The following is a 66,437-nucleotide window of genomic DNA, read 5'->3' on the forward strand; positions in this document are numbered from 1 at the left end:
AATACTGTATGCTGCATCTAATACAACAGCATGGCTTTATAGTATAGCAGTCCAGAACTTCATGAAACAAAAAATACAACAAAGAGGCCCTGGACTTTTGAGCAGCGAGAATCCTGTACCAGATACAAATGGGATAACGTTCCTCTCCCAATGCTCCAACAAATGGTCTCCTCAGTTCCCCAACATAAATGGACGGTTTGTATCTCTGGATAAAGCTACTGTGGCTGCAGTCCATTAACATTCTCAGGCATCAGGTGTTCCAATAGCGCAAGCCTGGACTCCATTATCTGAAACACACCAAACAAAGCATGGAATGAGCTCCAGCTATGCAAGTGACTGTAAACACCACATTAGATTTGTCAGAGATGAAAAATTATAATGAGGAAGAGGCTTATAATATTTTGTAAAAGGCACATAGTGATGAGTATCCTGTATTCTACAGAGATAGCGTCAATCATTACTGATAATATGAATATTTCATATATTTAATTTCCTGACAGTAGAAGTGACAGCAAATCACAGATTTATTATAGTGTATTATATAGTAATGTGCTCATTCTAAAGCGGTATCATTTCTATCATAACAGTTCATTCAAAGAAAATTGTGACATTAAAGCTTTCTTCATATATTCAAAAGGAGTCACTAGTGTGAGCAAATTCTTTGAATTTTAACACTAGATGGAAGGGTTGAAGTATCTTGGTAACATGACAACCTGATTTGGTGAGTGACATTTTTTAACTGCACCTGAATTTTTGATTAAATGAGGTTGCATTAGTGCCTATGGAATGGGCAGCTTGCACATTTGGAAATGCACAATCAGTGCTGAAAGTTATATATAGGTTTTTCAGACTTTTTTTAGGGAAGGCCTTGCATATTTCATTTATATGTTGCTAGACTGTATACTGCATATTTTACAACAGCATGACTTCGTAGTGGAAGTATAGCATAGCAGTCCAGAACTTTCATCAATTGAAAACGTCAGGAAATGAAAAATATGACAAAGAAGACCCATGACTGTTAAACAGCAAGAATCCTGTATTAGACCCAAGTGGGAAAACATTCCTATCTCAAAACTAACGTTCCTATCTAAAAAAAAATGTTTGATGTAAATAAGCAGAATGAACAAAAATTTCAAGATGTTATATAACATACAGTAAATTAAATATACATTTACACGTTAATATGCCACCAAGTTGAAATTTAATTTAATTTGTATAAAACTATTATAGTTAGTGTTGTATAAAGTACAATCAAAACTTACTGACCCACAAACAAAGCTGTTTTTTTACCAAGAAAAAAAAAATGGGTGGCCAAAGATCAGATGTAAAAAAAAAAAAACTTGAAGAATGCAAATATGCATTGTACAATAAGTGAAGGGTCCATCCAGAAACTCAAGATAAACACCTGCTTAGCATAAAACCATCCAGTGTTTATCTATTGACTTATCTTTTACACTTGTGGCCTATTTAAGTCACCAAGTCAGAATTTGTATCTTACTTATCATGATTTGTAAGTATAATGTATAACAAATCCTACCTGAAAAGTAGGACTCAGGCCGACTAGGGACTGCATGTTCCTGCTGTAGTAACCCAGAATATAATCCCCTGCCAGGACGGGGAAGTCATCTTTATTCATTCTCAACTGGTAGAGGTAAAATGGATGTGCAAATCAATCAAACATGCACAAGTGAAACTTAACAACAGCAATTGCTGATTCATTTTCCATTAATACCTGGACAACGTCATTGATTTCAGCAAACTCGCCCTCCTTGACCCACACAAAGGTAATGTAATCAGTGGGGCTCTTGAAGTTAGTCTAAGGGGAAGAAATATTCAGCGTAAAGCAGACTTCAGCACCCACTCAAAACTATTATGGACGTAAATTTTTTTTTTTATTCTAAGTTTTCTCCTCTGGTTTCCTTTGCTTTTTAGACCTTGTAGAGGCCAATCCAGTCTGAGGTGCAGGCAGCAAGTTATCCTGGATGGTGTAGGTCAGGATTGCGTCCTCATCAGCGCTCCACTGGCCTTCTGCGCTTACACACACTAAAGGCTTCTCCAACTTTTACTGAATCTGAAAGCAGGCACAAAGGAACACAGGTTCTGATGATGAAGGCTGAAAAATAGCAATACTCACATTTTGGATCCTTATTGTACTAAAATGTTAATTTATGTGGATATTTGCATTTACAGCATATGGCAGACACCCTTAGAGTGACTTACATTTATCTCATTTATACAAGTCTCTAATGTCCCTGATTTATACTATGTCCCTAAACAAGGCCCTTATCACACTTTGGTGGGAATGTGATTTGAACTCACAACCTTTGAATCCAAAATCGAATGCATTAACATTGTAGAAATGTACAGAATGAATGCTTGGTGGGATTTGAAATACAAAATGCTGTATCTAAAAGAAGCAGTTCATTTATAAGAACAGCATTAAAATCACCTTGTTCGTTTAAACTCACTCCAAACAGGACTCACCTCTAGGATAAACGTGGCAATGACAGGTTTATGGTCACTAACACCATATGATGTGTCGCAGGTGTACTTCTGCTGGTTCACCCTCAACGAAAAGTCTTTTTTGTCTACTGCTGCTGCTGATGATGATGATGATGAGGTTGAGCCACTCTCTTCTTCATCTGGTGATCCTTTTGCCTTTACCCTCCACAGGATTCGATCGGTCCAGGCAGGCCTCCGTTTCTTTCCGCTGAGCAGTTATAGGCATGTAATAATATTAGTATCATAAATAACACATATGGATGAGAATACAAGGCCAGACAGGTACAGTTTGACCTTTTCATTGTGGATACAGAAGAAAAAACTCATGCGATCATCGTGGTGTTAAGACACAGCTCCAAATATGATGATCCCATCCTTTAAACTAAGTATATTCTTTTTGTTTTCAGGCTTTATTGGTAAAAACTTACAAAACACTGCACCCTAGTGGAATTCAATAGTAAATTGATATTTAAAAAAGTTTGCAACTTGTTAATGTTTCAACTAATTTTCACACACATGATCGTTATTATAATTTATATGTGGTACCACTTACAATTTTTTATTATAATACATACCATAGATCTAAAATATGACATGCGCCTATGTTTGTTCAAAAATCATTTACATTTCTATAAATAGCATATATACATGTATGTTTGAAAACATATGTCTTTTACAGGGAGACACATGGAGACAGGGAGACAGGAAGACACACATGCACACTGTGATTAAGGTGTTCAGTGGATAGAGAAATTCCTTGCCATTGATGCACATGAAATAACGGTTTGTATATGCAATACGGATGTGTATCTCCATAACTGAGGCAAATGCAATTCGTATTTTGATGCCTAGCCAACGATACGCTACATTAAAGATACATTTGAAGCAGGTATTGATGTGATGTGATGGCATACGATTCACACCATTACGATCCGATTTGGATTTGATTCAACACAATGCGATTCAGTGTATTACGATGCAATGGAAAAACAATATGATGCTATGCAATTCACTATAGTACAGATAGTTCCCTTTTATTTCTTTGGTTCAGACAGACAGCAAATCATACATTTATATAAAAAATAAATTTAAGTGCCTTCTGACTTCTAACACATGGCCCTTTTACAAACAGGTTGTTGTAGTGTAAAAAATAAAAAAGATTAAATAAAACCAGACGTTATTTTTCCTGTTCTGCCTCCAGGAAGATGCAGTTCTACCTCTGCCATGTTAATCTGTATTCTATGGGACACGCCTCAGTGTTTGTAGTGTTGTGATACGTCATATTCATGTAGCAGCAGCGGTGCTGAGAGAACGTGCTAAAGGTGCAATTTAGCGAGAAGAAACAAATCTACATATAATATATTCAGATATACAGATATATACACAGAGAGAGAGAGAGAGAGAGAGAGAGAGAGAGAGAGAGAGAGAGAGAGAGAGGCATTTCACATATGGAGAATACCATTTTACTAAAGCAAGAATCCCAGTTAAGACTCCAAACCTCTACACTACAACCGCAAGTGTGCCACCTACAACATCTGGAGCAGTTCAGAATTAATGTCTGTATAATTACCAATTTAAATAAATATAAATTTAAAATGTTAAATGTATTTTTAAGTATGTCCAAGACCAAATCAATTTCTCTTCCTCTGTAGGCATAAAAAGTCTAACTCAGATATATTAATGTGTGCAGAGCTACACACGTGTTTTGCCACTCGAACTTGACTGTAACAGTTTCCCTCTGACCAACCAATCAGAGGACGGAAAAATGCTGACACTATTCTGGGCCGGCTAACTGCCCTGTGAGGCGAATATGAAATCTGATTGGTTAAAGAAACAGAGCCATTGCTAATATTCTCTATAGTAAAAGGGCCAGCAGTATTGACTGTGAAGGCCCTGGGCAGATTAGATTGACATGGCAGCACATAGAGACTGAAATCTGATTGGACAAAAAAAATCTAACATGCACATACACATACTGCAAGCAGTGCTTCTTCTTCTTCTTCTTTCGGCTGCTCCCATTAGGGGCCGCCACAGCGGATCATCCGTCTCCACACCACCCTGTCCTCTACATCTGCCTCTTTCACACCAACTACCTGCATGTCTTCCCTCACCACATCCATGAACCTCCTCCTTGGTCTTCCTCTTTTCCTCCTACCTGGTGGCTCCATCCTCAGCATTCTTCTACCAATATAATTCATGTCCCTCCTCTGCACATGTCCAAACCATCTCAATCTCGCCTCCCTCACCTTGTCACCAAAACATCCTACATGGGCTGTCCCTCTAATAAACTCATTTCTAATCTTGTCCATCCTTGTCACTCCCAACGAAAACCTTAACATCTTCAGCTCTGCTACCTCCAGCTCCACTTCCTGTCTTTTACTCAATGCCACTGTCTCTAAACCATACAACATCGCAGGTCTCACCACAGTCCTATAAACTTTCCCTTTCATTCTTGCAGATACCCTACTATCACAAATCACTCCTGTCACTCTTCTCCACCCACTCCACCCTGCCTGCACTCTTTTCTTCACTTCTCTAACACAATCTCCATTACTTTGCACTGTTGACCCCAGGTACCTGAACTCCTCCACCTTCTCCAGCTCTTCTCCCTGCAACCGCACCACTCCACTGACCTCCCTCTCATTCACACACATGTATTCTGTCTTACTCCTACTGCAGTCCAACCTTCACCCTGAACCAGTCTGTCGTACCTACTGCACACTTCACTGCCGTCACACTGTCCTCGTACATGTCCTGCACCACCCTCACATACTTCTCTGACACACCTGACTTCCTCATACAATACCACAACTCCTCTCTTGGCACTCTGTCGCACGCTTTCTCTAAATCCACAAATACACAATGCAATTCCTTCTGTCCTTCTCTATACTTCTCCATCAACATCCTCAAAGCAAATAATGCGTCTGTGGTGCTCTTGCTCGGCATGAAACCATACTGTTGCTCACAGATGGTCACCTCTTCTCTCAGCCTGGCTTCCACTACTCTTTCCCATAACTTCATGGTGTGACTGATCAACTTAATTCCCCTGTAGTTACTGCAAGACTGCACATCTCCTTTATGCTTAAAGATCGGTACCAGCACACTTCTTCTCCATTCCTCAGGCATCTTCTCACCTTCCAAAATCCTGTTAAACAATCTGGTCAAAAACTCCACTGCCATCTCTCCTAAACATCTCCACGCTTCTACCGGTATGTCATCTGGTCCAACCGACTTTCCACTCTTTATCCTCTTAATTGCTGCTTTCACTTCCTCCTTACTAATCCTATCTACATCCTGCTTCACCAACTCCACCTCATCTAACCTTCTCTCTCTCTGATTTTCCTCATTCATCAGCTGCTTAAAATACTACATACTGGAAGCAGTGCAGCCAAGAGAAACACAACACAATGAAGATAATAAACTGTTGGGAATAAATTAATACAATTTCATGTAACAAATATTAGAATATAGGTTGTAAATGTTGGTGAGTGCTTCTGATAGTGTTTAGGCCAGCAGAGAAGGCTTTGCTGACCCTGACTGCCCGCCACTGGTATAGCACATTTTCTTCTTTTACTTCCCATTAGAGGTCTGTCCTCTACATCTGCCTCTTTCAAACAAACTTTCCACACCGCATCTATAAACCCCCTCCTTGGCCTTCATCTTCTCCTTCTTCCTGGCGGCTCCATCCTGTGCATTCTTCTTCCGATGTTCTCCATGTCCCTCCTCTGCACATGTCTAAACCATCTCAATCTCGCCTCTCTCATCTTCTCTCCAAAACGTCCTTTATGCTCTGTCCCTCCAATAAACTTGTTTCTAATCCTGTCCATCGTCTCACTCCCAATGAAAACCTCAACATCTTCAGCTCTGCTACCTCCAGCTCCACCTCCTGTCTTTTACTCAATGCCACTGTCTCTAAACCATACAACATCACAGGTCTCACCACAGTCCTATAAACTTTACCTTTCACTTTCACAGATACCCTTTAATTAAAATAGTATAGCGCATCTACGAATAATTATATATAAATAAATAGTTTTTTACTGATGCAAATATGTTAATCATTTTAATAATTAATCAACCTGCTAAATTTAATTAGTTTACCTATATTGTGCATTTCATAACACATTTATAAGCATTGCATTAATATTTCAGAAAGCAATTTCTAGGTATTGGGTGAATTTAAAAGTTAAACAGGTAGAACAAAGTACATATCTAAATTATTATTATCGGCTTATTAATTAGGATTAATGTTTTGTCCTCTTGAATAACAGCACATTCATGACACTTATATATAAACAAAATGTATAAAAGCTTCATATTGTGCTTCATAACAGCAACATAAATGCTAATTGGATTAGCATTTTAGTTTGAGGCTTAAATTTTGTATGTCATACGGAGTTCATAAATAAGTCAAGCTGTACTTTAATAATGCTTTATAGCTACATCAACTGCACTTCAACCCTAGAGCATTCAATTCCCTGCTCCTGTTTGACACATAGATGCAGGAAATACAGCTTCCAAAATGATGATTATAAAAAGCTTCAGAGAAAATTTCTCAGCACTACATAAATGTGCTTTTATTCATTCTCAACCTAAAATATAAAGGATTTCACGTGCAGTTGGAAACATTCGATCTATAAAGTAACATTTTTTTTTTCTTTTTTATTTCATTCATGTAAAGTCAAATCAATATGCTTTATAAAAACCTTTAGGTTCTGACATGAGCCTTACATAAATCCTCGAGTAATGCTATATGAAATATTTATCCCATCCTTGTAAATTAATTATGAAGGCAGGTAGGCTACCCATCTAATAAAGTGTTACCAACGTGATCAGTAGTGATATTGTTGAGCGGAGCTGCAGGAAACTTATTGCATAATGTTAAATATAAATGTTTAATATCTCTCCAGGCAATTAAATCAGGAGTGCCACATTTTTATATTTTGAACTGTACAACCAAACACAAGAGCACCCTGTCAGTGTCCTAGAGTCTGGATTCCCAAAAATTCCAAACCACAGATGAAGGTTATTTCAATCTATCTATCTATCTATCTATCTATCTATCTATCTATCTATCTATCTATCTATCTATCTATCTATCTATCTATCTATCTATCTATCTATCTATGTAAAAATAGATGCATGATGCATGTATGTATGTATGAATGTATGTTTGACTAGATAGATAGATAGATAGATAGATAGATAGATAGATAGATAGATAGATAGATAGATAGATAGATAGATAGATTGATTGATTGATTGATTGATTGATTGATTGATAGACTTACCGAACAGTTTATTCTCAGTGTTGATCTCAAATTGCCAATTTGTTTGCATCTGTTTTTTGTGTCCTTGCTTTGCCCGTCTGGATCCTGTTTGTGTATCACCTGAGCTTTGCCTGAATTTTGATCACAGCCTTACCTTACGATCTGAATTACTGCACCTGATTAATAATGACTGTCTCTACTGTATGTGCATCTGCTTCCATGAGCTTCAATCCTTTTACAAAGTGGTGGACAGTAAAGTAAGTAGCTTTTTTGCTTATCTGTATTTTAATAAAGTTTTTCCATTTGGGGAGACTTTTACTTTTACTTTACTACATTTCAAAGTCAGATATTTGACTTTTTACTCAATTACATTTTGCTAAATCAGTCGTTCCTTTTTATTTATAAGTAGATAGAAACTTAACTGGTCAACCACGCTCTCTTTTAAACTTGTTTTGATTGCCGCATGGTGGTGATCTACTCAGCACAAACATACAGTTCAGCATCAGTTCAACAGCAAGCAGAACATTTAGAGATGAATAAATGATGGAAAAGTCTGCTGACTCGAACGTGTCACAACACCATTGGCCTTATTTGCACTATTTTTTTAAAAGTAGTTGAAAAGAAGGTTTTGGGCTCATGATTTTAATAAATATCAGAGTGTTTGTTATAATTGTTGTGTTAAGTGTAACATTAGAGTCTTTTCACATAAAGTGAGTTGATTAAACAACAGTCTTGTGACAAAAATGATAAAATGAACATTATCGCCATAGTAAATCATAATACTTATGATATTTAAGTGAATGTTTAAAGGGTGCACTTTTACTTTACTTAGTAATATTTTACCTTGTTTATCTTTACCTTAACTAAAGTACATTGTTTTGTTATGTGACACAGAGATTCTGTTACTGTATATAAAATAATGTAATACTACTGGCCAATCAGATTCCATATATAAGGAATAAGGTTTAATAAATTGTGCAAATGGAGTATTTTAAAAGAAAAGGTTTCATGGGTACACGATTCTTTCCCTACAAATACTGTGAAATGCAGTGATAATGGAATTACTGCATAATCACCGGTTGCATATATTACAATTATATGGTACAAAATGATTATTAACACATGCTGACTGACTCCACTGAGATATGCAGTCCCTCTGCACCAGCTTAATACCTACTGCAGTGGAACTAATGCACACTTTATAGGTCCTAGCACAGAAAGAGGATATAGCGTGCCTAATCCTACTTCAGTAAGCCTCTTACTGCATGGCAATATTATACAATGTCCAAATAAACGACAGTTTTTTTTGGCGCTCATCCTGTAAGGGTTAACAGTCACAATACAGACAACTAAAGCGAGGGTAATGGAGTTGAGTGTACTATAGATAAGGGTTATGGAAGGGTTTAGTGCTCTTGACTAAGTTGAGTGAGAAGTTTAGGTTGGAAAAGTGGCATCTTACGTAAAACCAAGCCATGTCTTCTCAGGGCTGTGAGAGAAAAGAATGAAGAGTTTATAAAGGCTTTGAAAGAAGGCATAAACTCTGGCTGATGGGAGTTTCTGGCAGGTCTGTGTATGTGTGTGTGTGTGTGTGTGTGTGTGTGTGTGTGTGTGTGTGTGTGGTGTATATTTACTGAGTGATGAAGGGTTTTACCTCATGTCATAGGCCTCGGAGAAGCGACTAAATTTGTAGGTTGGCTTGAACTCTAGAGGTCCTTCTTCAAACTCTTGCAGTAGAGGTTCCATCTTTTTCATCATCGTTAGCTAATAAACACACACACACATACAAAAGCATCAACAAACATAATTTGTACTCACCACATAAACTGCAGAACATGTATAGAGTTTAGTGTGTGTGTGTGTGTGTGTGTGTGTGTGTGTGTGTGTGTGTGTCACCTGGTCTTTCTCCCACAGCAAACTGAAGCGACCACTGTTGATGATGGAGCGCAGGAAGTGCAGGCCGTGATCTGCAATGCGGAAGTTGAGATCGCCAAACCAAACACCACACTGCACACCCAAACATACACATCCACACACGTGTGCACACACAAATAAGTAAATAAGTGCACAAGTGTATAATTGTGAGTATATGAGTATGTATAAATAAGTCTGAATAAATTTTGAATAAGTGTAAATAGATGTATACAACTTATAACTAAAAAACTTTAATCTTTTATTTATTTTTCCATTTTTATTGCATTATATCTATTTTTAAAACCCACTTTTGAATGTTGCTCCAAAAACCCATTAGTTTCCATTCTCTCAACAGAAAAAACTGTTCTTCACCTTTCAAAAATATAGAAACTGTGCCTGTGTGTCTGTACTGTTTTGTATTTGCAATATATATATATATATATATATATATATATATATATATATATATATATATATATATATATATATATATATATATATAAGAAAGTGATTAAATATGTAAGTATGCATGTGTGAATGAGGTGCACTGACTTGTGGTCGAGAACATGTTGTGTATTGTCAAAATCGAAGTGCTGAGAGTTAAGGATGTATTCAAACTCGTGCACACGCTGCATCGCGTAATCCATGTGTGCTGCTAGGTGGCAGTTTAGGAAGCACAGCATGTGTCCGTAGAAAGAGAACCGCATCGACACGCCACCTTTATTCCCCTGTGATGGTAAAGACATCATGTACATACGTTATATTATCCTAATTGTATGATATGTAATGAAAATTAATAATTCTAACAGTTCTAACATGAATATTAAAATATTTGCATGTGTATTTAATACCCAATAGCCAAAGAATCCGGTGCGTGTGTAGGTGGTCTGAATGTCACGGATAAAAGGAAGATGGACCTGTTTAGCAAACAGGAGCAGGAGAAGACCCTGCATTCTCACAGAAGTCACCTAATAGAAAATTCAACAAAAAGTAAGCAAAATAGTTTTTAAAATAGTTTAAATACATTTGATCAATTAATACATTAACATTAAAACATTTACATCATCATAATGAGACATTATAATGTTTTCTGGGGATGTGTTTACACTGGTACCTTATAGAATAAATATAGTTGAAAAAAAATGGAATTTTTTGGAATTCTAATTGTGTCCACTAGTGAACAGTCGATAACCTTAACAACGATGGTACTATAAAGAATGGACATTTGGTGTCCCCCAATGAGAATTGATTTCCTTTTGAGTCTGGTTCCACTCTCATACCCATTAGGGTTTCTTTCTCTCCTATTTTTCTTTTTCCTTGCTACTGAAACCACTGGTTCACTCATTAGGAATAAATGTATAGAGACTAATTTATAATGCTAAAATGTTTGGGGTTCCCTGGTGGTCTAGTGGTTAGGATAATGTCTCACCGCTGCAGCCCGGGTTCAATCCCCGGTCAGGGAACCAACCCCAGCCATTAGGGTTGCACAAGCCTTAGTGCCGGTCCCAAGCCCGGATAAATGGGGAGGGTTGCGTTAGGAAGGGCATCCAACGTAAAAACATGTGCCAAATCAAACATGGGGATGGTCCACTGTGGCGACCCCTAACGGAAGATCAGTTTTATAATGCTAAAATGTTTATTTATAATCTATTTATTTCTGTACAGCTGGTTTGGTACAAGCGTAAATTGTTAAAATAGCTATATGAATTGAATTGTATTGAATTGAATTGAATTGAATTGAATTTTAATGAACTGAACTGAACTTAACTTAATTGAATAAAATTGTACTAAATGAAACTGAACTGAAATAAAAAAGAAAAACAACCACTTATATAACGGAAGAGCAAGTGAATGAGTGGCCTGCCCTGACAGCAGTGCCTGAACCCAGTTAATCATACTACTCAGAAATAGGCCAACCATACAAAATCCTGATTCCGTCACAATTCTGCTGATGAAATACAAAGGAGCCAGTGTTCTCTCTTCTAATGAGGGGCTGCATAAAATCGTCTATTGTTTTCCTACTCTATTTTTAACCGTATAAGAGAACAACAGCATCATAACCAATTTGAATCATACAACCATTCTCCTTGTACAGTGTTGTACCTTGACAAAGCCATTTGGCATAAGAGTATCCATGAAGAGGTGGCTCCACGAGTCTTCTGCTATCAGATCAGACATATACTTCACTGGGGTGGCTCTCACCTCCTGCAGACTGCAACACATTGTTAGCATGTACATAAGAATTAATATTAGCAGGATGTTTATCCCTGCAAAACTGAATATATCAGTTTTAAAATAACCAGAAAGTCCCAGGTAGTTAGTCTTCTTTAGACAAAGGAAGAAAATAAGGAATGTATGGTAAAACTGTATAGTAAAATTTGATTAGCATTTAATACCAATGTGAATAGAATCATTCAGTTACACATAATTAACATTTACTTTATGTTTCTTGTTTCAAACTTGTGTATGTTTCTATGGTAAAATGAAACTGGAATACAGACGTCAATTAATATAATATCGCAGTAAGATTCCGTAAGTAATATTTAACCTAGTTACTCAGTAATTATGACAAAATTACACATAAAACATGTAAGTACAAAGCTATTAAAAGCAGGAACAGATGAAAAGTAAGAACCCCTCAACTTCATTTAAACCATTCTAATGTTTTAAATTATGTTCAGCCCAACATCCTTTATAGCAGTAGTATGTATCTCTATATAATAAAACTAGTTTTAGAGGCCTGATTTACATTTATAGGTTTCCTTTACAAGTGAAACAATAGTCAAATATACCTAAAGGAACAAAAGATTGCGTGTAAATAAAAGTCTCACCCTATTACAAAAAGATCAGTCTTAAAGTCAGAATCAAGCTGTAACAGTGACCTCACATGAACTGGATGATCTGCTGTACCGACGTTCCATGTCACTATATGAAGTCTGAGAAAGATGGAGAAATCAGGAGAAAGGAAAATGATCACATGAAAAAAATAACAGACAGGAAATGCACACGTTATTTTATTATTATTATTATTATTATTATTATTATTATTATTATTATTATTATTATTATTATTTCAGACACATTTTGATGAGTACCAACATGTTCAGCAGAAGTGTCTAAACACCAAAAAGCAGAACCTGTAACTTGTAAACCTGCATAATGGAGCATTAGAGTATCCAGAGTATCCATGAACCTCCTCCTTGGCCTTCCTCTTTTCCTCCTACCTAAACATAATTTATCTTAAATTATGTTTAGGTAGGAGGAAAAGAGGAAGGCCAAGGAGGAGGTTCATGCATGTGGTGAGGGAAGACATGCAGGTAGTTGGTGTGAAAGAGGCAGATGTGGAGGACAGGGTGGTATGGAGACGGATGATCCGCTGTGGCGACCCCTAATGGGAGCAGCCGAAGAAGGAGAAGATGTTTAGGCTTCTAGAAGCTGACTTTTAATCTTGAGAAAAGGTCTGGTAACATTATTTGACAATTTTTGATTGAAGATTCCACACAAGACAAAAGCAGGCACCTGAAGAACTCCCTGCTTTGTCGACCACAGAGCTGAAAGGCTTTGTCCAGGGTGCGGGACACCTCCTCGGCGGCTTCATCACCAGAACTGAGGTCTTCCACACATGTAAGCAGCTGTAAGAGGCTCTGGCGTAAATACATCCTGCTGGACCTGGTGCTGGTGTTGCTATCTGAACGTGCCGTGTACCTTCCAATGCTGTTGCCATTTTGTTATCAATGCTGACCTCCTGAATACGGTCTACAAAACTTGCCCCAAAGAGCAATGTATATGGTTTAAGATACTGTCCAAAAATTATTTTAGGAGTCCTAATTTTGACACGCACAAAAAAACAACGCACAGTGGAAGTTATTAATAAGGATTAATATTGAGGCTGAACGAGCAAAAATGGAAAAGTCAGTCAGATCTTCGGAGAATGGAGTCCTATAAATTTCCTAAAGCATGTTGCTCTTTCCTTGATATCTTTTGCATTTTTCCCACATATAGACTAGATGCTCAAAACACACAGTTTTGCATTCCATTTGACTGCAACAGATGTCCATGTAGGTCCACTAAATTTCCAAAAAAGAAACTCGAAAGGAAAGCATGTGGTGTAATCCTGTTTCCACAGTAACCTAGCAGTTATGTGGCAGTAAGAATGCATTCTTTTTGGAGGGGATATGTGGGAATGAGTGCCTGAGATTAGATGGTGTAATCTGTAAGAGGCTCCAAATACACTGTGATCTTTACACACATTTTTTTTTACTGTATTTGGACAAAGAAACCAGAACGCATTGAAATGCTAATAGGTTTTATGAGAAAATTCGCACTAGTAATGTGATAATTTCTTGGAGGTCAGTCAGAAATACAAATAAAATGTAAATTTGTCTGAGTATCTATAAAGCAGAATGTGAAATATGATGCCAGGGACTGCAAAATAATACATAAGAATAGCTAAAATATTAATGATAAAACTATCACGTATGGAATCTTCAAAATCTCAAGCAAAGTCGCCAATCAAGCAATAAAATCCGCCAATGTACACATCCGGCAATTGAACCAGTCCGTGTGGAAACAAAGCAAAGTTCAGTTTGGTGTCTTGATGATTTACATAATTGAAAACATTTATAAGAATATTTTGTGTTCATGCTCTATGATTTAATAATATACATAAAGGAGAAATGGCAAAAGTACGCAAATCCCTCAAGTAGAATTGCAGATGCTCATGTTTTAAAAGACTCTTTTAAGAAAGTTAAAGTACTGACTACTTTTTTACTCAAGTTAAAGTAAATAATTTTGGACTCTGACATATACTTAAGTAAAAAGTAGCTATTACTACTACCTGTTTTATCGTCACGCTGGTAACTGGACCTCACGTCATACTAATATATTAATATAAAAGCATTCCAAATGTTCAGCAGAAGTGTCTAAACACCAAAAGCAGAACCTGTAACTTGTAAACCTGCATAATGGAGCATTAGAGTATCCAGAGTATCCATGAACCTCCTCCTTGGCCTTCCTCTTTTCCTCCTACCTAAACATAATTTATCTTAAATTATGTTTAGGTAGGAGGAAAAGAGGAAGGCCAAGGAGGAGGTTCATGCATGTGGTGAGGGAAGACATGCAGGTAGTTGGTGTGAAAGAGGCAGATGTGGAGGACAGGGTGGTATGGAGACGGATGATCCGCTGTGGCGACCCCTAATGGGAGCAGCCGAAAGAAGGAGAAGATGTTTAGGCTTCTAGAAGCTGACTTTTAATCTTGAGAAAAGGTCTGGTAACATTATTTGACAATTTTTGATTGAAGATTCCACACAAGACAAAAGCAGGCACCTGAAGAACTCCCTGCTTTGTCGACCACAGAGCTGAAAGGCTTTGTCCAGGGTGCGGGACACCTCCTCGGCGGCTTCATCACCAGAACTGAGGTCTTCCACACATGTAAGCAGCTGTAAGAGGCTCTGGCGTAAATACATCCTGCTGGACCTGGTGCTGGTGTTGCTATCTGAACGTGCCCGTGTACCTTCCAATGCTGTTGCCATTTTGTTATCAATGCTGACCTCCTGAATACGGTCTACAAAACTTGCCCCAAAGAGCAATGTATATGGTTTAAGATACTGTCCAAAAATTATTTTAGGAGTCCTAATTTTGACACGCACAAAAAAACAACGCACAGTGGAAGTTATTAATAAGGATTAATATTGAGGCTGAACGAGCAAAAATGGAAAAGTCAGTCAGATCTTCGGAGAATGGAGTCCTATAAATTTCCTAAAGCATGTTGCTCTTTCCTTGATATCTTTTGCATTTTTCCCACATATAGACTAGATGCTCAAAAACACACAGTTTTGCATTCCATTTGACTGCAACAGATGTCCATGTAGGTCCACTAAATTTCCAAAAAAGAAACTCGAAAGGAAAGCATGTGGTGTAATCCTGTTTCCACAGTAACCTAGCAGTTATGTGGCAGTAAGAATGCATTCTTTTGGAGGATATGTGGGAATGAGTGCCTGAGATTAGATGGTGTAATCTGTAAGAGGCTCCAAATACACTGTGATCTTTACACACATTTTTTTTTACTGTATTTGGACAAAGAAACCAGAACGCATTGAAATGCTAATAGGTTTTATGAGAAAATTCGCACTAGTAATGTGATAATTTCTTGGAGGTCAGTCAGAAATACAAATAAAATGTAAATTTGTCTGAGTATCTATAAAGCAGAATGTGAAATATGATGCCAGGGACTGCAAAATAATACATAAGAATAGCTAAAATATTAATGATAAAACTATCACGTATGGAATCTTCAAAATCTCAAGCAAAGTCGCCAATCAAGCAATAAAATCCGCCAATGTACACATCCGGCAATTGAACCAGTCCGTGTGGAAACAAAGCAAAGTTCAGTTTGGTGTCTTGATGATTTACATAATTGAAAACATTTATAAGAATATTTTGTGTTCATGCTCTATGATTTAATAATATACATAAAGGAGAAATGGCAAAAGTACGCAAATCCCTCAAGTAGAATTGCAGATGCTCATGTTTTAAAAGACTCTTTTAAGAAAGTTAAAGTACTGACTACTTTTTTACTCAAGTTAAAGTAAATAATTTTGGACTCTGACATATACTTAAGTAAAAAGTAGCTATTACTACTACCTGTTTTATCGTCACGCTGGTAACTGGACCTCACGTCATACTAATATATTAATATAAAAGCATTCCAAATGTTGCTATCTAATGAATGTATCCAGGCTGAACAGCCACCATATAGAACACAAGCAGAGCAAAGATGATGATGATCAGGTGATCAGGAATGTCTCTGTTCTCTGTGCCTTGCTCATTGTTAGCTTCGTAAACTATCCTACATCTGTGGTGTGTAAGACAGGAAATAATACACCAGTGGTAGACTAAATTTATAGTGAAATAAAGTACTAATACCAGAAAAATCTACTTAAGTACAGTAACAAAGTATTTGTATGTTATTGCTTCCCATCTCTGGCATAAAGCATCTATTTTTGTCCATGCCCCTGTTGATTAGAGTATTAAAAACTTGTGTGATTAAGTTGCGATTAATCACGAGTTAACTCGTGACTAATCGCACGATTGTAATGAGTTAATTCGTGATTAATTGCAAATTAATCACGTTTTTTTATCTCTTCCTGAGACTTAAGCCCAAGTATGCTTGATATATATACATTTCATTTCAAAATTCAATGACAAAAGTCATGATAGTGCAAATACAAGAACCAAAAGTAAAAAAATATATATAGTGTATAAAGTATACAGTGTGCAATGTAAGCATGGAAGATACGCATGTGCAATGTACTGCAGAGGTGGTACTGTATGTTGGTATTCCCCTTGTAATGGGGTGTTTGTATATCTGCAAAATATGCAGATAAGAAGTTTATTCCTGTGGTTATAATAACAGTGATTGTAGCTCAAAGTAATCACAGATACGACCCAGTTTCTGCCTGATGTGTATGGATATGACAAAACTCTTATTGTAATCAGAATGATGACAGTAGAAACTAGAAATCTTCTTGAATGCATTGCTCGAGTTGAATAGTTGCATACTGAGTGGCACATGTTACTCTTAACCTCTTACAGAGCCCAGAAAAAAGTATCCTACCTGTTTGCATGAAGTCTTTGTCCGCTTCGGAGGGTCCCAGCGTTCATTGTTTAAGAGTAACTAATAAACGTTCTCTAAAGCATTTACACATATTGGAACTTCAGCACAGTGAACACAGTGTCCACTCGGTCATATACCCTGCATGCTAGTGCCACTTATATGCATTCTTTCATTGGTTGTTGATGGATGTGACACAATGGGCTCTGCTGGATGGAGATTCTGAATGGTGAGAAACCAGTGTCTTTGAATGACTTACATTCCTGAGTATAAAATGTTTAAGGCTGGCTTGTAATTATGTGGTCAAATAAATTGCTCAGTGACTTAGAATTAAACAAGAAAGACATTTTTATTCATACAAAAAAAACACTTTTTGATGGACTAGGCTTTTTTTATTACTAGCTTAGGTTCAGCATGCATGGAATTAAGAAGAATTTTAGAACTGATTGTGACCTCCCATGTAGAAAATGTCAAATTCAAACCCCCTGCATCATGATGCAGACATTCATGGTAAAACACAAAATTGACTCTCAATGCTCACTATTCTGTTTCTTGTCAATCACATTAGCTGATCATGGGTCTATGAATATGTGTATGTAGAAGAGGGCAGATATAATTTTTGTCTGGATGTGTGATGCCACTTTGGATACAGAAAGAACACCAATTTAACCAGATGAGTTTTTAAAAACAAACAAACAAAAAAAACCCGAAATCACAATTGATCATTCAGAAACAGTGAGTTGGACAATTGACCTCTGGTGGTCTGGAGGGAAAATATGCACTGTTTTAATGACATGCTGTTGGATTGAAGATTGTAGTTATATACATCAGTTATTAAAGCAAAAACTGCCGAGCAGAACTAGCATACCTGATGACACCCTTCATTTCTTGACTGCTGCTCGTGTCACATGACTGACTGCACCGAAATCATGTTGTAACATAATTAGTGCTAGTTTTTCTTATTAATTTGTCAAAATTTTGGTTGTATTCTACGAAGGTGGTAGCTTATTGTTTAAGGCTCAGGGCTACTGATCAGAAGGTTGGGATTCAAGCCCTGGTATCTTCAAGCTGCCTCTTTTGTTGCTCCAATGCAAGGCCCAAAACTGCTCCAGGAGCCCTGTATCTTGGCAGCTCCTAACATCACTATGCATAAAGCAACTTTCTTACCTTTTTTCATTCTCATTTTGTTTTATGGTCTCTGTCCTGTGTTTTTATTTCTACACTCTCCTGATGTTATAACAGTTTCTCTTCAGTAGTGGTCATTTTCTATAATAGAGAGGAAAATCATTGAAGTCATTGAGATCAGTGTACGGTAGTGTACACTTAGATTTAAGAGTAGTTTTGATTTAAAATAATCCAAATGTACAATATTTTTTTTCCATATTGTATTTTATTCACATATCCATGTAGTTCAGAAGATAAAATGACAAAAGGCACAAATTCACAGTAAAAGAAAGTAAAAACAGAAAAGCAAAGGAGCAACATTTAAAAAAAGGTTTAAAAATAAACCATTTCTAGTTCTGAAATAATCGATTTGTAAACCTGACGACAAAAAAATAAAAATAAAAAACAAGACCTGGAATAACAACATAGCTATATGAGAGTCTCTTTGCACAATGATCTGCTTCCTGTACGGGCTGAGAAAATGGATCATTTGATGTTCTGCTTTTAAGCAACCTCTTATTCAGACTCTTATTTTTTTTTATAATAAAAGTTCTGGATAAAAGCTGCTCTGTGCTGGTCTTAGACCAGTTTCTCTGACTTGTCTGAATCGCTCTTTTTTCATTTTATTTGAGTAATAATAAAGAAATGCCCAAACTGTTCTAAAACCAGTAAAAAGTGATGTTGACAATTTTGAAAAACCTCACTTGTTAAAATAGGCAGCAGCAGAGTTAAGAGACTGTAGACATACTGCAGGTACGACGACGATAAGGAACAAAAAATATATATTCTTCAACACTATCCTGCCAAAAAGGTGAATTCTGAGGACACTGAGAGGTCATTAAGTTAACAATTTATTCGATTTCAAGAACAAAACAGAACGGCTCAGAACTCATTTCTCATTCAAATTGTTCGTCGTGACCGAGCAGAACCAAAACCGCACTCGGTAGTTTACTGCAGTTCAGATTGGCTTTCATGTTGCTTACAGCAGCACTGGAGTTGTTCCTTAAAATTCACCTTCCTGCAACCACAGCATGATGTAAATAGAAAGACGAGTGCTGATGGATTGGCAGGACAGTCTGACAAATATAAGACATACCTATAGGTGTGTATTAATCTATATTTATTTATATACTATGTACAGTTCAATACATACATCCAAACAGCTCCATGATTGGGTTCCTGGGGCTGACGCAGAGGTGGAGTATTGCTGATGGTATTGTACAGTGTTGAATGTTAAACTCAGCTACATGGACGGGCGTGTGAGATTCAGTCTATCCATATTTTCAACATCTCTCAAACACTGACACTTCATGAAACACACACACACTCATACACACGCACACATACACACACATACACACACACACATACACACGCTGTTTTATATAGAAAATATATAGTCAGACAACCAAACTCCAAATAATTCTTGTTTCCTGAATCCAGTCAAGTGCTGACACTAAGAAACGTTCCGGGAACCGTAATCACTACGAGGCGATGTGATGAGATAACGAACGTGAGCATTATTGCTAAAATTTGGATAAAAGTTTCCTTTTATCAGATAGAAGTGTGAACATGGGCCAACGACTTTAAAGAGACAACAAACCTTTGCTATCTTTCAAGTCTTTGACCTTCTCAGAGCAAAGTAGAGCAATAATTAAAAAAAAAATCATACACAGAAACATTTTTTTCCTGTACACTGTGTTCTTTGTTGATTTGTCGAGTCGTCTCAGCAGGAAATTTCTCGAGACAAGACGGACATTCTAGCGCTAATTTGCATGCGCGCACAAACACGTGCTTTTCTCGTTTCCTACATACACCATGTCCTTTCCTACATACACCCAGGGAAAAAAAAAACAAGGACTTCATGACGGCAAAAATAGAGCATAAGAGAATGACTAAGCACAAATGGTGCATACAGAGGACAAAACAAGGTTGTGAAAAAATCCTAAATGTTCCACAGAGACGTACCAATCAACACCTGCTCTGTGAGACAGAAACGATGTGCTGGTAATCTCGTATAGACTTCTGAAGTGCAGAAAGGCACAAAGCAATCAGTGCAGTGTTCTTATTTTACTGACTATCTTTTGCCTTACAATGAAGGAATAATATATTTCATCTAATAGCCTGACATCCGGCCTTAACCACTAAATACCTCTCAAATGAGCACCTGTCATTCTGGAGGCCTGTTTTCAAATGCGATCCTGCTTCAGTGGGAAGGAGGAGTTAAATCGATTTTTTTTTTTTTTAATAATAATAATAATGACAATCACAAGAAGTTCAAAATAGAACACTGAGGAGAGTCAGCTTGGTCCGCAAAACACGTCTAATATTAATTACTAAGATGAATTACTGGCCGGAGAAAGAAAAAACATCTCCCGAAATTTAGGGAAAATATACAGAACCCCCATATGATTTTGACATACTTCTTATCATGAATATCTCTTTGTGGAGTGTCTGGTTTTGTGATGGTGCATTGGCAATTTATCGTTATTTATTAACGTCTTTTAACTTTTATTCCTCAGACTCTATTATCAACCTGGTCAGAGGAGCAGAATTTCAGTTTTCAATTATGAACCGTCACCCAATTCGTCTGAAATTAGTATTATTACGTAAGTGAGTGACAGAGAAAGAGAGAGACAGTGACCGAGATTAACTCAGATTACATTACTCCTCAAGAAGTAGGAGGTGAAAGACAAAGAATGAGGATTAAAAAAACTCACAACAGTGTAACATGAGGCCAGTCATTTATAATGTATATTTCAGGGGAATTTTTCCTAACAAGTGACAACAGGGGAAGCTTATAATTTCACAATACGGCAATGCGGCCGGCACCTTACACACCAATATAAACAGCAGCACACTCCGCCTATATACAGGAGACTTAGTCTTCAAGAGCCACCATTCCTTTTACGGGGTCCTTCACTCTCATCTGAGAAAGGAAACAAGAGCGAGACAGAAAGCAAGACTAAGTTATTTTCTCTTTTTAATAGCAGCTTAATTAATACGCATCAATTAATACACATACAAGGCCCTTAACCCTCTGTGCTCCAGGGGTGCCATATTATGCTCTGACCTCAGCTACTGAGCAGGCTGGGATATGTGAAGAAAATCATTTCACTGTGCTGTAATGTCTATGTGACAAAAAAAGTCTATTCTTCTATTCTTCTATCAATTTTTAAATCTAACAACATTTGCGTCCTTCCTTTTATTAGTGTTTAGAATATGATTGCAACATTATTAACAAGCAGAGAGAGACACCATTTTCATCAAATGTAAAAAAAAAAAAAAAAAAGGAAATCCAAGTATACAACTTAAACCAATAAAACAAAAAAAGGTTTATATGGACAATAGCAAACTTACTAGGTTGCAAAGCCAAAACTCATTACCCTCAACTACATGGAGCCTAGTTAAGGGGGTTGGCAAAGATCTTAAATTCTTAGTCTGAATATTCATTTATCTGCTTAGAGCTGCATCTACACTAATCCAGATAAATTCGAAAACACTGTTTTCGTCTAAAAACGCTCCAAACCCACACTACTTTTAACGGTTTCCGAAAAGTTCCCAAAAAATGTGTTTTCAAACGAAAACTTATTAGTATAAGACTCTGAGAAAGGTTTTCTCTTTAATCTATTAGGTTTTAATAGACCAAGTGGCAGTAGAGGTGTGGTCGAGTGACAGCTGCGGGTGGAGAAGAGCTTGACAAACCGGCAGTTCCCGACACATAATGATTCTAATCGTTGGCTTGTTACGGCCAGGCTACTTAGTCTTGTCTTTTTCAGGTTTGGCTGTATGCAGACTTTATTAAAGTCTGCAAAACTACAAGCTGAGAAATATCATCAAAGCCAAAATATCGTCTGGGTTTTGGCACCACTTTTTTTTTTTTGGATAGCCTAAATGTCTCTCTATATGCTCCACATGCTTTGTCATGTTACATGTTTACTAAGCATGCCATTCCTCCCCATGACGTCTCTTGTTCTTGGCAGTGTAACATCATTTGCCGAAATCACTAGAACATTGTATTTGCATTTTGTATACAGAGACTGAAAGGCTGGTTTAAACAGTAAATCAGGTTTATTATGTACAGCATTGGGGCAGCTAGGGTCTCTAGGTTGGAATTGAAGTAAGTGTGTATTTTTCTACATGTTTTTTCTGTGTCTGTGTGTGTTTCCTAGAAAGTTCTCCAGTTTCCTCCCATGAGGAAAGGAGAATGGGCTCTCCTCAATTACCCTTAGTTGTCAATAAATGTGTGAGTGTGTGTGCATGGCACCCTGCAATGTTCCTGAAATACACTATGACCCTGACCAGAATAAAGCAGTTACTGTAGATGAATGGACAGCCAGAGGCAATAACATTTTATTGACAGATGCTAAATTTGTTTGGAGAACGTCTGACTAGTTTAGATGTGTCCTGCTTGGTTTGGCTGCTGCTCTTCACACTCTATGCCTTATTATCAGCTTCAATCAATTATTAGGCAGACTAAAAATTGAAATGAAATTGTATTTGGCTTCTGTTTTATTTTCTTATATCTAAATCTTATATATGAACATACACTACATGAACAAAAGTTTGTGGACACCTGAGCATAACATTCTATTCCACAGATAATCCCCATTTGCTGTTATAAAAAACTGCAAACATCTGGGAAGATTCTCCAGTAGATTTTGGAGTGTGCTTGTGAAGATTATTGGTACTGATGTAGGGTGAGGAGTTCTGGAACGCAGTCAGCATTCCAATTCATCCCACTTGTCCCATTCAAGATCTTCTACTCCAACCTGGGTAAACCATCTTCATAAACTTTGTTTTTGTGCACAGTGGTATTGTCATGTCATTCTGGTTGTCATATTGCTATAAGTGAAGGGAGAATTTCAAGCTACTGGATCCAAAAACATTAATACAATTGTGTGGCTCTTGTATTCAAACTTTGTATTCACAGTTTAGGGAAAAAACACAAATGGTTGGAAAAAAATCAGGTGTCCCAATCCCTTTGTCCATATAGTGTATAGAAAAAATACTAACATTTGCCATTACATTAAAAATATGCTTAATAAAGAAGGAAAATCGGTATTATAATAGAATATATTAACTGATTGCAGAGCAATGGTCTGGTGTCCACTGTATTTTCTGCCTTCCACAGATTTCTCTGTTGCTCACCTCATCCAGTTCCTTCCTGGTCTCCTCCTCCATCCTGCGAATGTCATCCATGTTTAGTTCAATCCAGTTATCAATCCAACAGAAAAGCTGCCGGTGGAAATTAGTGAACAGGCGTTTCTCTTGCTGTTGACAGAAAGAAATGAAAAGAGAGTTGAATGAAGAAAACAATGACTGATACAAAAATGATACTGAAATGATCAGCTGCATATTAACTGTACATCTTACTATATATATATATATATATATATATATATATATATATATATATATATATATATATATATATATATATATAGTATATATCTGTTTCTAAAAAATAAATCAACACCTACCCGAATGCTTTATTTACAACTGCATTAACCACTTTTTTCTATTCTTTCTTCATGTCTAAATCACTGTCTGGGTGAAATCACACATACAGTTGTTGGAGACAGCGATTTACAAGCAGAGGACAAAAAGAGGGTTTGTTTAAGTTGTTTTGCTGCAAATAGCATGCAGTTTTTTCTGCTTGAATGCACTCTACATTAAACTGCTCCCTAATTGCTCAGGAGCAACAAACTGTTTCAAACATTTCAGATACTTCTGATTTCAAAATCTGTCACAACACTGCATGAGGTATTTGTAAATTGGATGTTTACTGTAATATCCCAAACAGGTGAAGTTTTGCCAGTTTTTGATAACAATAACACAATAGAAACTGGTATCTGAATCAAACAATATAAAGGTTGGTATTGTCGATTCTGTAAAAAAAAAAAAAAAAAGACCTGACCAATCGAAGTTGTATAACATGGGGGAAAAATAACTAGCAAATATGATATGCACTGCTTACTAATTAATAGAATTCATTCATAATAAAATATTTACTTAAAACTCATTATTGTTACAGTCAGTGTTGAATAGTAGCTGGATACAAGAAGCAGTGATAGTAGAACAAGCAGCATGAAAGAAGCTGAGTTATTTTATAGTAATGTAGTAACTGCAGTAAAATGTAGTAAAGTAGAGGTGTAGTATAAAATATCTAGCTTTTCTGATAATAAAAAATAGCTTTTCTGTAATAGGAAGTAGTTTCAATGCAGTTTACCTTTACTCGGTTGAATGTAGTACAACTATCTACTTTGATCAAATGTCGAATGTAAGTCGAGTTATAGCTTAGCGATTTTAAATCCTGACTAGCCTGTAGCTAGTGTTACACTTCCAAAGTGACTTCAACAAAACTGCCAACATTATAGAAAAATAAAACATTAATTTCTAATTAATACTTCATTTTCTACATCGACATTTTCTTTTACAATGCTTGCTAGTTCAACAAGCTACTGATTTTTTTGGCTAGAAATCTGTTGAAAGTTTTAGACTTGTCGTGGGCAATTATTATCAATAGCAACAAATACCAAAAAAAGAACTCAATGAAATTTAAGATCAATCTCAGATCAATCTAAGTATTGCAAAATGTGCAATTCCCCATATCTGAATAATAAAATCTGTTTTATGTTTGTGGTACAATCCAAGAGAGATTCGCTCCAATACCAGTAAGCTATTGGCTGTTGCATGTCGGTCTCATTTGTAGTCGTAATACAGTATAAAGTATACAAATTACAAACTACAACACAAAGAAAACTAACCAGCAAAAACATTTTAAAGTGCTGCTGGAGCATTTCAATTAGCGTTAGAGGTAGCTTTACATGGACATTGGAAAATTAAGACATGTTATTATTATTTAATATCAGCAAATTTATGTTGTTTTAAGACCTAAAATGTAGATTTTTTTACTTTGGACTTTTTTTTTTAGGACCGCACGGAAACCCTGAATAAAGCCAGGCATTATTCAACAAAGCACCCAAAAGCACAGTCCACACACAGTCTTAATATATGCTCTTATCAGTCATATGTCTAATGCCTACATTACTCATTATTTTCTAAAAAGCAGCATGTAATTTAAATATGGCTGCTTCTGAGCTAAAACCAATACCAATAGCACTACTACTTAAACAATTTGGCTAAATCTATTCTTTTTTGAACATCTATTACTCTTGACAAAACACAATATGTTCAATATGCTCAAGTGTGCTGATACTAATGACCAGTGGCGGGCAGTCAGGGCCAGCAAAGTCTTCTCTGCTGGCCTAAACACTATCAGAAGCACTGACCTACATTTACAACCTAAATTCTAATATTTGTTCCATGAAATTGTATTAATTTATTCCTAACAGTTTATTCTCTTCATTTCATAGCCTTTCTCTTGGCTGCACTGCTTCCAGTACGTGTATGTGGATGTTACATTTCAGAAAAGAGTTTGTTCACCACTTCCAGACCAGTGGTACCACTGGATTACAGCCTCTGAGGAGCGGTGCAAATTATGAGTCTGCATCTCTGGTGAGTAGTTTGTATTTTATTAAATTGTAAAAGTTTTTGTCATGTTATTAGACAAATATTGATTCTAAACTGCTCCAGATGATGTAGGTGGCACAGTTGCGTATGTAGTGTAGATGTTTCGAGCTTGCTTTAGTAAAATGGTATTCACCCTACATACGCGAAATGCCTCGCTCTCTGTAATGCCTCGCGTTGTTATATTGCGTTTTTGTACAGTATTGATGGTTTCTATAATTCAGAGGTGATAGTGGTGGCATTAAGAGTTGGATTAAGTCGGGTAAGTCCCCACTGAAGGCCCAGGTACCAAATGCAAAAAAAATTATATCATGCATGCCAAAAACACATGATAATGGGCAGTTTAAAAGATAAAAATTACCATATATATTCTAACCTCAACTTACATCACTGTAGTGTTTGACTGTTTGTATTCTACTTATATTAAGCTTTTTAAATATTAGAGGAACTGCTTTAAAAATGACTAAGAATTTAATTTGCACTGTTTGACAAAGACCGCATAGTTGACAGCTTAAGAGTATAAGGGCTTCTCAGAGGACCATTTGAGGCCACACATGTCCTCAGAGTTGAATGCACTAAAGCTCACCTTCTGAATGAAGCTCTCCACTTTGTTTTGCAGTCCCCACCATTTGAATTTCACAGTTACCAGCTTGTAAGCACACATGTGCGGACATTCTGTCTTTTTGGGTAGTTCTTTCTGTGAACACACACAGATACACAAAGTATGTAAAAAAATTGAAAATCTTAATAAAAAGAGATATTAGACGAAAGATATTGTGAGCATTGTGCACCTTCCAGTCAGGCCCCAAAGGTCCTCGTCCAGTCTTGACAGATTTAAACTTGGCTGGATCTTCTTCTGGCTTGTAGTCCTGCAGAGGGCAGCATTACACCACACACATAACAGCTCAAAATCATGTGCCTATTTCTCCAAAATGACCCATTCAGCTGCAAAATGACTGAGTGGGGACAACCGAATGCACTGAACCATTGAGTCAGACACTTCATCCTCTGTCTGGTGATTTATTTCTGTGGCTCTAGAGTCCTGTTTACAGGTTTCTGACTTCATGAAACAACACTTGTTTATGAAGACTTGCAAGAGCTCAGTAAATTGTGTCAGACCAGGAAAGATGTATTGGATTACCTGGACTAGACCTAATACCAATACTGCAATGTCATCACATAATTAAGTCACAGTTTTGTGAACTGTTTAAAATATATTCACGCAGTGAGATGTTATACAAAAAAAGCATAGTATTTGTAGTCAACGTACATAAACTGATTAAATTCGCATGCTCAAGATACTCTACACTGCATGCAGGAAATTTCAGCGATTTTCCTGTTTGGGTAAATGGTTAATGGGTTTTTTTCTATTTATTTCTACAATGGGAAGTTGGGAAACAGGGCAGATCATATTCTAAAAAAAAGCACCATTGATATTTGAGATACTGATATATAATCAAACTCGTATTAAACAGGAAAAGATTCTATAAGACTTAAAAAGCATATATAATTTATAATAGTGTGAAAGAAGGCAATGAGTTGCGACTGATTTCTGGTAACTTTTCTCAATCTACAGTGAAATTGTCCCCTGAGCCATGATGGTTTGTGTTTTTCTGTTTTTTATATGCATTTTAACATTTTAAAATAATTAAATTTACTCTGTGTTGAATTTGTTTATGTTCAAAATTGTTCAACTAGATTCTGTATATTCGGGGTTTCAAATGACAGATAATAACCTATTCATCCTTCCTCTTTTACTCAGCCTAGACAAGAAGCGCGTCCTTACCTTCGGCTCCACATGACTTCTGTCAGCGATGTCAATATACACCACATCGACCTTCTTCCAAGTGTCAGGGTCCAGACCGTGCACCTGCACAGACCAGGAATATACACACACAAAGTCACATCCTCTGAGAAAAAAGTGACCCCCAGCCTGTGGCCTTTCAGCTAAATGAAGAGTACTCACATTCTCCTGATGACCCATGTCAGGTTTATGCCATGTTTCTATCTTGATGAGGAAATTCTCTTTCATGTACTCATTCTGCAGGATGAAATCATTGTTTTTAATAGCATACAGTATATTAAATAAATCTCAGGGAAGTTATATTTGACATTTATTGGTGTGCGTGTGTGTGTGTGTGTGTGTGTGTGTGTTGCAGTGGCCTGTGTGAGGTGAGGTGAAGGTGGTCATCTACTCACTGTGATTACTGTAGAAATGGAGAGCAAGGACAAGAAAGGAGAAAAAACATCAGATATATTTTATATTGAATTCTTATATATAATATATATTTTATATAATATATATTATATGTACAGTATAGATAGATAGATAGATAGATAGATAGATAGATAGATAGATAGATAGATAGATAGATAGATAGATAGATAGATAGATAGAGTTCATTTCCATATAAGGTATACGTTCCTATGCACAGTATATACTATACAAATATATAAAAAAACTCTGTGTGGTAAAGGGGGGGCATGTTTTTATATGTGGATAAGGATTACTGATGGTAGCACAGTATTAATAAGCTGCATTCCTTTAACTATGTCAATGAATTTTCCTTAGGAGGATTGTGAGACAATGGTGTGTGTGTGTGTATGTGTGTGTATGTGTGTGTATGCGTGTGTGTGTGTGTGTGTTCGCCATTAGGGTAACCTCAGTTCCCTGCACTGTAACTCCACTCCCACTCTGCTCAATCAGTTAATTATTTAACAGACAGATAGAAGTGGGTGATTGTGTGTGTGTGTGTGTGCGTGTGTGTGCGCGCGTGTGTGCGTGTTACCTGTGCGACAGTATGGATAAGCATTCCAGGCTTTCTCATGAATGTTGAGAGCTGAAGCGGGTGCTAGCATTCTCACAAACGATGGAACTTTACTACAAAAAAACAAAAACGGGAAGCACAAATGGGTCGAACAGAGGCTTGTGTTACACAAAAGATCTCCCCAGCATGTGCAGATGATTACTCACCTCTGCAGGTGATAGATTTTGTGTGTGTATTGGCCTTTTTCTCCATCTTTCTCATACGGTTCGTTCTTCAGGACCTCAACGCCCTCTCCTCCCCCTGTCTCATTCTTACTTGCCTCGGCTACTGAGTACAGCTGACCTACCTGGTACTGTACAAAACAAACACACATACACAAACAGACTTTCTAAGCCCAGCACTTTACCTCTAAACATAAAAACAAACTCTTGTGACATTTGGAGTGCATATAATCCAAAATAATACTTTAATATTCAATATTATACCATTATCAAGTATCAAGTATGACTGCCATGTCTCTCACTCTCTGCCTCCCCCAGCCTCTATTTTGTCCCTTTTTGGCCATTATTTTATGAAATGCACACACACACATGCTGAACAAAGGCTTCTTTCAGTCCTTAATCACCTCTACGATTGTGCAAAAGCTACTCAGAGCATATACACAAACCTGGCAAACTTGGAAAAAAAAATGCACAAATGAGCACGAAGAACAGAAGTGTAATTGTGTAAATGAGTTCAGGCATATTAGTGAGAAAGAGACTTAAGTCTTTGCTACGATAAGCCGATTTCAGTCTGCTGCAAAACTTTGCATTTGGTCCTGAGAGCAGTCTTGTTGGAGATTTATTAACTTTGCTTCTCAATTTAGCTACGGCATCATAAAAATTTTCAGTTTTGTAAACACAACAAAATCATCCAAGCAAACCACATCAACCAGCTAACACTTCGTTTTGCGATATTAAAGCAACAAATTGTCATGGATCGCCAAGAATTTATGAATGACATCCACCCGTGCAGTAGTGATATCTTATCAGTAACATCTTATCTTCAGCGTGCTGCTAAACTAAAAGTACTTAGTGGCAGTTCGGTGTGTGATATACATTAGCTATATTTAGCCTGCACTCACATTCTCTCAGCCTCATTGTCCAGCACATTATTTTGCTCAGTATCCAATAACAGTTCATATTACCCGTATGTGTTATGAGTGTAAACAGACCTCTGACATGATCCTACCTGCTAGCGAATATTTTTTTTAATCAATCACATGCAGGATCCAGAAATTTAAAACCGAATAATCAAATAAAATTAATAATAATAAAAAAGGTTGCTATAATTCCTCAAAACAGAGTTTTAGGCTGATAGTATCCTAAGTCTGCAACCTAGTGAACCAGCGTTGATGTCATTTATCAGAGGTGGAAAGAGTAATAAAATATTTCACTTAAGTAAAAGTAATGTAATTTCAATGAAATTTTACTTAAGTACAAGTAACGTTTCCAGTCTGCAAAGTTACTCAATTAAAATTAAAAAGTAGATCATTTAAAATTGACTACTTTTCTAGACAGCAGGGGGTGGGATGGGAGATTTTAGTGTAGTTTGAAAAGGACAAGGGGACATAAATCTCAAAATGTGTTTAATTGAAGAAACACCTTTACAAATTAAAGTGCAATAACAACTTGAGTCTAACGTGAGTTTAGCACGTTTGTTCTCCCACCCATCAATCAGTGCAGTAGTTACCGGGTGCAATTATTTATTTTTTTTTACTTAGTATCAGACAGGATTTAAATTGTACTTCAATTCAATACCTAAAAAAACATGCTTAAGTAAATGTAAAATTACACATTCTACAGTAGAAGTACACAAAAAACCTACTCTACCTTCAGTAACGCAAATAAATGTAATTAGTTACTTTCCAGCTCTGTCATTTAAAGAGACTTTATAGCACTTTTCTACGTTACTCTGGAAAAGGGTGAAAATATGCTGTAAATATACATTTAAAATGTAATGGTAGCAATGAAATAGATGACCTACCAACACTAGATTTACTTTGCCATAAAAACTGGGAATTGGGATTATAAATGCTGTACAGTTGAGTATTTGTTCATTTTAGTGCTGAATTTTTTTTTCTAAGCTGTTCAGCAGATATGGGAAGACATGCATGTAGAATCAGCTGGATACAAGATCTGCAGGTGGACTTAATTGCTGTATGAGAAGTAGCCGTATTATTCTATATGAATAGAAAAGGTTTGAGATCATATTCAATTTGAATGATTTCCTAAAGGAAGGAACAACGTGCAATCTAAATATAGTAGAAAAACGTGAAAACTGGAAATGTCCTGTATACACAATCAATAAACCATTGTTTTCAATTGTTTACACTGAGGAAACAAAAAAATGACAATGAAATGATGAGGGATTATCAAATTTCATTTCTAATGGCCTATTAAGTTTTTAATCCACATGCCTTTCATTGCCTTACTAAACTAATATGTGCCCTTATGTAGAAACTATATTTCATGTGGTGCTTTGATAAATAATAAATGAGGCTCATATTTGTACCAGAGCATGCTCTACACTCTATTGTCTCTATAAACACCAGGTGCCCACTGCTTTAGAGAGCATGTGGCAGTCATTTACTTGCATTTAATTCTAGATTTTCAGTGGTACAAACTTGCAAACCGTATACATACTATATGTAAAAAAGTATTGGGACACCAGACTTTTCCAGCCATATGTGATTCTTCTGCAAACTGTTAGTACGAAGTTCAAGGCACACAAATGTATAGAATGTCTTTGGATGTGGTAGGATATAATTTTTTGATAGTTTTCACTTGCTCTAGGTGACAATGCCCACACTGTCTGAGATCCTCCAGTACTGCTCGACTGGTACCAGCTTCTCTCAGAATGAGAGGTAAGTACACTTCAAGGCTCTTCTCTGTTCTAGCACCAAGGTGGTGGAATGAACTTCCCCTAGATGTCCGTACAGCAGAGTCCCTGATTATCTTCAAGCGACGACTGAAGACCTACCTCTTCCTGAAATACCTAAATTAGCACTTTCCAAGTTTGTAGAATTCGAGTTATATTTATATTAAGTTTGTAATCTTGCATACCAGTGTAGATTTATTCATTACTAGAGATTTAAAGCACTTTTGTACGTCGCTCTGGATAAGGGCGTCTGCTAACTGCCGCAAATGTAAATGTAAATGTAAATGTGCACAAAACGAAGTCAATGACAATATGGTTTACATGAGCTCTGAACTGAACCCTACTAACCACCTTTGGGATGAATTGGAATGCTGACTGCACTCCAGGCCTTCTCACCTCACCTACATCAGTACTTAAAGTTACTAACACTTAATAAGCTCAAATCTCAACAAGAAATCTAGTGGAACATCTTCCCAAGAGAGTGAGGGGGCTAAATACATACCGCAAACTTTGTTCCATATAGTGTATATAAAACCTTCTATATACGTTACAGTTGTTACTATGAATATAATATATATCCGTCTAGTCTCACGGCATTTCGTGATATAGTCTATAGTTTATCTCTTTTTTTCGTGTCACTGAGGACGACTTTCTATGTAATGTATTTTAATAGCAAGCATTTTTGGTGCCCCAGCCAAAGTTTTCTTTCTGCCACTGGATACCTCAAACGCTGTATAGTTTTTTCTTTTGTTATTGATTTTTTTCATCTTCAAGCACTATTACTCAACATTTAAGCAGGAGATTTTATTCTTGTTTTTATTGCTTTATATTCAGAAGCTACTCGATATTATAAACCATCGTCAGTGATTCCTTCCAGTCAAAATATAGAAAAAGTATTCTCACGGTTAACAAACACATTTATTACAGTATAACCCTTAACCTTACCCTAACTATTACCCTAACCATATATTTTCTGCCTTATTCTCTGATAAAAATGGGGAAAAAAGATTACCTTTGGCATTTCTGTCAGCATTACCCATGATCCTCTGCCTCCATTGCTATGGAGACGGAGCCAGACGGAGGCAGTCATGCTGAGTGACAAAAAAAAAAAGAGGGAAATTCGTGTCCATGAACACGAATCAATAGATTAAAGTTTGTGACTATATAACGAAATGCCGTGAGACTGTGTTGTGTGTGTGTATATGTGAATATATATCTCAAAATATAAACAATTTTAACACATACTTAATTTACAAGGGTTTTAATCATCTCAGTTGTTTTGCATGTTAGAGTAAAACATTGTTTTACCATTGTCTCACCAACATCCTTGGCTGTTGTACCAGGGATTTTCATTTTCTAAGGTGCTCTCTGACCATCCAATTAAGATGGGTTGAAAAAATGCTGACATTACTGTATGCCTGTACGTCCCTAATGTTGCCAACTTGAAATCTGTTTGGGTAAAGTAACAGTTGCATTCTCATGTGCTTGAAGCAACAGGCACCCACACTGTTGATCTTGAAGTTCTCAATGCGTATTTCTTTGAACCTGGCAACACATGATGGCTGATTGGATAAAATGTCTAACATAAACATACATTACTAAAAGTGTGCTTTAGTTTTATATCTTGAATTTATTCTCTTCTGGTAAGGTATGATTCTTTTTTAGGACTTTTTTTGTATTATCATATTTGCATTGTTATATTGTATAGTATTGTTGATTCTATAGGGTTGGTCTATTTATGCTTATTAGTTCTGTCAGGTGATTAATCAAGAGTAGTTTTAATCTTTCTTAAGGTGTGAATTGTGGGCAAGGCTCATTAAATTATATTTAGGATGTAACCATCTCAATCTTCAATGTGCTTTAGCTCTTTATCTTGATTGTATTCTCTTCTGGTAAGGTAGGATTCTGACTTTTGTGTATTATCTGTTTAACTCAGTACTAGAGTTGTTATTTCCACTAAACTTCCCCTAAATGTCAGCTTCAAATGATGGGTAAAGAGGTACCTCTTCCTGAAATACTTAAACTATCACTTTCTTTCCTGTTTGTTTTGTCTTTGTTCATTAAAAAAGTGTGCTATTATTCATTGATAGAGATATAAAGCACTTTTGTACATCGCCCTGATAAACGACATTCATGACCTAAATCACCTGAATAACCAATGCCATCAATCTCATAAGATACAGTACTCATTAAAAAGGATAAATGTGCAAAAAGACTACAGTAGGAAATGTACCAGGCACACCGCAGAATGTTTGGAATCTAATTTTACCCTCATAGAGTATTGCAAGGAAAAATTTGATTCATAAAACTGCAATATGACCTTGAGCAGGAATCCTAACTTCAAGGTTCTCCCCAAATTTTTGCCAAAGTGATCACTAGCAATTTTTTAGTAACAGGAGTCCAGCATATACGGGAGATCACATAGGTCAAATGTGGCTCCTTACCACAATATAAAATTATGTAATATGTTCATTAGATCCATTTGCTCAATATGTACACTTGTTGCTTTTGCATGCAATGCTGGGACATGGTTTGCCAAACCCACAAAGACAGTTGACCTGGGTGTAAGTGCCAAATCTTTGTCTATTTCAGACAGCAGATCTGTCCAGTGATGAACCCGTCATGGTATTTTGCCCACCAACACAGCAGCAGAGTAAAACAAGGCCTTGCCTACTATTTTAGGACAACAAACAGGATTTAAAATAGTGTCTTGTCACTTTATAGATAGAGAATTCTGTGCAATATGGGAAGAATCAGCTTTCAAGGAGAAAACGTGCATAGTGAGGATAGTTGATCAAATTATCCAGCTCTTCAAAAGGAAAGCACAGTCAGCAAAGTTTTAACATGGCATTGGCAAATGTGGATGATTTGCATGTTGCCAAATATTTCCCAGATATGGGCTACCAATTCTGGTATCTCCTTTCACTGACACGAGGCCATTGAAGGTCATCGTTGAATTGTATGGTTTGCTTCAAGTTCATCCAGATATCAACCGTTCAAACTAAAGAAATGTAACATTTTTAAGAAAAAATAAGGTAATTTTCAATTTCATGGCTGCAACACATTTCAGAAAGGTTGGAATGGGGCACGAAGTGTGGAAAAGGTAAGTTTTATTAAAATGAAATGGTTGTAGGTTAATTGACAACAGTTCAGTAAGATGATTGGGTATCTTAGAGAGGCAGAGTCTCCCAGAAATAAAGATCAGCAGTGGTTTATTAATGTGTCTACAAATTGTGGAACAATTTCAGAATAATGTTCCTTAACATAGAATTGCAAAAGCAGTTAAATATCTCATCATTTACAGTACATAATATCATCAAAAGTTTTAAAGAATCTGGAGAAACCTTTTGCGTATTTTTCATGAAACGGAAAATACAACAAAGGAAGCCCAGAACTGTTGAGCAGCTACAATCCTGTACCAGAAAAATATGGGACAGCATTACTCTCCCAAAACTTCAGCAACTGGTCTCCGCAGTTTCCAGATGTATACGGACAGAAGACATAATCCTACACAGTGATAGACATAGCCCTGTCCCAAAAAATTTCAGAATTGTTGCAGCCATTAAATTTAAGATGACCTTATGTTTTCTTCTAATATGGTATGTATTTTCAGTTTAAACATTTAAAAAAAAAATTATATTGTGAATAGAATATTGATTATTAAGAGTTGCAAATCGTTGCATTCTGTTTTTATGTACATTTTGCACACTGTCCCAACTTTTTTGGAATTGGGGTTGTAGTAAGATAAGATAAGAAGATATCACCCCCATCTGGGCTCACTGGCTGAAATGCAAATAGATATGGTGTGCGTCGTCTGATATATGATATAAGAAAAAGAAATGTATATGTGGCATCATATTCTCCTATATAGAATTTTGAAAGACCTTGATATCCAAGTGGAATGGGTGAATTATAGAACATGTTTGGGCTGCTGCAATCAAGCAAATATCTCATTGAACTAAACTAAAGAGAGATAATACATTTTGGGCAGTGTGCTGACTCCGATAGGACCTCGCCTTTAAACCACTGGAAAGCATACAGACAACATTGCTGTGGGGTAGATTGCATTAAAAGTGAGATTTTATTGCACAGGTCTGTCTGAGTTTAATGAATACAGGAAATGAATTCCATAACATACCCATAAAACCATATATCCATAATATCTTTGTTTGTGCAAAGACAGAGAAGGAAATAGCTTCTTCTGTAGTGCAAGAGTAGCAAACTGCTCACCTTTGAGTAGTCAGGATTAAAACCAGAAAGCTATGCACATCCCTACAAAGCATCTCCATAACTGAAGGTGGTGCGATGCGCATCTCGATGCATAGCCAACGATACGATACATTAAAGATACATATGAAGCAGCTACCGATGTGATGTGATGCAATGCATCACTCCTATTATGCAGTGCGATCCGATTTCGTTTGAATTCAACACACAAAAATATGATGCTATGCAATTCAATTTAGTACAGATAGTTTGCCTTAAATTTTTTGGTTCAGATAGACAACAAATCATCAATTTTCTTAAGTGCCTTCTGACTTCCAACACAGGTCCATTTTACAAACAGAACAAAGATTAAATGAAGCCGGACCTTCTTTTTCTGTTCTAGTAAGATGCAGCTCTACCTCTGCCATGTTAATCTATATCTTATGTGACTTTCAGGACACGCCTCAGTCTCTGTAGTGTTGTGATACGTCATATCACGTAGCAGCAGTGGTGCTGAGAGAACACGCTTGAGAAATAGTTTATCGAGGAGAAAATAATCTACATATAAAATTACGGTCACATTATTGGTCACTTTCTAAACAATGAAAGTATAGCGCATTTACTAATAATTATATATAAATAGGTAGTTACACAGGTAGACAAAACTGTTGGTACCCTTCCATTAAAAAAAGAAAAACCCACAATGGTCACTGAAATAACTTGAAACTGACAAAAGTATTAATGTAATTTTCATTAGTTAATCAGTACATTTTTATTTATTGTTGCTTATGTCAGTTTCAAGTTATTTCAGTGACTATTGTGGGTTTTTCTTTCTTTAATGGACAAGCACCAACAATTTTGTACACGTGTAAGTGAACCAAAAGCATATGAAATTTTTTTTTTTTTAAACAGACAATTAAAGACCATTTGCACAAGTCTGTGCTAGTGTGTATGTGCGACCTTCATATAGTATGATATAATATAGTATGCGCATATATGACACAGGGATGGAGGAAGCAATGCACACAGGACTATTTTTAGCACAAACATCAACACTACACTGGCCAAGGAAAACTAAAGAAAAGACGGGAGGGAATGCAGAGAAGCATCTTCAGTTGCCTTTATTTTTAGTGCTGTGTCAAATATTATATGACAGGAAGATGGTTAAATAAGAGAGAGAGAGAGAGAGAGAGAGAGAGACAGAGAGAGACAGAGACAGAGAGTTTGAGATAGACAGGGCACAAGAGGAGAATGATTATTAAGTTCATACATTTCGATGTTCAGATGGCTGTGTGTGTGTGTGTGTGTGTGTGTGTGTGTGTGTGTGTGTGTGTGTGTGTGTGTGACATCACTACTGAGCCTCAGATATTACACCATCATACTCTGCATCATCCTGTTCCAACCAATCAAAGGCTACATCTTTGAACCAATCCCAGTCCACTAGCATTGCATGTCACTGTGCAGCACATACACACACATACACACACACACACACACACACACACACACACACACACACACACACACACAGAGAGACAAATGTGACATATATGTGAGACCTGTATACCAAAGACAAAAATGGCAAGAGGGAATGACATGAACAGTGAAAATGACAAGAAATACGAATAACAATAAAACAAAAAATAGTGGAAAAAAGGAAAAGGGAAACTGTAGTCTCTTCTTTAGTATACCAGGCCATGTATCTATATGATTTATTGGTTTAATATAGCATTTCACTCCAAAGAAAAACGATCAAGCTGTGGGGTTTGGCTTCATTCCTGACAGCTTTATTATCCAGCTTCGAAAAAAATAATCCTGTCACGGTCAGCTGAGTAAAATGTTACGTAACTTTTTCTTCTTTGCACAAAATATGCATTTCAAAACATTCCAAAGCAGTTGGAATAAAAACAGAATGCAATGATTTGCAAATCTTATAAACCCATATTTAATGCACAGTAGAACATAAAAACATATTAAATGTTGAAACTGAGGAAAAGTACCATTTTAAAGAAAAATAACGTAATGTAGATTTTGATTGCTGCAATACATAAAAAAAAAAAAAAAAAAAAAGGACGGGGATTTTTTTAACCACTGTGTAGAATCTCCTCTTTTAACAACAGTCTGTTTATGTCTGGGAACTAAGGAGCCCAGTTGCTGGAGTTTCGAGAGAGGAATGTTGTCTGATAAAGGATTCAGGGTGCTCAACAGTCCTAAGTCTTCTTTGTCGTATTTTTAATTTCAGTATGTAGTTTAGCATTGACTTATTCAAGACCTTCCTGAAAAATATGACTTCTGGATGAAAGCATTAAAAACAGCATCCAGAATACAGAATCATGCCTGTTTTTAAGGCAATGTCGTCTGAGGACTCGAAGATCACAAACATCCAATATGTACTTTTTGCCATTGTCCTCTTTTATGATGATATTATATACTGTAGATGATGAGATTTATCAAATATTGGATGTTAAGGAACATTATTCTGAAATTGTTCCACAATTTGTAGACACAGATTTTAAGACACTGCCCATCTTTACGTCTGAGAGACTCTGATTCAATAAGATACTATTTTATACCCAACCATGTTACTGACCTGTTGCCAATAATAAAATATTCTTCTAGCTGGTTTTATTTTTGTCTTTAATTAATGCTGTTTAATGTGTAACAATTAATTGCCAAATATTATATTGTTGTCAGGCCACTGTTTTTTAAATATGCATATTAACAGATAGTAAATGGAAAGATCACATATATAACGTGTTTTAATAAGGAAATGGGCCACCATGACAGCATCAGTTTACCCTGCATAGATTCTCTGAAACAGTCACTGGATGAATTTCATTAACATGATCAACAAAAATAATGTTACACAGATTTGCAGGGACCAAGTGGTGACAAAGCATGCCAGCAAAATGCCCCCATGCAGTCTACATAATTACACGCTTTTATTACTAGTTTCATTGCAGCTATTGAATAATTCAGTGTCCAAAACAATGGCCTATTCACTATGTTGTGCGTTGTGTTCTGCAGGTCTGCTATTTTGTAGTGCTGTCCAAAACATGGTGGGAAACATCCTGTGCACCTTTTAAAATCTTCTGAAGCATCGTAATATAGACAGTGTATAGGTGTTTTTTTTAATTATTTAATCTATTCCCTATGTGGGAATTCTATGAAGTGCTCCCAATATTCCAATACAGGGAATATGAGTAAAATATGGACCATTGCAAAGGAGTAGCAGCTTTTAAGAAGCACACCGAACAAACAAGAAATCATATTCTTAAAAATGAAGTGGAGTGGAGTGAAAAGAAGAAGCAATCAGGAGGCAAACCACTCCTGTATTATCCACACCGATGCTCTGAATCTATTTTAGCATTAATTTAGCTACAGCTTAAAACAGAACCACCAGACAATCCTCATTTCTTTAAAGCAAAAACTTCAATTAACACCTTTAATTAAACTGCTTTTCCGATGTGCACTGTGTTGCAGATCTCTCCAGTGTATGTCAGAGGTGTTAATTTAATCTGCTTATTTTACAGTGTGAGGTTTTTGCACACTGGAAACTTGGCCAACTTTCCAAAATCCAAAATGGTAACTATAGGCAAATATAACAAAATGAATACAAATATTTAAATATGGAAATTCATGTGTATAAAAGTAGTTAAATTCGATTAACTAGATCTACCTCAGAAACACACACTAAATAACGGCTGTAAGTTTACAAAATAATCTTCATTTAGCTATTGGTTTTAATGAACAAAAATGAAAAAATTGTGGGATAGTAAAGATTTTTCTATTTTCTATTTTTTTTTTTACTTGTGAAATTCGTCCGTCAATCGTGGACATAAGCCTTCTGATCCATCGGTCATGAGTTCAAATCTCAACACCACTAAGCTGTCACTGTTGGGCCCGTGAGCACAGCGGTAAAACCCTCAACTGCCCATTTGTATAAATAAGATAATAGTAAGTCATTCTGGATAAGGCCTAAATGCCATAAATGTAAAGATTCTCTTTGTGTAAACATAATAACCAATTGTTTTGTTCATGCCATGTATTGTAAACTATTTTAAGCAAACAGAAGTAGCTTTTCTGAGCAGAAATTTTCAGTTCAGTTCAGTATTATAATATTATACAAATTAATTCAATAGTAAAAGCGTTTGAATGAAGCTAGTTGAAGGAAGTGGGTGCTTTGCGATGGCTGAGGGAAGTGTGGCTCGATTGAGCTACAGATCAAAAGGTTGTTGAGTTCAACTCCACAAGCTTCCACCCAGCTTCCATAAATTGTTCTTGAGCAAAGCTCTTATCCTTTAAATGTTAAGTTGTATCCTTTAAGTCAATCTGGGTAAAAAGCCATGGGCCAGAAGAGATTTTCTGTAAATTCTACAGTACTTTCTTTGCTGTGTAGGAATATGAGACAAGACTAGAAAGTGATATTTTATTTTTTTTGACACCGAAAAGTGACTTTTATCTTAATTACATCATATCTATGGTATGCTCTTTGCAAAAAAAAGAAAAGGTCATGTTTTAAAGGTTTTAACAACAAATCACTGGTCACAAATACATAAAATCACTCTTTTCAACAAGGAGTGTAGTCACATACATTATATTATATTATATAGATAGATAGATAGATAGATAGATAGATAGATAGATAGATAGATAGATAGATAGATAGATAGATAGATAGATAGATAGATAGATAGATATAGAGAGAGAAAGAGGTCCAACAATGAATAATGAAATTCTTGATGCTCACCCAACAACTATAAGCCGACATTGGTAATTACACTTGAAGGAAATTCTGGATGAGTCAGCATGCATCAGTGTTGTCTCTTTTACACATTTTAATACATTTTTCAAAGTCAGCATTTGTTTCCATAAGCTGCGGTTAAGCAATTATTCAGAACAGGCTACAAGACAACAGCCATATATACAGAGTCATGGACCACTAACATTAATTTGAAAACCTAATTTCCATAACCTTTTCATTGAATCACTTAATGAATAAGCTCCTCGTTGCCGCTAAGAATAAACACTTGTTAGCTAAATTCAGGGTTTTTCTTTCTAAATATCTAGTATCTGTCATTTTCATTCAGGTTGTCAAACGTGTAAATTCAAAATACGCATTAAACTTAATGCATGAGATTTAGATTCTCCCACGCACATATTTAGACATTAGTCCTGGTATAAGCAGCTTAAAGGGGTAAGCATTCTGTCATAAGGCTAGCATTTGATATTTTATTTGAGAGGTTACATGGCACAGTATGGCATCTTTCAGCCTCTTGTGCAATCATTTTAATCATTGGGAATAACAACCAGATCTTAACTGTCATGACAGATGTAGTACTGCATTATCTTAGAGGATATTTTTCTAACATTTTCCTTTGTATAAGGTAATGAATCCAAAATTCTGTTTACATATGCCTGTTTAGTGCAGCTGATATGAAAACACAAATAGGTGTTGCTTTGTACTATTTCTCAAAATGTGAAGTGAGTGAAGGATTCCCAGAACAGAAAGCAAGTACAGATCCCATGAATGCCAACACCATCCATGGCCAGAAGCCAAGAAAGCCAAATTAACCCTAGCTGGTTGGAAAAGAAGATCCACTCTGTCCCCCTGTCAATCAAAGCAACAATAGCCAATCGTAGCCATCAGTGAGCTAATACATGCGGAAAAAGGCAGATTTCCTCTGAGAGGGTTACACTGCTCTGTGACTCAGCATGAGCAGTCATGCAAAAACATGCAACTGGAAGGCTTTAGGAATCACATGATAGTCTTAACTTTCCCCAGCTGGTATTAGTGGTATAATAGGGAATTAGCAGGTGTCCAAATGGTGAAGAAATTTTCCAAATGAGTTAGATGTTAGCTAGCTAACAATACTATATATGGCTAGTTAATTAAACCCTTTCTCACGTAGCTTATTTAAATTTATGACCATTTGTTTTGTTTTGTCTGGTTTGTTTGTTTATTGGGTTGCTTTTTTCCAGTCCTTTTCAGGCCGCCATTCCAGTCAATAAAATTTGCTATGGGGCATTTATGTTTATGTGTGTGGATATATGCTGTAGTTCGCATAAGACATTTACACAACTGCAATTATCGTAATTGTAGGTTACATACTAACTAACCAGAGCATAACATGAATAAAAGTATCAAGACAGAAACGGATGCATTGTAGAAAAGGTAGGGAGAGAAAGAAAGAAACAGAAAGAGCAGGACACAGAGTGATATCCGATATCTCATTGGCTATTCAACACCAGGCAACCACTGAATTGAGTGACATGCTAACGAATCATAGGAGATAAAGAGGCAGTGACAGGAAAACAGAAGATTAAGACAGAAATACAATTTTTACTGACATGGGAAAAGATGAAAACATGTCTTGACTAGTGTACTGTGTGGCTAAATTTGGATCTGGAAGTCAGAGAGAGAGGAAAGAGAGAGGAAAGAGAGAGAGAGAGAGAGGCTGATGGAGCTAAATTTGCTGACACAGCTTTTAATATTGGCAAGCAGAAAGCTAAAGCAGTAATTTTGTCTTTTTTTTTTAAGTCTACAAAAAACATGCAGGAAGACCAAGTGAAAGGACTCACTCCCTGTAAAGCTGACTAATACGCAGCTCGCTGACATGCATGATAGTGATCTGATTCGAAATGACAAAGGCAAGCCGTTGTACACGAGCAAAGAAACCATAACTCGGAGGGGTTGTTTGCAGTCATTATGAATAATGAATTCGCCGTGCAAAATCCTGCTTCACACAACATACGCAGACAAACACGCACACACACACATACAATGAGTACACACTTAGCACTTACCTCCTCCACAGAAATGGGTAGGATCACTCGGCTAAAACGAAAAGAGAGAAAAAACAGATTATAAAACAAGCAAAGTAGGCTTCGAGTTAATCTTTACGTTTAATGGTTACCACTGTTATAACTGGTTTTGCCGTTAGAAATATTTCACTATTTTTATTGTTTTATATCACCATCTTCACTGCATCATATTAGTCAATACAAATACATCATATTAGTCAATTACTGGAAGTTAAAGAAAAATTAAACACCTCCACCTCAGACCCCACTGTCCCCGTTGGATGGACATCAGATTAGCACATAATGCTAGGGTTACTCGCTTGCTTAATTAGCTGAAACAGAATGGGTTTATTATCACCAGTATTCCTCCACTAGGTTTCCTTTTCTTATACCAGTGGCACGACAAATGCAGATAGGTCATGCCTATGTGAAAATTAAGTCTGGATACTTTGCATATGCAAATCATTTATGCATAGGTGTCTGGTGTTTATACATAGGTGCAAATCTTGGTGGCCATAAGTTCGTTTCCTTCAAACCTATTTTACTTATTTCTCGTACTTACTACTTCCTCGTATGCATTTGGCATCTGTGGGATCTCGAGCTTTTAGCCACGCTGATCCTTATTTGTGGAATCTATTTCCTCATGATATTCACAACAGCGATTTTTTTCCATTTTCAAAACTTGTTAAAAAAACGCATCTTTTTAGATAGGCATATCAGTGATACTGTATATGTACTTTTTATTGGTTGTATTATTTTTTATTATTTTTATCTGTTGTTAATTGTTTTAACTGTGTATGTAAGGTGTCCCTGAGTGTCATGTAAGGACCATAAATAAAATTGTATTATTATTATTTTGAAGAGATCCTATACTCGTTTGCTCATTTTATGTAGTATGTTAAAAACTTTACAAACTTCTCTTACAAAAAAAAAAATATTCTTGTAAAATACCACTTTAAAGATGCGATTTGTGCTCCTCATTGGCACTTGCAGGCTAGCTCGTTCTGTACAACCTGAATTTTTTATCAATACTCTTCAAGAGTAAGATGACTCCAGCAGCTCACAGACTTTAAGACATCATGCACCACAGAGCTTTTCCTAGCTGTGTCTTCACCGACATACTTGGTCACACATCTGACCCAAAATGCGCTCACTATTTCTTCTCCAATGCTCATGGATACAGTAGAAAGGGTGCTTTCAGGTTGTCTAAGGCTGCAGACGTTGTGATGTTACATTTACTGTACACCAGCAAGAGTCACATGTTTTTCCTGAGCACATCTATAGCCTACACAGTCACTATAGGAGATCCGGTGTCTCTGTTCCCATCAGCCTCCATGACACCACAATCTCTTGCATTATGAACATCTCCCTGAGTCACAGTACTAAGCTGCTGAAATGTTGAATTTATGGTACAAATGTTCCCTTTGAGTCCATTTTGTGACTTACACATTTATTGTGACAGTACAAGACCACATCAGGCTTCTGAACATGAAGTAAACTCTAAGTACAAGAGGACTAAACAGACAGAAATCACTGCCTCACCTTGATGCACAAAAAAAATTCCCGAAAGCATAAACATGCCTAAACATTTAAACAGCATAAAATTTTAAACTTAAAGCTAATTTAACATAATGCAGTCAGAAAGATATGAGTCATAATATTATATTTGGCTTCCATGCAAATTAGCAAAATCTGAAGAACCTACATTAGAAGAGAACATGAAGAGCAAACAAAAAAAAAGAAAGTTACCCAGAGCTTGAAAATGAACCCAGAACACTAACGTTTTGAGAGGGCAATGTTATTGATTGCATGACCCTATTGCCCTGAATTACACCTTCATTTACAATACATGTATAAATCGACATTCTTCGCAAATGGAAAGAGTTCCTGAGGTGAACGATTATTTTGTGAAACCTTTCAAAACAGGATTTTCACTCAAAATCTATTGACTTGGGAGATCCTGTATTATAAACCCAGAATTTCTATACATAGTGGAATTTAACAGTGTTTAGGAAAATGTTAATTCATGTCTGAAACCATTTTGGATGATGCCTATTTCTTTGAAGTCTCCTGTCTATCAAAATATACATTCAAATGTAAAAGGGGTTCATTTTCCCCATTGCTGAAGATTTTTTCAGCTAAATGAAATGTGAGTTTAAGATGAAACACAGGTTGAATTATCCAAGCAGGGACCCTGAAATTCATTTTTCCCTATTTATAAACACATTTGGATCACCAGGTAGCTTTTTTTGTATGCTCAGTTGACCATATCTACATGCACAGGATTTTTTTAATTTTTCACTTTATTCTAAATTATTGATTACTTGCCATATTTCCAAAAAGACCAGCTAGCTTGACTCGTCTTTCTTTTAAGAAGGTGCCTAATACACAATAAACACCATCTTAAAAATAAATAAAAGCAACCACTAAAAAAGTCTAATCTCTTGTGGCCAGAACGGTTCAAAAGCGATCGGAAACTCGTCACGTCCCAACCTGCACACTAGGCATCCAAATAATACGACGTCACGGTAGCAGGTTATGACCTCAGCATCCATAGCTCAGGACTCTGACATGCATGAGGGTCCTTGAGTGCATTTCACCTCCAACGCACAAACCCGTCCAAACCAATCAGAGTCGGATTGTGCTCCTTGCTTGTGCACATCTTCCAAACGAAAAAAGAACACACACACACACACACACACACACACACACACACACACACTACTGATATTTGTCATGTCTGCCACATTTTCCTGTATCCTACTTCAGGTCTAATATTATAGACTTGTTACAGAGGTGTTCTTCATCCCAGTAATGACCTTGATAAATCATATGTCCCTGCTGGTAGCCAGAAGGAGGGAGCAATGTTCATTTCTACACCTCCGGATGCCGGTAGGAAGCCAGGGTTTGGTAGTGCATCATTCCATGCTTAGACCAGCAAACTCAGCTTCTCAAATTACACGTTCAAAAAGGAGCAGCAGAAGCTGTACAGAATTATAGGCTGATACAGGCTACAAAAAGATGCAGCCAAATGTCAGTGATGTGAACTAAAAAGAATTGTAGGAACATGATGTACTATTGGGTAGTAACGAGATGGTCCCAGGAACTGAGATGCAAAAGAGCTGCTCAGTAACAGAGGATGGATTTAACACCTTCAACAAGAGAATACAAGCAGGGAAATAAATGATGCGTAATGAAAATGAACGCAGACTTGGACGCTAACGGGATGCATATATGAATAGGATGTCAGTCAAAAAAGCAGATATCCATTAGTCGAGATCCAATGTCAAAACCAAGTTTTACAATGTCGCTATGGCCTGGATCCGAGAACCGCAAGTCCACCTGCGCTACTCAATCGGAGGATGCTGGCTTTTCTTCCTAACACATTAATAAGACTACACACACACACACACACACACACACACACCATATATATATATATATATATATATATATATATATATATATATATATATATATATATACCTTACTTACAATTCTTTGATGAGCATGGTTGCTGCCTTTGCTGTGTGTTTCGGGGAGATTGGCGCTGTGATGCCTTGCTGGAGCTGCCGCTCGGTTTTACCCGCAGTCTGTCCTACAGCTCGCGCTGCTCCGGTGTCGTTCTCAGCCAGCGCTCCGCTTCCTGCTCGGCCCGAGGGGGCGCGGCGCATCGCCGTAATCACACGAGCTGGAGCCGTCGTGGCGTAGGCAGCGTGACGTCACACAACGGAGCTGGGAGGGGGGTGTTTCTAGGAATATAATTTAAATAAACATGTACTTATTTCTAAATTTAAATTCATTTAATTATAATACAGCGTGTTGAACCACAGATTTCAGACAGCAGGTTGTATTTATTCTGAATGCACTGTGTGTGTGTGTGTGTGTGTGTGTGTGTGTGTGTGTGTGTGTGTGTGTGTGTGTGTACATGTATATATGTATATATGTATATATTTTATTATACACATATATGCACACACACACACACACACACACACACACACACACACACACACAAACAGTGCATTCAGAATATATATAATATATATATATATATGTGTGTGTGTGTGTGTGTGTGTGTGTGTGTGTGTGTGTGTAATATATAATATAATATAATATATACATGTATATACAATGCAATAATATATAATTAATGCAAAAGTATGATTTTTATATACTCTCATCACATACAACATGTGTATATGTGTATGCACAAACCTGTGCAGTAGATCTTTTTTTACAGCAGTCATTTTACCATGAAATAGTCGTACATATACAGGCATTAACAATGGCATTCATTAGGGTTCTTTTCCAAACTGTTACCACAAATTTGGAGGCATTAAATTGTATAGGGTTTACATGCTTTGGAGTGGAAGATCTTGAGTGGCCTGCTATAGAGATCTGATCTCATTCCTAATGAACCTCATTGGGATGAATTGAAATGCTGTTGGACGGTGGTGCAATTCTTTGAAGGTAGAATGTCTTGATCAAAGTTGTCCAAACTTTTTCCCGTGAAACAATGCCTGTGGGCCAAAATTAAATGTTACATATATATATATATATATCTATATATCTATATATATATATATATATATATATATATATATATATATATATATTACAATTAAGGGTGCCATGGCCCCTCTTATTTATAATTTTATATTCCAAAATAAATAACATGAATTTGTAATGTGCTTAACTATTGCAGTTTTATTTTCAAAGTTCCATTTAGGTGAAACTTACAATACAATTAAAAAATAATCCAATTTATTGTACAATACAGTTCAAGGCTTAATACAGCTATTCAGTGACCTCTTATGAGAGACATGAAACTGGACATGAAAATCTAAAGGCCCTTTTTTTATATATATGGCACCACAGGCCCTACACTGGACATCTCTGGCCTAGATAAACATTTTTAGCATCTACCTTATCTTATCAGTATAAGTGTGTGATATGAGAAGTTTTGCTTTTCTTTTATTATAATATGAAAAGAAAAACCAGCACACAGATTTAGCTTCCATATATGCACATTGGAAAATACTGTTATTGAAGACTGCTTAGAAATAAAAGGAATTTTTTTTCATATGTTTATGTAATTACCACTTACAAAACAACGAATATAGAATTGTTTTTAACCTAAAAAAAAGAGCAGGCGGCCCACATTGTATTGTGCTGGCCCGGTTTGTGCTGTCTTGATTTGTCATGATTGACAATATATGTGAAAATAGAGCAAAATCTTCACGAAAAAAAAAAAAACAACATTTACTATATCATTTAATTGAATAAATGATAATTTAATGCTTAACAGCATAATAAATATATTACACACCCAAAGCTCTCACAAAATAGTGTTCATTATTGCCACTTGTATTACATCTTAGATCATTATTAAATTAGGTTACAAAGAAAAGTCTTATTTTCCACAATTTTTCCCAGCACTGAAAATTACATTTATGTTTACAGACAACTGAGCAAGAGGCAAAATATAAGGAAAGGTCCAATTTTATTTGATGGTAATCCTCAATATTATTCCTCATTACCTCAAACAAAAGAATATATATAAATAAAAAGAGGAAAGGGTGAAGCATGAAAAAAAGAATAGTAAAGCATGCTTGGATATAAAGCTTAGAATTAGGAAATAGTTTAAATAAATAGACAGTTTAGAGCATTTCAACAATGCACATAAACATCTCCCAAATGCTAGAAGTGCTGTGATTCCCAATAAAAAAGTGGACCAAAGTATGTGTGAATGTATAGTAATATAGAGTATATGCAACTAACTTAATGCATTAGAATAGGGTTTTAAGTATCTACAACCAAATGATACATGAGCAGCTATGTGCATGGTTTATACTTATGTGGATTAGATTTTTATGTAATCCAATATGTCATTATGGATTTGATTAAGTGTAAATAAATAATATAGGTTTGTGTACTGTACTGTAGGTTTGTGTTGAGCATCAAAAGAGTACAGCATTTCCAACCTTTACCACTAGGGGGAGACACAGGGCACGATTCGAAAGCCTGTCCATAGACAGTAGACCAAAAGGGGCCATTTATGTACTTCTTGAATTTTTTTTTTGTTTGCTTTTTAATGAAGAAGGATCTTGAAGGAAGACAGGAAATTAGGCACTACAATTCTTAATTAATTCAACCAACTCATATGGACCAGCTTGTTTAATGCATCCTTATAAACTCACAAATAAAAAAAAACTCATTACCAAATTCTCATTGCTGTTTTCCTGCACAGCACATCGGTAAGGCACCAAGAGTTAGGCAGCAGAACATGAATGAATGTGCAAATGTATTCTTTTCTCCACACACCAGACACAGTAAGAAGAGATATAAATCTAGAGAAGATAGAAAAATATAAAGTTTTTCTCGAATTCCCCTTTTTTACGTCATCAGCATGAGTTCATATTGATGATACATCAGTTTCCAAGACAGCAGTTTCAGTTCACTGAAGCTATATGCAAGAGAAGTGCGCACGAGTGTATGCGTACGTCATAAAAATTACATTCATTCTTCCTTTTTTCTGTACATCCTTGCTTCAGTATCTGTCTCTGGCCCGGGGTTTAGACGAAGGCCTCCGTCTTGTCACTGCCATTGATTTTGATGTAGATCTTGGCATCGTTTTCTTTCTCTTTCCTTATTTGGTGGAGGCTTTTGCGAAAACACAACAGGTACAGGGGCAACAGGAAACCAAGCATGCTGAGAACAAGGAGACCCACATCCACCTGGAACAAAAAGAGAGACAGAGGAGAAAAAGAAGAAGAGGATCAGCAAATTCTGCACCACCACTTTTATTCCATACTATGTGTGCTTGTAAGACTGAATATATAGTGATTTATTTAGAGATCTGATATCTCAATACCCTACAGGCTGCAGATTTGTTAATAGTCTTTCAGATGGTGTGCATTTTCATACCAAGAGTGGATTTCCCTCCAGTGGGCCCATCATGGCCATAAAAAGAGGTTGCTGGAGTAGGGCAAAAATGGCACTAATCAGAGACTGCATGCCAGTCAGGGTTCCAAACTGAGACGATGGGTAGCTGTAGAGGACCACATACAAATATGCACATCAAGAAGAATCAGATGCTGAAACATTACACTCAAGAGCAGTTGGAAACGTACACAAAAATGTTGGAAACTTACACAGCGGCATAAAGTCCTCCAATAGCTGAGTGAATAAAACCTCGAACAATTGTATGCAGAACAAATGACAGCAACTGGTGAGAAAGAATGTTCGGGTTATGTCAGAACTTGTAATGTAAAATATTTGAATGTACGGGAATGTACCCCGTTTTTTCACGGTGGTTACGTTCCAAAACCGCAGGCCACCCCAAAAATGCTATTTTATGTATACAGTACTGTATTAACATTTTTACTTCATTTTATAATTAATAATTATATATTTTTGAATAAATGTCATTCTTTCAACATAAAACTCAATTCCCTTTAAGTGTTTTTGGTCTATCGTGCTATCCAAGAGAGATCCGTATGAGAATAGTAAATAAGGAAGTGGGAAAACAGTAAATAGGAAGGCACATGGACATATACAATCCAGACCTAATATAGGGTTTATTTTAAGTCCCATACCTATGTATATAGATGAGTTAATTAGTAACACTGTGCAAGTTTTTGGGTACTTTGTCCTCTGGGAGGACATTGGGTAAAATTGACAGGCTAAAGGCAGTGATGTTCTTTTATACAAGAATGGTTTACTAGTTATAAGGAACGTTAGTAAAAATGTAAGAACCTGGTAATACTACATATTTGAATTGAGGAAAAAAACGGCAGCAATTTTATGCTGCTTATTGAGTGTTTGGCGTGTCTCTTTCCTCTCTGGTTCTTGATCCGAATCCAGTTTTCACACAGATAACCAATAGCAATAATATAACAATAATATACGCCTTTTCTGTTCACTTGTGTTCAACCCGAGGCAGATTTTTGTAAGTTTTGCCTTTTTTTTAATGCTCAGCGTTATTTCCTGATTTCTGGAATTTGATCCGGTGTCTACATTTTAAAAGCCGATCTTTTCTGCTAATTTGGTTAATCATTAATAAAGATTAATAATGACCTTTAATAAAGTTTAACTTCATGCTTACAGCAACCTGACTTTGACTTATTACAGCATTCTTCTGGGAGTAGAAGCGTTTGCATTCCCTTACCTGCAGTTGGAGGTTAGGGATAAGACAGGTGATGCCGAAACCCAGGAGAATGAGGTTGGTTAAGGCAAAGGCTCTTATAGCATTGGTAATCTTTTGGATTTTTTTGTCTCTTCGCTTGGGCTGTGGTTGATCCCTGACAAAAAAAAAGTGAAGAGAAAAGATTTCTGTAAAGAAAATATCATTCAAAAAGCACTGATTACATTTATCTGCTAAAAGCAAAACCTCTAGCCATTTCTTTTTTTTACAAAGTCAATCAATTCGTGACGCTTAAATGATGACACTGCAGATCAGCTAAATATTTACAAATCAGAGGCATGGTAACAACTACATTTTTTTACTTAGTTATACGTTATACCTTTATTATACTTTTACACAATGTGTTTGTGACAAATAAATATTTCTAATATTTCTAATGTTGCTATTTCTATGACTATTGAAAGATGTTTTGGGCCCCCAAACAACTGCATATATTTTCTCTTGGCACATGTTAGCCATATTTTTCTAAAATATGTTTATGTATTAATACTATATAGCAGTGTATCAAAACTGTACTGGAGCGTTGATGGATGATGCCGACTCACTTGCTGACAATTTTCATGTTAGTCTCCTCATCACAGTCCTTTAGTTTCCAATCCATGATCTGACCAATGACTGGAGTGGTCAAGAGGCAAAGCAGCTGCATCACACCAAAAATAGAGCTGTACAGACTCACTGTAAGCAAGAGAGAGAGGAAGAGAGGAATAGTTTTTAGTGTATATTTTAATGAATAATCAGAGGTTAGTCAGTAACTATTGTGGTTAATGAATGAAGTCATGTTTCGCATTAATGAGTTTAGTCTAATGTCAAAAAAGCAGGACTGCTTTCTGTTTTGTTCAGTAGCAGTTTGCATGGGTTAAGGTTAATTGTTGGGTTGGCAAAGTGGCTGAATAAGCAATCTCTGTTAGACTATCTTATAAATAGGGGTGGGTGATATGGCAAAAAAAAATCCTACCACAATAGAGTACAGAATGTATATTGAGTTTCAGAGTTTTATAGCAAACAAATAAAATAAGTTTGAATAAAAATCCAAAACAAACCTAGTTACTTTTACTTTTGAGTAGCTTGAGGGTCAGCCAGTGCTGTTAAATAACTGCCAATACGTCTGACACTGTCATGAAATTAAATGACAGACTTTTTAGGAATTACAATACCAGTACACCCATCCCTATCTGCAACCACCAATTTCTTACTCAACTTCATTCTTTCAACTGCAGTAACAGTCCGAGTAATAAGAAGAAGTGGAACAGAATAAAAAATAAAGTCAATGCTATTGAAAAAAAATCACAAAACAAAAATTGCAGTACTAGATACACTACTTGTACAGGACATAAAAACCTCTCCAACAATCTCTCCATTTATTCTTCACACACCTGTATCAAGGTCTCCATGGCTCATGGATTCCAATATGCTGTTCATGGCTCCCATGTAGAAAATCAGGCGCAGCTGAGTGACACACATTGTAACCAGGCTGAGAAGAAACAGGGGGCTTAAGATGCTCTTCGTGAACGTCTGAGCTGCAACCAAGAACAATGACCCGCTTTATTCGCTATAATTCCCTACAGTATATCTTTTCAAATGTTCCATATTCTTCTTGACAATATCAGTCTGGGTATTTACAATATGGTATATTAAGTAACAGATTCTGCATGAACTCTTACGTTCGTCTTTAGGCTCACACTGCACCTCCAGGTCCATGGTGGAGAGGCAGAGTTTGTGACCTTCACTGCTGGCCAGCTCCTTCTGTGTTGGAGAGTTATTTGTGCTTAATCGTTTGCCCACTGTTGTCACTTGCTTATAAAACTCCTTTCCGGTGATCTTGTGGTCAAAACCCAACCAGCTAAACTTGATCTTCACACTGGGGAAAAAAAAAACAGAAAATGGCCTGTCAACCTTTAGATTTCTTTAGGATTTGCCACATAACTGTTCATCAGTTCATCAGTTTTTGTTGGTTTATGGTACATAAAAATGCATTGTGTTATTTTTAACCACATTTTGCAACCATATTGTGAAATATGATGCTAAAATGGTTATGTGTGCACATGTTCCATGTCTTACGTGTAGTCCATGTCTTCAGGGCCAGGGAAGGCTTCGAGAGGCCAGTTGAGGAAACAGTTAAGGAAGACGAGACCAGCACACACTGCCCACACTACCAGTATAGTGATAAAGTTCACGTCCAGGTCATAGATCACCTACACAGAGACCAAACATACTGTTGGTTTTTGTTTCTATTTTTCCTCAAATTTTGTGGTTTCAGTTTCTCTGTATAATAGGCATGCAATGTACAAAAACATAAATAGTTAATAAATATTAATTTTATGATGAATATTTTTTTATGAATTTCATGTATTTAGTCATTTGTACACACCTTAACTCCAGGGAAGGTAACAGCTGAGGATGCATAAGAGCCGATCATAAGTGAAATGAAGGTGGCACGCAGGTCTCCAAACATGTTTGGGAGCTGAAAAGACAAACATAAAGACATATTAATTATTAATTTGACCGATTTATTGCAAGTTTCCACTCCATCTGCTGTCCATAATCATCTAAACTCTGGCTGAGTGAACTGTTCAATGAAGTGGAATCATGGGGTAATTAAAGGCTGAGAGCAAAACAACAGGGATTGAGAATCAGTGCAACAGTATGTGCTTAGTTATACTTCCTTCTTACTTTTCATTTTGTCTGGATCTTTCTTTTTGTTTAATTATTGGGTTTTACCATCATCACTCATTCCTCAGATGTATTAAAAAAATATTCTTGTAATATTTTGATACTGATACCATAATAGGAAACTCCTGGAAATTCTCACTCAGTAATCAATAATGGAAATGGTCTGATTACAAAAAAACATATAAAAGCAAACCTAAATTAAAAGCCTATTTACAATAAACTGCTTGTCCAAGTTGAACCAGCACTTTTCATTTCACAGATATAAAAATGGATGCCATTGTGGCGGTACTACATGCAATAATAGGTAATAATAAAGACTATTAATCAAAATATACCAAAAAAAGGCAGTTTCCACTCCTTGAAATTTGTTCTTTGATGTTGTACCCAAAAGTCTCAGTTTGATTTAAATATACAATATATAAATATATATAGTAACTTCTGTTATCCTCTGCAACCATCAAAGTCACCCTTCCAAATTGAATATGCAATCACTAGTCTGAGAAGGTTGGAAAAACAGTTATAATGTTCAAGATTCCGTTGTGGTTGCACAACTCCACAAGCATTCCTAGAGCTGGTGATAACCTCGAGCTGCTGTTGCCAGATCAGCGTTCTACTGCTCAATCAGGAACTAACATAAGGTATCTCACGCCTCAGCAAAACCCAGTCAACAAGAACGAGAAAGGGGGGAAGAAAGGGAGATGGGCCTAATGATTAACCTACTGTACACTAATAGAGTGAGAGAGCAAGCGAAAGAAGAGAGAGAGAGAGAGAGAGAGAGAGAGAGAGAGAGAGAGAGAGAGAGGGTCTGTTGCTAGAAAACAGAAAAACAAAGTGTCTCATTCTGTCCTCCCTCCATTCCTGACCGAAGAGCCTCTGGTAACATGACTAATGGCTGATGAGCTTTTTGAAAGAGAAATTCGAGCACTCAGCCAAGTGGGCACAGGAAGGTAAACATGGCAGAAAAAACATTAAAGAGCTGTGAAGGGAATGTGCGATTTAACAAACAGCACAACAGCAAAGAGACAACGAGAGTAAAACACACTTACTGTAAGGGAAGTGAAGGTCATGCACATTCCTCCAAAACCATTAAAAATCAGGGCGATAAAGATAAGCACAGAAAGTTCTGGAACAAAATCACACCACTATTATAAGATTACTGCACCTATATCAATATACATTAAATTAAGGTTAAGATTATGTGAGACAGATTAGCAATAGTAATACCGTTGGGGTTGCTGGCTCCATAGGCAATAAGCAGACAGGATAATCCAAAGCAGGCACTGAAATAAGATAGACAACAGTCAGAATAAATTTTTTTTTAACAGTTTATGGCAAATATTTATGACCATGAGACTAACCTGCCAGTCAGACGGAGTTTGCGTGGCCCGTATTTGTCCATGACGATGCCGAGTGGTAGAGCAATGGCACTGAGGAGGAAAGACCCAACGGTGAAGGCAAGGTTTAGCATCTCGTCCTGCTCTTTACAGATCAGCCAGCCATTTAAATGCAGAGGCTCATCCACTGGTTTCAGAGGAACTATCTCTACCCCATTGCTATGTGAGGTGTCCTCATACTGGTAGTCTTCCTCAACCTCTGCTGGTGGAGGCACCACTTTTGTAGATATGTTGAAAGTGGAACTGTTTGCTATAAAAGTAAATGCAAGCATAAATTTAGCAAATTTCTTTCAGCAAAAAGATTAGCCTTCACTGTTTTTTATTTGTAAGTCTTTCAAAATAAGGAATGTAGAATGTAGGATTGTAGCTAAACAGGGAGATAGTGAGATAAGGGACTAAAGATTGTGATAATAGCTATCAATGCAAGTTATCAGATATCAACAGTATAAAGTTTCTTGGAACATTCCTAGGTTTCATTTAACAGCTACACCTTAGCATACTGTAAATGTCTAAACAAGAAAAAGGGATATTTCTTTACCTATTGTAAGTGTAGAACATCACAACTCTTAGTCAAATATAATAATCTTGATCATTTGACCAAAATAAAGATGGCAGTCCATTTACGATTGCCAAATTATCAAACCATTCCCAATTCTTGGTATCACACTGTAGCAGGAAACCCAGTGCTATTGATATATTTGACGTTTAAGAAGTTTCGGCAACTACAATCACAGCGCAAACAACATCTTCACAATCAACCGATGGCTTCTACTGATGAATGCAAATGTAAGAAGACTAAGAGAGAGAATGAGAGATAACCTGACCCGCAATCAGACTTGCAGGACTTTTATAGCTGTTCTTGGAAGAATCAAACCCTCACACAATATGCAAATAAGCATAATATATAGTGTGTCAAAGAGACAGAATTAGCAACATGGTTGAATCGTTATTTTATTGTTTTCTACATAATTATATTGAAAACTAATTAACCCATATTATAATAATATGGAACCAAATGTACAACACGAGCAAAGCTAGTTTAAAGCTTGACCTTGCGCCAGCCGTAAAATGCTGATTAGCATGGAGAGCTCAGCAAAAGACCAAGATAAGACAGTGATAGGCAGGAGGAAAGCACCAATTTGCTGTTCTTTTATTGCACACTGCTGGAAAAGTTTATTGTTGCATGCTGGGCGTGTTACATAATCAATCCGCATGTAACTGGAACTACCCTGCTTACTTCATTCAGCTAAAGCCCTCAGAGGAAGCTTCGGGTATGGGAAAAAGGTGTTAGCTCTTAGGATTTAGCCTCAAAGCCAACAAGAACACCACTTTACACAGCTGGTCACAGAGAACTGCAAGCTGTTCCTGTATTATCCCCCATACTGTAGCATAACTGCTTTTAGGCTCAATTGATGTAGGGTTTGTAAACATGGCCTTAAAAAGTGACTGTGGTAGACATCTTGGAATATTAAAATGATATTTTAAAATATATAACAAGGATGAAAAGATGTCAGGCTTCTAACACATTTACAGTAAATAATAATAAATTGTTTATTTATTTCAGTGACAGGCATGCATTTGAAAAAGTTTCCGATTAACTTATATGAAAACCAAAAAAATGAATCCTAACCATTTAAAAAAGATAAACCACTGCATGGAAGGAAGAATGTCAGCTGATACAATGCAGTGGCTGAGCTGCATTACTGCATTACCATATGTGCTTAGGACACCGTTTCTTACAGTCTAGTTCCCTTTTTTAGAATGCTAGATATGCAAAAAAATATTATTCTGAATATACAAAGAATGCACATGTAGAGCCAAAATTCTGCACACACTGTTGGATCAAAATAAAAAAAAAATTAGTCATGGTTTCAACAATGGAACTAAAATTTCGCCACTGTAGGACGAATAAAGGTATATCTTATCTTAAAATGCTCAGATGTACCTGACCGAGCAGCACATTCGTGGAAACATCTGCCTCTGTCTTTTTATTTGTGAACATTGTGTTGGCACCCAGTCAGGTGCCATAAATTGTCTAATACAGGGCATAGGGCAGTTACAGCTGAATTTCACATTCACCACGTTAGCCAACTTTCTGCTGAAGCATCATTTTGAAAGTTCAGAACAGGACATTACAATTTTACAAGTAGATAATAGTAGCTGCTACTAACCCTTAAATGATTTAATCTTACACCAACATTTATAAAAATGTAACACCAAGTACTTTCCTATTGGTAAAGCAATTTTATAAAAAGAGTGTTTAAAAAATCACCAATGCCATACGATTCAACAAAAACTGTTTTAGTTTAACAGCAATCAATACAACCATAGTAAAAGAGTCAGTTACATCATATTCCAGTTATCTTACAGATTCTTTCATCTAATGTTTTATATAAAAGTACAGACCTGTCATTATATCTTAAACAGTTCAAAATGATTAAAGGAATTTCACTTGATTAGTGATTAGATCATACATCTAAATGATAATCTAAAGCCGCTAACTTTGTTAAGAAAAGCACAGGGTGGATGCAGTTTGTGGTAATAGAGTATATATGTAGTTATTGAGCAACTCATGAACATGTCTGCACTCTTCTGAAAGACTTGCTGTTTAGTAAATGGCAAATTGAGCGATTTAAATGTGAGGGGGAAAAAAGCATGACTTGGGGAACAAAAGTGAGAACTGGTAGTGTCCTTTCCTATTGACGTCAGTACAGTGTACTGGCCAGATCAGATAAAATCAGGAACAGATGGTACACAAGGCCACTTTACTCTTAGATATTAGTGAGGGTAAAGGCTTGTATCACTAAAGAAAGCTATGCATAATGTGCAAACCTGGAACTTTGGCACCATAGAAGACCTTTTATCATACTGCAATGCCAAGGAACAGTTTATTACACCATTTGGCTCCTCCTGTGCTTAGTCACACACATCAAGCTTCATCATGTACTGTATAATAGAGACCTACAGGCAGGAAAATCATTTCTTTTCACAGATTTTTATATTATATATTGGCTATAAGACCTCTAATAAATTAAATTGGGTTAAAGTGATTAAACCATCTGATCAAGGCTTGTTCAAACTTAATGCTGTTATTTTTGTCTTCCAGTGATTGTAGGTAATATTGATTAGTTAAAGCACTAAATATCAAAAACATATGTAAATGCAAACCCTAAACCAGTTAGCAGTATACAGTAAAAAAGCTACTCTAAAGTGTTACAAATGGTTCCTAGCATCCTCTAACAGAGAATATGTTGGGCAGGTCTCTGTGGCTGAAGGCCGAAACACTCTTGCCTAACACGTCTCCTACTGTTTCTATTCAAAAACAGCTTCTTTTGTGCTCTTCTGTTGCCATTAGCATTGCTTTTGTGATTTATCAGGTTCTAGTTTCTCATTGATTCTAATTCTAATTCGATGGACGAAACCAACGAAAATACCAGGAAGAAGGTGTGTTCGGGTGCAATCTTTAGACCCTGCTGAGCCATCAGGTCAATGCTTAAGTCGATTAATCAATTAAGACCGTATCAATAATTTTGTGTCATGTAAAAGGCAAAAAAAGTTGAAAAACACCAATCTAGACTGAGTTAAGCAGTTATTAAGCTGTTATTTAAGACTCCATTTTATGGCCTTGGGCCTCTCAATTTATGACTGAACTGGTTAGGTTACTGAATCCCAGAAGAGTAACTTCTTGTCTTCAAAGCTCTATAGAGCACTCTACATGCAGAGATTCTGGTTAAGAATCTCCTGTGGCCTGGCTCTCGGGGGATGAACCCATTTATATCCACACTAAAGGAGAGCACAAAGGGCTTTTACGCCTTTTTTACAGCCGATGAGCTTATAAAAAACTGTTTGCAATGCATTTTTCTCTTACCCAATGAAGACAGAATGTGCTGATTGTTGATTTGCATCACAAGTTAAACAAGGCCTTTCAACCTCCACATGGAATCTTATCTAACATCATCAATTTTATCACTACATATAATATGATCAACAAGACCATTTTGCATGCATCTTTTTACTGCAGGCTTGTTCTCAGGACTTGAATAAATACATTTCTTACCATGTTCTGTGCAGAGATAGGAGTAGAAGCCTTCAGATTTGAGCATGATGAGAAGGGAACCCCAGCCTAGCAGTACTGCAGAGAACAGCAGGTTCTCAATGATGGCAGTCACCGCCATCCACCAGCGGCGGGCAAAAGCAGTGGACAGTGTAGGAGCCATAGTGAACAGGAGAGAGGTCTACCAGAGGAAAGATGTACACACACCAGCTCTGATCTGTAAATGTCAGAGAACAGTGGCAGTCATTTATTTACAAAATACATAGAGTTAGATATTTTTCATGAAATTGAAATGTTTGGATCTCATCTATTTCTTAGTTTTATAAAAATATTAATGCAGTTATAACTTTTTTTTTTTTAAAGTTCTAAGTTTCTTCGATGTGGATCAGATTTATGTTGTTGTTTTTATAGTATTTAACAGAGCAAAATCTAACTTATGAAACTTATGAAACTTTTCCTGGTAATATCTGTAATATCCTAGACCTGAGCAGAAATGATATACTGGTAAATAAATAACTGCATTTACATTACATTATAACCACTATAGCAACACAATTTTAAAGTTACTTTTTTATATTTATCTATTATTTTCTAGTTTCTGTTTTAACACATCACGATCAGATACAATAATTTAACCAGATAATAAAAAAAACAGTTAGTAAGGTTCATGATTAATGAAATAAAAAAATTGTAAATGTAGAACTTGTTGTAGTATATAACGTGCTCAGTGCTTACCTGTGAGGAACAGGTCGAAGCTTTCTCTCTCTCTTTCTCTCTGTCTCTCTCTCTCTCTTTCTCTCTCTTTCTCTCCCTCTCTCTCCTGCTCACTCGAGAAATTCCATCTGGGCAAACCTCCTGATTTATAGGCGCCCAAGCAGAGGGAGATTTTGATTGGCCAACTGTGAAAGCTGCCAGCCATTCAGCGCTGAGTTTGGAAGTATACTGATTATATGTTAATGTTAATGTCCTTTATAATAATAATAATTATTATTATTATTATTATTATTATTATTATTATTATTAATAATAATAATAATAATAAACATTGGACATTAACAAAAATGTTAACATAAAAAATATACTTTTTTTCATCTCGAATTTTAGGTATAATCTATTTATATGCTTGTTTAGCAACAACAACAACGTCAACAACAACAACAACAACAATAATAATAATAATCATTATTATTATTATAATAATAATAATGATTATTATTATTATTGTTGTTGTTGTTGTTGTTGTTTTTGTCGTTTTTATTTTTGTTTTGTCTATCTATCTATCTATCTATCTATCTATCTATCTATCTATCTATCTATCTATCTATTTAGGCTGCATCTCATTTTATGTGAAAAAATAAACACAATTTTACAATGCAATAACCTCCACATCTGTGCTTTGCCTCTTATAATATATATACAGTAGAACACTGAGTTGTATTAGATATGTTTTGGTCACTGGATGTTGCAACAGATTATATGACACACTGCAGATCAGCGAAAAACAAAGTGGAATTTTTCTTCTGACTTTGCAAAACTGTCAAAAAGAAGCTTGTTCTCCACACATGGGCTTCAGTCAGAGCTTTTCACTTGGTTTATTTTTTCCCTGTAGTCTGGCGGAAATGTCCCTGGGATCAAAGTTTATTCCTTTAAAAACCTTGGCATGGTAAAATTATCGACTTCTGACAGTTTCGGCAATGATGATGATGATGATGATGACGTCAGTCTCTGAACGTTCACGTGTTGTACTTGATGACCTGATTGCACAATGCGCGTGCGGTCTGCGAACAGCTTGATCAGCACAATCCCTCAGTCTTATCGCGCAGTTTGCTGCACTCTGCCTTCTATTCTGTCTACATTTCATTTTGAACTTCCTCATTATTCCGGAAGTGGACATCCCTCTACTGGGAAGCCTTCTCGTGCTTTTGATCAGTTTTCAGACTGAGACTGGACTGCACGAGCATCCTTAAAGACGCGTCACTCGAACATTGTTGAGCGATGTTTGCTTATGGGTTGTGACGATAACGATAACAATGACGCATAAACTTGAGTTCGGCTGGATTTATGCATGAAAACAAGATCACATGGTGGCTCAAGTGAACTGAAAAGCTGGGGGTCGTGGAGCTCGTGCGTTCGTGCTTGTGGCAATATTGGGCTTTATTTGGGTCTTTACAGGCACACACTAATCCTCGAAAGGAACAGCTTATTCTGGAAAGTCTGTGTGATGCATTGCACGGATGCAATGGTCCTTAAACAGTAAGCAAACCTACCTGTTGCAGAAGATCGCACGTGCTCACTTGCAGTGGGAATTGTAGCAAGCACACACATTACCTTAGTCACTGAAATGCAATCATTAAGTATCTATTACTTAGTAATGGGAGGAAATCAGATCCTCACATACTAAGGCAAGCTCTGCACTACGCTCTTTACCATTCTCAACCAACTGCCCCCACCATCTCTCAGGGTTCCAAGGAAGACCAGTGGTGGACAAATTACACAAACCATGTAGTTGAATTAAAGTAGAAATTCACAAGATAAAATATTACTCCAGTAAAAGTGCTTCCTGTAAACCTTCACTTGAGTAAAAGTACAAAAGTATTTGCCCTTATGTATCCAATGTACTATAATAGTGTTCCCATTGTCATTTTTGTCACAAGACTCTTGTTTTATACAGCTAAGTTTATGTGAAAAGACTCTGTTACTCTTAGTATTTAAAAAATTCATGCAAAAAAGGCCATGGGTGTGGAAAGTTAGATTTATGAGTTTTTTCCCATCATTTATTACTTTTAAAATGTTCTGCATGCTGTTGAACTGACGCTGTACTGTATGTTCGTGATAAGTTGATCAAAACAAGTTCAAAACAGAGCTCTGATTGATGGCTTGCTGTGTATTTGACCAGTTATGTTTGTATTCACTCATTAATAAAAAAGAATGACTGACTTTACAAAATGTAGTTGAGTAAAAATATATGACTTTGAAACGTAGTGAATTTAAAGTAAAAGTCTCCCTAAATGCAAATACTTCACTAAAGTAGAGATACATGAAAAATCTACTTAAGCACAGTAGTGAATTTCATTTACTCCGTTACCGTCCAACACTGAGAAAGACATGCTTCCAGACTCTTTTAGTTTTTTTCTCCGAGGTGGTGGAACCACCAGATGTCCAAACAGTTACTAGCAGTCTTCAAACGACATCTAAAGACCTCCCTCTTCCAGAGGTTTTTAGTACTATTTGTATTAAAACTTGCTTTCTAACAACTTTTTATCTGTTTTAGATAGATGGGATTCGTAGTCTGTGTGTGCGTATGAACCAGTATTAGATTGATGGACACTTCAACACACTATGTAAGTCTTTATTGATAAGAACATCTGCCAATTGCCATAAATGTAAATGTAACGTAAGTAAAGGCTATGGATTAAAATGCATTAAACTGGCCAAAGTTTTTTTTTAAGCTTTGTATGATACAGAAAAGTAATCTGAACAGGAGGATGTGGTAGCTTACTGTATAAAGCATTTACCTTTGGACTCAAAGGTCATGAGTTCAAATAGCAGCACCCCCCAAACCAAGCTGCCACCGCTGGGCCCTTCAAGTAAGTCCCTTAACCCTCAACTGCTTTAGTTAAAAGCAACTGAGGTTCACAAGTTTGGGCGGTCTGGCTTTTCTTTTACATAGTTGCAGGTATTTTTTTTTGCTGGTTCCTTGTCCTTTTTCCCAGTCATAACCTCGTTTGCTCTATATTATCCCTCTCTCTTCAGCCACTCTTCATGACACGAAGTGTACCAAAGAGCTCACTTTTTATTTATGCATTCTTTGAGAAATATGTTTTAATAATGAATCTAGGACTTATTTCATGACTTTTATATTTTATTTGGCATGCATTGTGCTGAGTGACATAATTCAGTGTATTTATGACAATGTAGAGTAAAATGTGCTTTTGCACTTAATGTGCTTACAGTAGCACAATAGAGTTTAGATCTGCAATTTGTGAGGAACATGTGAGCCTAAACTAGCCAAAGGGAAAAAAAGTTTCATTTTGATTACTGTAGAAAAGATTTCTAAGCTTGTGTAAATGGTTTTGTTCAAGGTTGAAGGTTTAACTAATAATTTGGTTCATAATATCCCATTTATGACAAACATAAAATTTCATTGTTATTTAAATTAAACCTATAAAGTATGTATAATATATCCATAAACTATACTTCAGCTACCATCACATTAGACCAAGGGTGGAAATAAAGGCCAAGATGAAGACTACAGCCAGATGAGTCACAGCACTGGGACCTAAAACACACATAAAACACAAATATAAAATAAATCTCATTTACATCTCATATTTTTCTCAGTACTCAGCTCTCTTTGTGGACTGTAAAAAAAAATTTTCCCCAGCATGGACCCTGACATTTTTATTGCTATATAACACATTCTTCGCTAATGAAGGTAACTATTTATGTTATTATCTCTTGTTCCTACCCTCACAGATTAATGTTATTGAACAGAGAATAATGTTATTAAGGCTAAACTGTTACTAAATTGTGGCTAAATCTTTTTATATCTTATTTGCCAATCCATGCAAAACACTTAGACACTGCTTTAAAACTAGGAGCAGTTAATCAAACCCACTTGTCCAACACTTTCAACACAGTCTCACGGCATTTCGTGAGACTTTTAATGCTCATGGATACGAATTTCCCGTTTTCGTGTCACTCAGCAGTAGATGCAGAAAATCATGGCTTATATTGACAGAAATATTATCAAGGGTTATGTTGACGTATTCTTTTTTCCCCATTTCTAGCAGAGAATATGGCAGAAAACATAGGGTTAGGGTAAGTGTAAGGGTTATACTCTCTCTAATTAACGCAGTCTCCTTAATTAACCAGGAAAGTAAATGTACTGTATTTTGACTGAAAGGAACCACTGACGATGGTTTATAACAGAGAGTAGGTTACCAATTAAAAAGTAAAAAAAACAAGGATAAAATTTCCTGTTGAGTAATAGTGCTTGAAGATTAAAAAATCAATACCAAACGAGAACAAAACAAGTCTGTGATATCAGTGGCAGAAAGAAAACTTTGGCCCAGACACCAAAAATACTTCCTTTTGAAAGACATTTCATAGAAAGTCGTCACACGAAAAAAGAAGAAAATACAAGTCTATAAACACGAATGAATAGATTACATTTCGCAACTATATCAGGAAATGGCGTGAGACTGGGCTGGTACTTTGGGCGATGAAAGAAATCCAGATAACCCAGAAGAAACCTGTGAGGAAAACATGCGTATGAACTCCAAGCAGATAGTACATGCTACCCAGTGTGTGTTGAGAAAGATTCTTATTAAAAAAAAAATAATAATTCTCATACTTTTGCTTATTCTTTATACATTCAATCCGGATCTGTCTAAATGTTACCAGAGAAACCCAAAAATGAAAAAAGAAAAAGCCTAATAAAATTCATAAAAAGAAATAAACAGGGAAAATGTAACACATCATCACCGTCATACCACACCATCAACATCTGTCTGCAGAAGGAGAGCGGCATTATCACAGATGCCTCATCTGGCAGATGCTACAGGTAGCTCGGAGTCCTCAAACGCACTGAATTACAACTTTTCATAGAATGTAAACAAATACACTACTGCACTGTCACTTACTGTCTCTTTTTTGCCCTGCTTCATCCACTATGCATATCTGCACCATCCATAACTTATGTTTACCTTTGCACAACTGTAAATTCCTTCATTATTAATAATCATATTTATATAACTTATAATACAGACATTCATATATGTAGATATGTGTATCATTTTATTTGGGCATGTTATATTCTTGACATGCCTTTTCCACTGTGCAGTCTTTACACAGTTATACTGTATATTACTATATATACCATATCTTTAGATACAAGTTTATTAGAGGGACAGTGCATGTAGGACGTTTAGGAGACAAGGTGAGAGAGGCCCAATTGAAATGGTTTGGACATTTGCAGAGGAGGGACATGGGGTATATCGGTAGTAGAAAGCTGAGGATGGAGCCACCAGGAAGAAGTAAAAGGGGAAGGCCAAGGAGGAGTTTCATGATTGTGGTGTAGGAAGACATGCAGGTAGTTGGTTTGAAAGAGTCAGATGTAGAAGACAGAGTAGTATGGAGACGGATGATCCGCTGTGGCGACCCCAAACGGGAGCAGCCGAAAGATGAAGAAGAAGAAGATAAGAAGAACTCTGCACAATGACAATTAAGTTGAACCGAATCTAATATGGGAGTGGTAGCTCAATGGTTAAGGTGCTGGGTTACTGTTTGGAAGGTCGAGGGTTCAAGCTCCGGTATTGCCAAGCTGACACTTTTGGGCCCTTGAGCAAGGCCCTTAACCCTCTTTGCTCTAGGAGCACCGTATCATGGCTTACCCCAGCTTCTGAGCAAGCCGGTATATATGAATTTCACTGTGCTGTAATGTATATGTGACGAATAAAGGCTATTCTATAATCTAGTGACTTTTTTTCACAGTGCTATAAGTTAGCAAGAGATTTTTTGTGCAAGAAATAGCATTTTGTGTTTCAATAAATAAGCGAGCTTATGGCTTGTGTTGCAGCATAGAGAAGAGAAGGGAAATAAAATGATCACCTGATCTGTTGATAATGAAGGTGGTCTCCATGCCTGCACGAATGTGATCATCCAAGTGGCAGTGTAGCAGCCATTTTCCTGCAGTATCTGCCACTATCTCGAGTGTCTGAAATGTGCCTGGAAACAAGTCGAACACATCGGCCCGGTGGGGCAGGTCTGTCTGCTCAATGGAAGAGAAATAAAACAAGAAAAACATTTGGTCAATTTTGGTTTAAAATAGATTTTTTCCTGCATCACAACACTAGTGATCGATGATGGTGTTAATCTGAATCATCATGAATAAATGATTGAATCCAAACAATCAAGACTGATGTAATCTATTGTGTTTTATACTTACTTTGTAAATAAAGGTCTGGCCATGTAGATGCACTGTGTGTAGATCCACTTCATTACCCATCCCAAGGAGATACCAGTTTACTATCTCTCTTTGTCGCATTTCCACTCCCTGAAGGTTTCCATACACCTTGCCATTAATTGCTAGAAAACCAGGATGAAGAGCACAGTTTTGACTGAAGACCCACAATTTTGATTATTTTTAAAATAAATATGAAGGTTAAAAACTCTATAAAAATGAAGAGATATGGTTTTAAATTGGTTAAGTAGTAAAGACTCACCATGCATTTTATTACTCTCGATAAAATCTTCATTTCTGATCAGAGGTTCTGAACCATTGTAGTATGTTTGAATGTTTTGTTCCAGATACCATGAATTGTTCTCATCAAATATAAAGAAAAGAAGAGCAAACTCTTTATCCACATCCAGTCTTTGTCTTTTTTGGTTTAGCGTTCCTTTCCTGCAGATCACTAGTG

General features: G+C 36.5%; 4 protein-coding genes across 5 annotated transcripts in view; all 4 read right to left on the minus strand.

Annotated features, from left to right (window-relative positions):
* inpp5kb (inositol polyphosphate-5-phosphatase Kb) overlaps positions 1-17,437 on the minus strand; it is an 18,162-nt gene extending 725 nt beyond the window's left edge. The window contains 14 exon segments of the mRNA XM_046861702.1: positions 120-287; positions 1,538-1,642; positions 1,733-1,816; positions 1,935-1,966; positions 1,969-2,071; positions 2,485-2,710; positions 9,232-9,258; positions 9,424-9,533; positions 9,666-9,776; positions 10,232-10,411; positions 10,535-10,651; positions 11,787-11,895; positions 12,515-12,619; positions 17,299-17,437. Of these exon segments, the coding sequence (XP_046717658.1) occupies positions 216-287; positions 1,538-1,642; positions 1,733-1,816; positions 1,935-1,966; positions 1,969-2,071; positions 2,485-2,710; positions 9,232-9,258; positions 9,424-9,533; positions 9,666-9,776; positions 10,232-10,411; positions 10,535-10,651; positions 11,787-11,895; positions 12,515-12,619; positions 17,299-17,345 (1,428 nt within the window). The 5' untranslated portion in view covers positions 17,346-17,437 and the 3' untranslated portion in view covers positions 120-215.
* Positions 17,438-21,186: 3,749 nt separating this feature from the next.
* pitpnab (phosphatidylinositol transfer protein, alpha b) lies at positions 21,187-46,384 on the minus strand. 2 transcript variants are annotated; one of them, XM_046861741.1, is made up of 12 exons: positions 46,185-46,291; positions 42,693-42,723; positions 32,692-32,770; positions 28,967-29,112; positions 28,782-28,873; positions 28,192-28,199; positions 27,959-28,033; positions 27,779-27,862; positions 26,784-26,861; positions 26,579-26,689; positions 23,611-23,733; positions 21,187-21,388 (listed from the first exon to the last, which is right to left on the minus strand). In XM_046861741.1, the coding sequence occupies exons 3-12, from the start codon at positions 32,767-32,769 to the stop codon at positions 21,341-21,343; spliced, it is 843 nt and encodes a 280-aa protein (XP_046717697.1). In that variant the 5' UTR covers position 32,770; positions 42,693-42,723; positions 46,185-46,291; the 3' UTR covers positions 21,187-21,340. The 2 variants fall into 2 exon arrangements, with proteins under 2 accessions (XP_046717697.1, XP_046717696.1); XM_046861740.1 differs by lacking the exon at positions 32,692-32,770 and having other exon boundaries at positions 46,185-46,384.
* Positions 46,385-48,178: 1,794 nt separating this feature from the next.
* slc43a2b (solute carrier family 43 member 2b) lies at positions 48,179-59,854 on the minus strand. Its single transcript, XM_046861661.1, has 14 exons — positions 59,752-59,854; positions 59,020-59,233; positions 54,927-55,212; positions 54,793-54,848; positions 54,615-54,691; positions 53,267-53,359; positions 52,957-53,090; positions 52,560-52,756; positions 52,272-52,415; positions 51,444-51,573; positions 50,863-50,995; positions 49,847-49,920; positions 49,620-49,743; positions 48,179-49,429 (listed from the first exon to the last, which is right to left on the minus strand). Exons 2-14 carry the CDS (start codon positions 59,177-59,179, stop codon positions 49,268-49,270), a joined length of 1,770 nt encoding a protein of 589 aa, XP_046717617.1. The 5' UTR covers positions 59,180-59,233; positions 59,752-59,854; the 3' UTR covers positions 48,179-49,267.
* A 2,617-nt stretch (positions 59,855-62,471) lies between these two features.
* The window catches only part of hephl1b (hephaestin-like 1b), a 17,558-nt gene continuing 13,592 nt past the window's right edge, over positions 62,472-66,437 (minus strand). Inside the window, exons 16-19 of the mRNA XM_046861443.1 lie at positions 66,243-66,437; positions 65,966-66,105; positions 65,629-65,788; positions 62,472-63,295 (exon numbers count right to left, since the gene is read on the minus strand). The exon at positions 66,243-66,437 is cut by the window's right edge and continues 25 nt beyond it. Of these exons, the coding sequence (XP_046717399.1) occupies positions 63,225-63,295; positions 65,629-65,788; positions 65,966-66,105; positions 66,243-66,437 (566 nt within the window). The 3' untranslated portion in view covers positions 62,472-63,224. The remainder of the gene's footprint in view (positions 63,296-65,628; positions 65,789-65,965; positions 66,106-66,242) is intronic.

Source organism: Silurus meridionalis, chromosome 11 (genome assembly GCF_014805685.1).
Source record: "Silurus meridionalis isolate SWU-2019-XX chromosome 11, ASM1480568v1, whole genome shotgun sequence".
NCBI classification, from domain to species: domain Eukaryota; kingdom Metazoa; phylum Chordata; class Actinopteri; order Siluriformes; family Siluridae; genus Silurus; species Silurus meridionalis.

What these genes read in the sequence shown, in the direction of transcription:
- pitpnab (XM_046861740.1), bottom strand. Translation starts at nt 46,363, where the DNA reads ATGCGCCGCGCCCCCTCGGGCCGAGCAGGAAGCGGAGCGCTGGCTGAG. An exon ending in ACCATGCTCATCAAAGAATT is followed by an intron (nt 42,724 to 46,184) that starts GTAAGTAAGGTA and finishes TTTTCGTTTTAG; the next exon opens with CCGAGTGATCCTACCCATTT. An exon ending in CCAGGAAGGAACTGGATGAG is followed by an intron (nt 21,389 to 23,610) that starts GTGAGCAACAGA and finishes TTCCTTTCTCAG; the next exon opens with ATGAGAGTGAAGGACCCCGT.
- slc43a2b (XM_046861661.1), bottom strand. Translation starts at nt 59,179, where the DNA reads ATGGCTCCTACACTGTCCACTGCTTTTGCCCGCCGCTGGTGGATGGCG. An exon ending in AAACTCCGTCTGACTGGCAG is followed by an intron (nt 54,849 to 54,926) that starts GTTAGTCTCATG and finishes ATCTTATTTCAG; the next exon opens with TGCCTGCTTTGGATTATCCT. An exon ending in TGGAGGGAAATCCACTCTTG is followed by an intron (nt 49,430 to 49,619) that starts GTATGAAAATGC and finishes TTTTTGTTCCAG; the next exon opens with GTGGATGTGGGTCTCCTTGT.